The following is a 72,089-nucleotide window of genomic DNA, read 5'->3' on the forward strand; positions in this document are numbered from 1 at the left end:
TCCAACTGTCATATTACCATGGTCTCTAGGTTTTCTCATGCATAAAACTCCATTCTCGCCATGTGAACTTTTCCGATAAGGACTATGGGTCCCCACCAATAGCGAAATTCTCCAGCAACCCATGAATCGTACCAAGGAGTTTCTTAAGTAGTTCATGTGGAATCTTGAATATTTGGCATGTAGAAGGAAATGTGTAAGAATCTCGGAAGCTTGCGCGAGGCTTCTGGCTAATAAGAGATTCAAGAGTGCCTACGCCGCTATGTGAGGAATTCCCTACCCAAAAGTAGGGAAGGCCCATGGGTAGCAATCCCTAAATGTAGATATCACAGAAGCTTAGAAAGGGTAATGTCATGGAACATCTTAGTCTGACTTCAACATGGTAGTTAGGTCTTGAAGTTGATATAGAGGCCGAAGAGATCCTAGACACTAAGCCATAATCGAAATAACCAACTCGAGGAAGTTTGCACAATGGTAGATTGGGTCTCCGTGGAGAGCACAAAGATTGCTTCCAAAGGACCAGTGAGAAAGCACCAGTGAGAAGAAACATGTTATTAAAGAATATCATTTTTATATCAGTGATGATCATATGCATGATACACATTTTGTACAACATTACTTTCGTAAGATTAACAACTCATTGAAAGGTCATGGAATAAAATTAAATGAACATTGGATATGGTCTGATTGATGCATAGGTCAATTCAAATCTTCATGATCATTATATTTGTTGTTCCGTCTTCATATGAAAACCAACATTAAGCAGTGTTGAAATTTCTTTGAGACTGGTCATGGAAAAGGAGAACATGATGGCACAGGGGCACACATAAAATGCAAACTTCGAAGATATCAGATGGACCACTCTACAAACTGACTTGTCTTAGCTGATTAACTTATTCAATGGTGCATTGTTGCACTAAGCCATGAGACTAACCCATCAAGGGAGGTGCACATGTATGTACATATGTATATTAACTTGTATATATTTTTAATATATGATGACTTTTATTAATTTTTAATTTTAAAAAATTATAAACTATACTGTTTAAATAACATATTAATGAATATCCTTAATATATAAGTATAGATAATAATTAAAATATAGATATAAAGCTAATAAAATCAAGAAAATGTTGATAACTAATTTCTGAATTTACACTCTTTTTTTATTGTGGAGATGTTTTTGCTATTGTTGCACCCATTAACAACATAGAAAATTTCAAGTATTATTTGATGCGGTGTGAACTTATTGGAGGACTATGATGATAAAATTTTTATATATGAAAGATGGTATATTATAATGAAAGAATATTTTTTCCAAGAAATTCATCAAAACGAGAGTCATGCTTACTTTCAATACTATAAATTTGATTCCATAAGTTGCCAATAAATCACTTGGTGTGTGCAATGCGCATAAAGTTGAGAGATGTTCAATTAAGAAAAAATCAAATTTTTAAAAATGGAGAATGTCGAAATTTGACCATGAATGAATCATTGAGGATGGCATTCCATTAGAATTTTTTTAATTGAACAAAAAAACAATATCTTGTCCTTGTATTCATCTTTGAAAAATTGTTCAATTAGATTGTGAGCCTTTCCTTTTGTGCACTCTTAAGTTCCCCATTGTAGCTAGTACTAGGTATTACAAAATTTTTTTCATTAATTTCATGGCTTTGTTGTTAAGTTAAAAGGAAATTGAAATATCCCAAATAATAATATAATTTAAGGATGTAGAAGATCACAATCTTTTCATTTATTATTGATTATACACCTATCATCTTTAAAGTGCATATTCTTTTTTTATGTCATCATTTTATCTTTTCAAATATTTTTAGTGCTATCTTAGTAGCATTATTTACTTTATTAAAATCACATTACCATCAATTTCAAATGTTTTGTATCTCTTGTACATATTGATAGCTTAAAAAATTCATTTTATTGTGTTTTCCCTATACATGCAGTCCATACACCATCTATATGTGCATTGCATAAACTTCGTTATATGCACCTAATAAAACTAGCAATGCATGCTCCAAACATAGTATTTAATATTTGAAATTTTCATTTACTTAAAACAAAAGCTAGGCCCATATTGAGATTAATGCAACTTTTGACATTAGTGTAACTTCAATTGATTCAACATTCCAGTTTTTAATTCTCGATCTCTAAGCTTTCTAAAATTTCATGAAAAATACAATAGTAAGAGAATTTAAGACAAATAAGGTACTTTAGAATGTATGTTTTTTAATGGAATTGATAGTATGTTTTCTTTGAACAATTTTATATTAAAGTTTAATGTATCAATAGACATCTGTAGTAGCTCTTATATACATGATGATGATCTATTCATGAATGCAAAATGTACCAATAAATGAAAATTTACTTTCATTGCTTCATATTCATGAACTTAAATTAAAAATTTTAAGCATCAAACCGGTCATCATGCAAAATGTTCCATGTTTTGTAATTTGAAATTTTACTATTCATTAAAAAACTTGACAAAACAACTTCACAGAGCCTAAGAATCAACCCAAATCCATATTATCTTCTACTAACATTATAAGAATAATCATGTAACATGTACCAAATAAATTGAAATTTACTTTCATTGCTTTATATTCATGAACTTAAATGTAAACCACTTAAGCATCAAACAATGCATCATCAAAAATGTACCATGTTTTATAATGCTATTATATAGTATGTTTGCTTTGAACAAATTATACTGAAATATAAGTATCAACACACACCCATAGTAGCTCTTTTATATATATGATGATCTATTAATAAATGCAAAATTCATACCATGTTTTATAATGCAATTTTAAGTTATGCTTGGTTTAGACATCTACACCATGGTAAGATTCATGAAAGAAAATTGTACCATGTTTTGTAATTTGCAATTTTACTTTCATTAAACTACTTCACGAAAAAACTTCACAAAACCTAAGAATCAACCCAAATCCATATTATATTCTACTAACATTATAAGAATCATCATGAAAAATGTACCAAATAAATGAAAATTTACTTTCATTGCTTCATATTCATGAACTTAAAACTGTAAAAGCTTTAAGCATCAAACCATGCATCATGCAAAATGTACCATGTTTTACAATGCAATTTTATAGTATGCTTTCTTTGAACAAATTTATATAGAAATTTAAGTATCAGAACATATCCATAGTAGCTCTTCTATACAAGATCATGATCTATTTATGAATGGAAAATGTATACCATGTTTTATAATAGAATTTTAAGTTATGATTGTTTTAGACATCTATACCATGGTAAGATTCATGAATGAGAAATGTACCGTGTTTTGTAATTTGCAATTTTATTACTCATTAAACAAATTGACAAAAAAACTTCACAAAACCTAAGAGTCAACTCAAATCCATACTATCTTATACTAACATTATAAGAGTCATCATGCAAAATGTACCAAATAAATGTAAATTTATTGTCATTGCTTGATATTCATGAACTTAAATGTAAAATGTTTAAGCATCAAACCATGCATCATGCAAAATGTACCATATTTTATAATTCAATTTTATAGTATATCTTCCTTGAACAACTTTATATTAAAATTTAAGTATTAATGCACATCGATAGTAGCTCTTATATACAAGATGATGAACTATTCGTGAATGAAAATTGTATACCATGTTTTATAATAAAATTTTATCTTATGGTTGTTTTAGACATCCACACAATGCTAATATTCATGAATACAAAATGTGCCATGTTTTGTAATTCACAAATTTACTATTCATTAAAAAACTTGACAAAATAACTTCACTAAACCTAAGAATGAACCCAAATCCCTATTATTTCCTACTAACATTATAAGAATCATCATGTGAAATGTACAAACTGAATTCAAATTTACTTTCATTGCTTCATATTCATGAACTTAAATGTAAATTTAAGCATCAAACCATGCATCATGCAATATGTACCATGTTCTATAATGCAATTTTATGGTATGTTTTCTTTGAACAACTTTATATTTAAAGTGAAGTATCAAGCCACATCCATAGTAGCTTTTATATACAAGATGATGAACTATTCATGAATGCAAAATATATACCATGTCTTATAATGCAATTTCAAGTTATGATTGTTTTATAAATATACACCATGATAAGATTCATGAATGTAAAATGTACCATGTTTTGTAATTTTCAATTTTACTATTCATTAAACTACCTTACAAAACAACTTCACAAGACCTAAGAATCAACCCAAATCCATATTCTCTTGGATTGTCATGAAAAATGTATAAACTCCAAAATTAGAATATTAAAGATCAATTCATAATAAAGAGTTTTATTTAAAATATGTCCAAAATTTATATCATTATAATACAAAATATAATAAAAAGTTTTAAAATAAAAATATGCGTCAAAGAGATCAGTTGATAATAAATAGTTATACTTTAAATATGTCGAAAATTTATATTTTAATAAAAATAAATATAATAAAAAGGTTGTCAAATGAAAATTTTCATCAAAGAGAATCTCATTGAAATATACAATCTATCAACATCCTTGTGCTATCATCATCCTAACGAGTGCCTTGCACAACATTTGTAATATGCATATATACATAAGATTGTGTACTTTTAAATTAAATGTTAATGTATTAAAATTAAATGAGAATTTTATCATCAAAATAAAATTACAAAAGGTTTCAAATTCCATGAAATACCCTTTGGTGTTCTCCCTCCATTTCATCCTTGTGGAAGCCCTGTAAAATAGATGTACATGTATATATTAGAAATTAAAAGTTGCACATGAAAATGCTTGAACTCGTAATATTAAAAAAACATAACAACTTTTTAAATTTATGTAGACAATCCAATCCTCATAGCCGACTCAAGTTACAAACTCCATGAAAGACCTTGTGGTGTTCCCACTACATTACAACCTCATGGATGGCATGTACAATACATATACATGTATATACTAAAAATCTAGAATTTCACAAGAAAATGCATAAACACGAAATGTTAAAGAAAATTGTAACAACTTTTGCAAATTGTCTAGACAATCCAATCCTCGTAGCTTACTCAACTTCCAAATTCCATGCAATACCTCATGATTATCGCTCTGCATTGTGCCCTCATGGATGCCCTGTATAATACATGTACATATATATATTCAAAATTTAAAACCGCACATGAAAATGCATAAACTCGCAATATTAAAAAAATTATAACAAGTTTTTCAAATCGTATAGGTGATCCTATCCCTATAGATGACTCCATCGCTAACTTCCCCAAAGAATGGAAACCATCTTGTTGGCATTATGACACAGGTTTGGCACAATGGCACAGGTGTTGTCCTTGATGGCAACTCACTCAAAGGGCAGATCACAGTTTAGGCTCTCAGAATGAAAGAAAATGAGGTATACGCATGTTACTCTTAACAAAATTGCGTATACACGCGGGTGTACCAATCAAAAGGCACGTATACGTATGCACACACTTTCATGCAATGAAAAGCGCGTACATGTGGGAAAACTTATGGTTGGTCCGTATTTAGTCCGACATATTTGAACCTATGGTTTTGGTCCTTGGTATTGCATCCGAAGTGTTGAACCCAGGTATTGAGTCCCTAGTATTGGATCTCTATGGTTTTGGACCTTGGTTTGAGTAACCCTAAGACTATTAAAAGGGAAGGAGATCATTTGGCAAGGGAATAAACTGAAGCATTGAATATCTTACGAAGAGAAAGATCTAGAATATTGTCATTGGGTTATGATGCATAACTAGATCTGAATCAAGGAGGAGCCTAAGCGCAAGGAGAAGGATAAGTTCTATTGATGGGTCAAGATCTTAAGGCGGCTTGAAGAGAAGTATCTTTGTGTAGTTTTTGATCTGTTATATTTGGTGCATGACGTGATCTATAAATATGATAATCTGGGTATAACTGATGTCCGAATAAGTGAAAAAGGTAAATCATCTTTTATATATCTGTACGTAGGTTCAACACAGTATAGGCGCGTATACATATACGCTGGTTCACTAACTTAAAACAACATATACACTGGTTGGCCTTAATACAGAAGCGTATGCACATAGGTTCGACATATTGAAGTAGCGTACATCTCATGATATATGTTTTAGCTACTTTTGTTTATTGCTGCAGTGTTCTGGGTTCAGAATTGGCTTTTGGTTACTGGTACTATTTTCTGGTGACAACATTCTGAGAAGTTATTGGTTGATTCAGTATGTATTTGTACAAAGGAGTTTGGTTAATGTAGATATACTTGATGTTTGATTGATATTCATCAATCCAGTTTGAAAATTTATGAAACATGGTCCTTGGAAGAAAAGAGAATGTTGTAGCCTTCTGTAGGTCAACACCTACGTACTAGTACCTCAGCTAGTACAAGAGCTAAGGGGGTTGTAGCTCCCTTCTAGGAGAAGCTGGAGAACGATAGAAGGTTCTAGCCTTCTGCAGGTAGCAGTCTGCGTACTGGTATAAGACTGCACCAATACAAAATCATTGTAAAAGGAAGTTTCTGATTTAAAAGAAGATAGAGACAATTGCAGCAGGTGGTTTTCACCTTATATCTTTGTGTCCACGTGTGCGATGATATGTTTGGTTTTACTACTCCTGCTTACTATTCTTATGATTAGTGAAGTACTGATGCACTGATTAAAGATCAAACAATTAATGAATCATAAGTTTTCTCATATACTCTGGTTTCTTTAGACATAGTAGCGTATATACGCAGTTTCACATAGCCAAAGTGGCGTATACAAATCTGATTGTGAAAAGGAAATTAATTGATAATATTGATTCACCCCCCTCTCAGTATTATTTCCAACAATTGGTATCAGAGCGGGTCCTTCAGAAGAAGCTTGGTCGCTTGAAGGAAGATCTATCATCATGAGAAATTACGAGAAAGAAGCATCGATCAGGCCACCAATTTTTGATGGGAGAAACTTCGTCTATTGGAAGGTTTCGGCAAACAACTCAGAAGGAGCAAGCTTCATTCATCCCCAAAACATAGAGGAAGAAAGAACTGCAACCAAAAATATGTGGCATAGCCTTATATGCGGAAGGGTAGGAAAATCAGTGGTACATCAATAGTGGATGCTCGAAACATATGACATGTGATAAAGAAAAACTTAAATCGTATAGTGCCTTAGAAAAGGAAAAGAAGGTCTCATTTGGAAATGACACCCCTGCATTCATAAATGGTAAAGGTTCTGTTCTTTTTAAAGAAAAGGTCAAAGCTGGGAATTTTATGTATGTTGATGGTTTAAAGCATAATCTATTAAGTGTCAGTCAAATGTGTGATCAAGGAAATGAGGTAATATTTCAATCAAATGGATGTATTGTTCGTGAGCTTGATACAGGAGAAACAGTGATCAAAGGCATAAGAACACCAAATAATTTATACATACTCAAGGGAGGACAACAACATTGCTATCTAAGCAAGAATGATGAACATTTTATATGGCACAGAAGAATGGGGCATCTAAGCTTCTCCCAGATAAGGAAAACATGCAAATATTAGGCAGTTCGTGATGTCCCTAACATTAGAATTCCAGACAATACGATATTAAAATCATGCCAGTTTGGGAAGAAAACCAGAACTAATTTCCCTGAGAAGGAAAGATCAAGTAGTAGGCCACTTGAACTTGTCCATACTGATGTATGTGGTCCATCTAGGAAAAGGTCACCTCGAGGAGAAGAATACTTTATATTGTTCATTGATGACTTTTCCAGGATGTGTTGGATAGGACTTATGAAGCATAAAGATGAAGCTTTCGAAAGGTTCAAAGCATTCAAAGCCTTGGTGGAAAATGAATCAGATCGCAGAATCAAATGCCTCAGGTCTGATAGAGGTGGGGAATTTCCCTCGAATGAATTTTTTGATTTCTGTGAAGAACATGGAATAAGAAGGGAATTCTCTACTGCTAGGACTCCTTAGCAAAATGGAGTAGTAGAAAGGATGAACAGAATAGTTCAACAAATGGCTCGAGCAATGCTTGATGAGTCGGGGATTCCTGCAACCTTCTGGGGAGAAGCTACATTTGCTACTGTCACTATTCTCAACAAGACAAATATGCGAGTGAACAACACTCAAACTCCTCATGGAATTTGGTATGGTAGGACTCCCACAGTAGAATACTTCGAAATTTTTCGAAGCAAATTCTACACCAAAAAGACAGATGAAAACCTTGGCAAGTTTGAACCTAGAGCAGACGAAGGTATTGTTCTTGGTTACTCTCCCCACAACAAAGCATATAAGTGTTACAATAAAGGACTTGGAAAAATTGTTGAAAGTATTGATGTAGTGGTTGATGAAGAAGGAAACATTCCAAGGCAAGTAAAATCTGAAGATTTCAAAGATGATGAGAACTTTCCTTCTACAAAAAATCAGACTCATGATGAAGAAGAAACCAATGAGGCACCAAAAGAATAGATAAGGATAGAAGAAAAGACTCCATCAAGGTACGTTCATAAGAATCATCCAGAAACTCAAATTTTTGGGGCAGAAAGTGGCAGGTGTACAACAAGAAGAACTATTTCAGAAGCTTCAAGCTACCTAGCATTGCTCTCCTCCACTGAACCACAAAATGTAAGTGAAGCATGCAAAGATGAATGCTGGGTCAAGGCCATGAATGAAGAACTAGAGCAGATTGAAAAGAATAACACTTGGGAGTTGGTCCCTAGACCAAATGATAAAAATATAATAGGCACAAAATGGATATTCAAAAACTAACTAAATGAAAATGGAGATGTTATTAGAAACAAGGCAAGACTTGTTTGTAAAGGGTATGCTCAATAGGAAGGCATAGACTTTGAAGAAAATTTTGCACCAGTTGCCAGACTTGAGTCCATAAGGATGTTCCTTGCTCTTTCTAGCTTTCAGAAGTTAAAAGTATTTCAAATGGATGTGAAGTCTACTTTTCTAAATGGAGACTTGGATGAAGAAGTGTATATTGAGCAACCAGACAGGTTTATCCTTGGAAATGATCCAGAACTTGTATGCAGACTCAAAAAGGCTCTCTATGGCCTTAAACAGGCTCCAAGGGCTTGGTATTATCGCTTGGATAAGTACCTCCATCAACAAGGTCTTACAAAAGGTTCCACAGATAGAAATATATATATAAAAGTTGACAATGATAAGTTGCTAATACTTGTTGTGTATGTTGATGATATCATCTTTGGTAGCAATGAAGATGACATGACTCAGCATTTTTCCTTGGTGATGCAAAAAGAGTTTAAAATGTCCATGCTTGGTGAGCTCACATATTTTCTTGGTTTACAAGTCCAACAAAACAAAGATGGTATTTTTCTATCACAAACCAAGTATCTCAAGCAAATCTTGAAGTAATATGGGATGGAGGATTCGAAACTAGTGTGCACCCCTATGGTAACAGGATGCAGCCTCAGCACAAATGATGAATCAGTAGTAGTAATAAACCAACCTATAGATCCATGATTGGTAGCCTGCTCTATCTAACATGTACCCGACTAGAAATTATGCATGCAGTGCGAATAGTTGGAAGATTTTAGGCAAATCCAAAGGAAAATCATCTTCAGGCAATTAAGAGAATTTTCAAGTATCTTCAAGGAACTCAAAAATATGGCTTATGGTATCCTAGAGATACAGATCTCACACTTCATGCATATACAGATGCAGATTGGGCAGGAAGCTTGGATGATATAAAAAGCACTAGTGGTGGTGCATTCTTTATGGGTTCCGGATTAGTATCTTGGTTCAGCAAGAAACAAGGTTCAATTGCATTATTGACAGTTGAAGAAAAATATGTGGTTGTTGCATATTGCTGCACACAACTCCTTTGGATGATGCAAACATTGCAAGATCTTCAAATCACTTGTACTCCACTTATATCCATTTTTTGTGATAATACAAGTTCCATCAGTATTTCGAAGAATCCTATCATGAATTCAAAGACTAAGCACATACCTATCAAGTATGATTTTCTTCGGGAATAATTGCTTGAACAAAAGGTTAAATTGGAGTATGTTCCCTCTAAGGAACAAGTTGCTGACATACTCACCAAACCACTGCCTGGGGAGACATTTGAATACCTCAGACAGAAGCTAGGGGTAGTTGATGCATCATCTTGCTGCTAAATCTTGTCTGCTTCAGAGAAAAGTGGTTGTACGTGAGTTTCATGAGGAGGATCCGCGTACATATGCCGGTTTATGAAGATACAGTCGCATATATGATTGGTTTAAAGACAAACAGTGGGACAACTTCAGGATGAAAAGAGTTTGATATAGGTCTGGCAAAGACCATCTGGCACAAGTTTAAGGGGAGCATATATTCTTCTAACAATGCATTGTTGAAATTATCTTAGAAGATCTTGGTTTACATTCACAGTTGTTTTAATTTCAAGTGGAACGGGTGCATGAGGAAGAGAATGGTTGCTGGTCTGAATGGTGATTGAGGGTTATGATGATTGATGATTAACCGATGGTAGTATTGCTGTATATATTTCGTCTCTATGTCATGTATTTATTTTCTTATCAAGGCCATGTAACGACCTATCTTGGTTTCCCCACTATGCCTTGGATGGATGAAGTAATGCTCTTGTTGTTATCATGTGTAAATTCTTGGTGTATCCCCACTTGGTCGGGTAGATGAGTCAGTCCCCACTTGGTTGGTAGATGGATGTATGTATGAGTCTTTGGTGATAGGAAGGTCATTTATAATATATAAAGTCATGTTTATTTTGTAGAACATCTTCTTACAGACGTTGCCTACAGTCAGAGGGAGCTTGGACAGCACAGTAGAGCAGAGATTTCAGCATGTATTTAGAGGGAGCATAACCCTTTGCCCTTGATGTCAAAAGGGGAGAAAGATTGCGAGTGACTTGGGGTTGCCATCAAGTCCAAAGAGGGATATTGTTAGCATTATGACACAGGTTTGGCACTATGGTACAAGTGTTGTCCTTGATGGCAACTCACTCAAAGGGTAGATAACAGTTCAGGCTCTCAGAATGAAAGAAAATGAGGTATACGCAGGTTACTCTTAACAAAATCGCGTATACATTTGGGTGTACCGATCAAAAGGCGCGTGTACGTATGAACGCACTTTCATGCAAAGAAAAGCGCGTACATGTGGTAAAAATAATGGAGGGTTGGTCCATGGTATTTAGTCTGACATATTTGAACCTATGGTTTTGGTCCTTGGTATTGCATCCAAAGTGTTGAACCCAGGTATTGAGCCCCTAGTATTGGATCTCTATGGTTTTGGACCTTGGTTTGAGTAAGGCCTAAGACTATAAAAAGGGAAGGAGATCATTTGGCAAGGGAATGAACTGAAGCATTGAATATCTTATGAAGAGCAAGATCTAGAATACTGTCATTAGGTTATGGTGCATAACTAGATCTGAATCAAGGAGGAGCCTGAGCGCAAGGAGAAGTATAAGTTCTATTGATGGGTCAAGATCTTAAGGCGGATTGAAGAGAAGTATCTTTGTGTAATTTTTGATCTGTTATATTTGGCCCATGACGTGATCTATAAATATGATATTCTGGGTATAACTGATGTCTAAAAAAGGGAAAGGGGAAAATTATCTTTTGTAGATCTGTACGCAGGTTCAGCGCAGCAGAGGCACGTATACACATTGGTTCACTAACTTAAAACAATGTATACACTGGTTGGCCTTAATACAGAAGCATATGCACGCAGATTCCACATATTGAAGTAGCGTACATCTCATGATATATGTTTTAGATGCTTTTGTTTATTGTTGTAGTGTTCTCGGTTTAGAATTGGTGTTTGGTTACTCGTACTATTTTCTGGTTACATCATTCTGAGAAGTTATTGGTTGATTCAGTATTTGTTTGTACAAAGGAGTTTGGTTAATGCATATATACTTGAAGTTTGATTGATATTCATGGATCCAATCTGAAAATTTATGAAACGTGGTCCTTGGAGAAAAGAGAAGGTTGTAGCCTTGTATAGGTCAACACCTACGTACTACTACCTCAGCTAGTACAAGAGCTAAGGGGGTTGTAGCTCCCTTCTAGGAGAAGCTGGAGAACGTGAGAAGGTTGCAGCCTTCTGCAGGTAGCAGCTTGCGTACTGTTATGAGACTACACCAGTACAGAATCATTGTAAAAGGAAGTTTCTAATTTAAAATAAGATAGAGGCAAATTGTAGTAGGTGGTTTTCACCCACATTGGGTTTCAACCTTATATCTTTGTGTCCATGTGTGTGATGATCTGTTTTGTTTTACTTCTCCTGCTTACTGTTCTTATGGTTAATGAAGTACTGATGCACTGATTAAAGCTCAAACAATTAATGAATCTTAAGTTTTCTCATATATGCTGGTTTCTTTACACATAGTAGCGTAGATACGCAGTTTCACATAGCCAAAGTAGCGTATACAAATCTGATTCTGAAAAGGAAATTAATTGATAATACTGATTCACCCCCCCCCCTCTCAGTATTATTTCCAACAATTGGTATCAGAGCGGGTGCTTCAGAAGAAGCTTGATCGCTTGAAGGAAGATCAATCATCATGAGCAATTACGAGAAAGAAGCATCGATCAGGCCACCAATTTTTTATGGGAGCAACTTCGTCTATTGGAAGGTAAGAATGACAACATATCTTCAATCTCTTGGTACAAAAGTCTGGGATATTGTTGAAATAGGATACACATTTCCATCAACAACTCCTACAGATACGGCTGGTAAGAAGCAGTATGAAACAAATGCAAAGGTTGTCAATGCTCTATAAGGGAGTATATCTCAATCAGAATTCGTCAAGGTTATGCAGCTCAAAACCGCAAAAGAAATATGGGACAAGATCGTTCTGAGCTATGAAGGAGATGATCAGGTAAAACGAGAAAAACTACAAACTCTCAGAATTCAATATGAAAATCTCAAAATGTACAATAATGAAAGTGTGGCTAACTATTTCCTACGTATAGATGAGATTGTTAATTGTATGAAAATTTTGGGTGAATATATAAAATAAGTTGTTTTGGTTGAGGTTCTAAGATCTCTGTCTTCTAAGTTTGAATCAAAAGTTTCTGCCATGAAGAAAAACAGAATCTATAGAGCCTTACCATGTCATAACTACACGGAATCCTAAGCGCTTACAAAATGAGAAAAGGGGGACCATTAGACAAGAAAGAAGCCGTATTCAATGCCTCAAGAAAAGGAGATTACAATGACTCGGGACATATGTCAGAAGAAGAGGAAGAATCAAGTTTTGTCAAGAACCTTCAACGGGGTTCTGGAAGATTCAAAGGTAAGCTACCTTTCAAATGTTTTGCTATGATGCCAAGTGTCCTCATAAAGATAAGCTTGACAAAGGTAAGGAACCAGTTAGATGGAACAGAAAACATAATGTAAGTAAGAAGAGCTATTACACACATGAAGATAGTGATGGACTTTCAAATAGTGATGAAGTTGAACAAGTTAATGATTATAGACTTTTGATGGCTTTTGAAGATGATGATTTCTTGGATGCTATAGATGAAGAAGGTCTTTATGAAGAAATTTCTAAACTCAAAATTTGCTTAGAAGAAAAGAATATGATTATAGATACTCGTACATTCCAACTTGTTGAAATGGAGAATCACAATGAAAAGTTAGAATGTGAAATTGTGGGACTTAGAAAGGACATTGAGAAAACAAAACTCTTAATCTTATATTTGCTAAAGGATCTAAAACTTTAGATGAGATTATCAAAGTGCAGCGTTCCCCTCTAATCAAGACAGGTCTTGGGTATACTAAAGAAACATCTCAAGCACAAAAGCCATCTACCTCCAAAAGTTATCTTGAAGCTACAAGGAGAAGTGAACAGGTTGACAATCAACAACAAAAACAAAATGAAGATCACCAGCTAAATCAGGGACAATTTACTTCAAGAATGAACAAAAATCACCAAGTAAATCAAGGGAAATCTACTTCAAGGATGAACAGAAGCTACAACCAACCACAGGTAAATCATTCTCAATTTTCCTCAATAATGAATGGCTATTACAATCATCTAGATGGAAGGTTTGATGATCGCAGGAATTTCTTCAATGGCCAATGTTTCTCTTGTCATAACTTTGGACATAAAGCATCTCAATGTGTTGCCTACAAGACCATCATGTCCAAAGAAGCACAAAATCAAAGGAATGTGACTGGAATCATGAAAAGAACCTACAATAACTTTTCTGCTCTTGAAAATGAAATAGAATTTTCTATCTGTAACAACTTTGGTCATGAAGATTTTGAATGCAGGAGTAGGTTTTGGCAAACAACTCAGAAGGAGCAAACTTTATTGATCCCCAAAACATGGAGGAATAAAGAACCACAACCAGAAATATGTGGCATAGCCTTATATGCGGTAGGGCAGGAAAATCAATGGTACATCGACAGTGGATGCTCAAAACATATGACAGGTGATAAAGAAAAACTTCAATCATATAGTGCCTTAGAAAAGGAAAAGAAGGTCTCATTTGGAAATGACACCCCTGCATTCATAAAAGGTAAAGGTTCTATTCTTTTGAAAGAAAAGGTCAAAGCTGGGAATGTTATGTATGTTGATGGTTTAAAGCATAATCTATTAAGTGTCAGTCAAATGTGTGATCAAGGAAATGAGGTAATATTTCGATCAAATGGATGTATTGTTCGTGAGCTTGATACAGGAGAAACAATGATCAAAGGCATAAGAACACCAAATAATTTATACATACTCAAGGGAGGACAACAACAATGCTATCTAAGCAAGAATGATGAACATTGGCTATGGCACAGAAGATTGGGGCATCTAAGCTTCTCTCAGATAAGGAAAGCATGCAAATATCAGGTGGTTCGTGATCACCCTAACATCATAATTCCAGACAATACGATATGCAAATAATGTCAGTTTGGGAAGCAAACCAGAACTAATTTCCCTGAGAAGGAAGGATCAGCTAGTAGGCCACTTGATCTTGTCCATACTAATGTATGTGGTCCATCTAGGAAAGGGTCACCTCAAGGAGAATAATACTTTATATTTTTCATTGATGACTTTTCCAGGATGTGTTGGATAGGACTTATGAAGTATAAAGACGAAGCTTTCGAAAAGTTCAAAGCATTCAAAGCCTTGGTGGAAAATGAATCAGATCACAGAATCAAATGCCTCAGGTCTGATAGAGGTGGGGAATTTACCTCAAATGAATTTTTTGATTTCTGTGAAGAACATGGAATAAGAAGGGAATTCTCTACTGCTAGGACTCCTTAGAAAAATGGAGTAGTAGAAAGGATGAACAGAACAGTTCAACAAACGGTTGGAGCAATGCTTGATAAGTCTGGGACTCCTGCAACCTTCTGGGGAGAAGCTGCATTTGCTGTCGTCACTATTCTCAACAAGACAAACGTTCGAGTGAACGGAAATCAAACTCCTCATGAAATTTGGTATGGTAGGACTCCCATAGTAAAATACTTCAACATTTTTGGAAGCAAATGCTACATCAAAAAGATAGATGAATACCTTGGCAAGTTTGAACCTAGAGCAGATGAAGGTATTCTTCTTGGTTACTCTCCCCATAGCAAAGCATATAAGTGTTACAATAAAAGAATTGGAAAAATTGTTGAAAGTATTGATGTAGTGGTTGATGAAGAAGAAAACATTTCAAGGCAAGTAAAATCTGAAGATTTCGAAGATGATGAGGACTATCCTTCTACAACAAATCAGACTCATGATGAAGAAGAAACCCATGAGGCACCAGAAGAATAGATAAAGATAGAAGAAAAGACTCCATCCAGGTACGTTCAGAAGAATCATCCAGAAACTCAAATTTTGGCGCAGAAAGAGGAAGGTGTACAAACAAGAAGAACTATTTCAGAAGCTTCAAGCTACGTAGAATTTCTATCCTCCATTGAACCACAAAATGTAAGTGAAGCATGCAAAGATGGATGCTAGGTCAGGCCATGAATGAAGAACTGGAGCAGATTGAAAAGAATAACACTTGGGAGTTGGTCCCTAGACCAAATGATAAAAATGTAATAGGAACAAAATGGATATTCAAAAAAAACCAAATGAAAATGGAGATGTTATTAGAAACAAGGCAAGACTTGTTTGTAAAGGGTATGCTCAACAGGAAGGCATAGAATTTGAAGAAAATTTTTCACCAGTTGCCAGACTTGAGGCCATAAAGATGTTCCTTTCTCTTTCTAGCTTTTAGAAGTTAAAAGTATTTCAAATGGATGTGAAGTCTGATTTTCTAAATGGAGACTTGGATGAAGAAGTGTATATTGAGCAAACAAATGGGTTTATCCTTGGAAATGATCCAAAACTTGTATGCAGGCTCAAAAGGCTCTCTATGGCCTTAAAAAGGCTCCAAGGGCTTGGTATTATCGCTTGGATAAGTACCACCATCAACAAGGCTTTACAAAAGGTTCCACTGATAGCAATCTATATATAAGCGTTGACCATGATAAGTTGCTAATACTTGTTGTGTATGTTGATGATATCATCTTTGGCAGAAATGGAGAAGACATGACTCAAAATTTTTCCTTGGTGATGCAAAAAGAGTTTGAAATGTCCATGCTTGGTGAGCTCACATATTTTCTTGGTTTACAAGTCCAACAAAACAAAGATGATATTTTTCTATCACAAACCAAGTATCTCAAGAAGATCTTGAAGAAATATGGAATGGAGGATTCGAAACCAGTGTGCACCACTATGGTAACAAGATGCAGCCTCAGTGCAAATGATGATTCAGCCATAGTACATCAACCAACCTATAGATCCATGATTGGTAGTCTGATCTATCTAACAGGTACCCAACCAGACATTATTCATGGAATGGGAATAGTTGGAAGATTTCAGGCGAATCCAAAGGAAACTCATCTTCAAGCAGTTAAGAGAATTTTCAAGTATCTTCAAGGAACTCAAAACTATGGCTTATGGTATCCCAGAGATACATATCTCACACTTCATGGATATATAGATGCAGATTGGGTAGGAAGCGTGGATGAGAGAAAAAGCACTAGTGGTGGTGCATTCTTTATGGGTTCCATATTAGTATCTTGGTTAAGCAAGAAACAAGGTTCAATTGCATTATCGACAGCTGAAGCAGAATATGTGGCTGCTACATATTGCTGCATACAACTCCTTTAGATGATGCAAACATTGCAAGATCCTCAAATCACTTGTACTCCACCTATCTCCATTTTTTGTGATAATATAAGTGCAATTAGTATTTCAAGGAATCCTGTCATGCATTCAAAGACTAAGCACATACCTATCAAGTATGATTTTCTTCGGGAACAAGTGCTTGAACAAAAGGTTAAATTGGAGTACGTTCCCTCTAAGGAACAAGTTGCTGACATACTCACCAAACCACTGCCCAAGGAGAAATTTGAATGCCTCAGACAAAAGCTAGGGGTAGTTGATGCATCATCTTACTGCTGAATCCTGTCTGTTTCAGAGAAAAGTGGTTGTACGTGAGTTTCATGAGGAGGATCCATGTACATATGTCAGTTTATGAAGATATAGTCGCGTATATGATCGGTTTAAAGACAAACAGTGGGCCAACTTCAGGATGAAAAGAGTTTGATATATTTCTGGTAGAGACCATCTGGCACAGGTTCAGGGAGAGCATATATTCTTCTAACAATGCATTGTTGGCATTATCTTAGAAGATCTTGGTTTACATTCACAGTTGTTTTAATTTCAGGTGGAACAGGTGCATGAGGAAGAGCATGGTCGCTGGTATGAATGATGAATGAGGGTTATGATGATTGATGATTGACAGATGCTAGTCTTGTTGTAGATATTCCGTCTCTGTGTCATGTATTTCTTTTCTTATCAAGGCCATGTAATGGCCTATCATGGTTTCCCCACTATGCCTGGGATGGATGAAGTAATGCTCTTGTTGTTATCATGTGTAAATTCTTGGTGTATCCCCACTTGGTTGGGTAGATGAGTCAGTCCGCACTTGGTTGGGAGATGGATGTCAGTATGAGTCTTTGTTGATAGAAAGGTAATTTATAATATATAAAGTCATGTTTCTATTGTAGAACATCTTCTTGCAGACCTTGCCTACAATAAAAGAGAGCTTGAACAACACAACAGAGCAGAGATTTCAGCATGTATTCAGGGGGAGCATAACCCTTTTCCCTTGATGTCAAAGGGGGAGAATGATTTTGAGTGACTTGGGGTTGCCATCAAGTCCAAAGGGGGAGATTGTTGGCATTATGACACAGGTTTGGCACTATGGCACGAGTGTTGTCCTTGATGGCAACTCACTCAAAGGGCAGATCACAGTTCAGGCTCTCAGAACGAAAGAAAATGAGGTATATGCAGGTTACTCCTAACAAAATTGCATATACATGTGGGTGTACCAATCAAAAGGCGCGTATACGTATGTACACACTTTCATGCAAAGAAAAGCGCATACATGTGCGAAAACGTATTGTTGGTCCATGATATTTAGTCTGACATATTTGAACCTATGGTTTTGGTCCTTGGTATTGCATCCAAAGTGTTGACCCCGGGTATTGAGTCCCTAGTATTGGATCTCTATGGTTTTGGACCTTGGTTTGAGTAATGCCTAGGACTATGAAAAGGGAAGGAGATCATTTGGCAAGGGAATGAACTGAAGCATTGAATATCTTATGAAGAGCAAGATCTAGAATATTGTCATTGGGTTATGGTGCATAACTAGATCTGGATCAAGGAGGAGACTGAGCGCAAGGAGAAGGATAAGTTATATTGATGGGTTAAGATCTTAAGGCAGCTTGATGAGAAGTATCTCTGTGTATTTTTTTATCTGTTATATATGTGCATGACGTGATCTATAAATATGATAATCTGGGTATAACTGATGTCTGAATAAGTGAAAAGGGTAAATTATCTTTTATAGATCTGTAGGCAGGTTTAGTGCAGCAGAGGCGCGTATACATGTTGGTTCACTAACTTAAAACAACGTATACAGTAGTTGGACTTAATACAAAAGTGTATGCATGCAGGTTCCACATATTGAAGTAGCGTACATCTCATGATATATGTTTTAGCTGCTTCTGTTTATTGCTGTAGTGTTCTGGGTTCAGAATTGGTGTTTGGTTACTAGTATTGTTTTCTGGTTATAGCATTCTGAGAAGTTATTGGTTGATTCAGTATTTTTTTGTACAAATGAGTTTGGTTAATGCATATATACTTGATGTTTAATTGATATTCCTAGATCCAATCTGAAAATTTATGAAACGTGGTCCCTGGAAGAAAAGGGAAGGTTGTAGCCTTTTGTAGGTCAACACCTACGTACTAGTACCTCAGATAGTACAAGAGCTAAGGGGGTTGTAGCTCCCTTCCAGGAGAAGCTGGAGAACGAGAGAAGGTTGTAGCCTTCTGCAGGTAGCAGCGTGCACACTTGTATAAGACTACACCAGTATAGAATCATTGTAAAAGGAAGTTCCTAATTTAAAAGAAGATAGAGACAAATTGCAGTAGGTGTTTTTCACCCACATTAGGTTTCCACCTTATATCTTTGTGTCCATGTGTGTGATGATCTGTTCTATTTTACTGCTCCTACTTACTGTTCTTATGATTAATGAAGTACTGATGCACTGATTAAAGATCAAACAATTAATGAATCTTAAGTTTTCTCATAAATGCTGGTTTCTTTAGACATAGTAGCATATATATGCAGTTTCACATAGATGAAGTAGCATATACAAATTTGATTGTGAAAAGGAAATTAACTGATAATATGATTCAACCCCCCCCCCCCCCCCCCCCCTCTCTTAGTATTATTTCCAACATATCTCTACAAACCTAAAATTCGAAAATTTTAAAAATATAAGATAGAGATCTTATTTTCTAATTAAACTTGATTCAATTTATAACAAAACAAAATTGAAATATTCAATACTTCTGAAAAGCCAATATTTGACACATCTCCTAATAGGGAGGAAGAGAGTCGCTTTCTATAGAAAATGCTAGATGGAATGGAAATATGTTAAAATTTAATTATACGTAATTATTTATTTTACAAATATGTCTTCACAATACCGATATATAAAATTAAATTAATACTTCAACACATTCTTAATAAAAAACTAAAATCTATCAAAATATCTTCATTTGAACCTGAACCTAGCACTATCATATTACCAAAAAATTCATTCAAAAAATGAGTTAACTGCAAATGGTGAACATATGATATATTCGTGTTAGATTATATTTGAAAATTTTTACAAAATGTATCTGAATCAATATTCTTTTTATATGACTAGCAGAATTGGTTACGCGTTGGCTCTCATATTCACATGACACGGAGCTGATAACTGACGACTTCCCCTATAACCTCCAAGTGCAACCACACTGCCCCCAAGAGCGACACATGGGTAAGTCGAGGATTGAACCTGTGACCTACACAACACCACGAATTCCTTAGAAATGTGTTCACTACCCAACAATTCGTGCCCCTGGGGGCATATATCAACCAAACTTAACACATACAGTTCATTACAATAAAATATCCAACCCAAAAATTGACAGATAGTGGTCCCATTGCCTCTTCCACATGACCAATTATGTCTTGCCAACCATCATGAGAAAACATTATATATGATTTAACCTACTAGATATTCATATTATCTTTCTCGACATTTGATTTAAATATGAAATTAGCATGGGCATCAGCTCGTTCTCTTTGTTGATTTAGACTGAAATCAATTCTAGTTAATGCAGTTTGTGTGTTGTCTATAATGGCATCCCTAGTTTCTTAAGCAATTTGAGAAGTGGCATCCACCTATGACCACAAAGTTACTATACATGGAGGTTTAGCTACCAAAGGAGGTGGTGGTCATGGAAAATTAGTATCCCTTAATGCACCTTTACATTCATATGTCCGACCTCTCCGAGTACCATGAAATTCAAAGGGATGGTTAGTATATTCAGGTTTCATACCAAAAGAAAATTATGCATAAAATAATTTTGCAGAATAATGTGGAACCTTGTCATTCAATGGCATCTTGCCATACGCTTCAAGGAATCTATCATACAAATGGCAGGCTATTTTAGGGTGCTTGAAATATTGCACCTTGAGCATCTTTCTTTTCTTCTCTTCTTTAAAATTAAACATAGTTTTGGCATGTTCTTTTGTAACCCTCCTACTTATCTTGACCCATTTATTGGGACTTGTCATTGTTTCCTTCCTACACCTCATCATATCTATAAATACATTAGTTGTTGGCCCAAGGTTCTTGTAAATATCAAGAAATTTACTTAGAGAGTGCAAAACTATTTCTAAGCTTTGACGACTGTCTGCAGGGAATTCCAAACTCCCAAGATATTTCTTCAATGATGAATAATTAGCGCGCACCTTCGTAACATACACTATTGGATGTTTTTTCCCAAGGAATCCCATCAGGAATATGAGATGGGCAAGTGGTAGCTGGAGTATGGTCTTCTTATTTAATTTCCATGCTTCGCCTATGTTGACTTTGGTCATTGCTTTCACCCCCTACTTCAATATAATTACATAAATATTAAAAACATGTCAATGTATTTTTACACATGCAAAATAGACATGTACATACAATTTGTTTACATGCATAATTTTATTTTAACATAATTTTATTATTATATAATTTACCAAAATGAGCAGGATCATGATGATCTGTTTGAGATTCATGACTACCAAGAGGTAGTTGAGCACCATCACACCCAAGTACATGAGTTGATTGATCTTTTTGACCACAATGAGAATGTTGAACAACCCCACATGACGACCTAGTAAGAGATGCTTCTAAAAAAAATAGAAATTATAAATTACTTAAGTTAAATTAACAAAAATCTATTCAATATGAATGTACATATGATTCTACGTATTTATCATTTAAGTAAATACACATAAACATCTCTCTCTCTCTCTCTCTCTCTCTCTCTCTCTCTCTCTCTCTCTCGATATATATATATATATATATATATATATATATATATATATATATATATATATATATACACCATACCATGATGATGTGAATGATGGTCCTCCATTGGTTGATCTGATACTCTCATCAACCTAGTGAGAGATGCTACTACAAAAGATGAAATTTATTATAAATTAATAAAGCTAAATTGACCAAATTTCTTTCAATATGTATGTACACATGATTCTATGAATATCATTTATGTTTTCACATAACCATATATATACTCTCCTTGATCTACGACCAATCTCGTTGGCATGCATAGAAAGTCGCCCTCTAGTTGATGTTGGAGCGAGACCTCATTCTCTATCTCATTTATGCCTCAAACAATCAAGTGGTGACTGCTCATGTGATGATCTAGACCCTCAATCCATACACACACACACACACATATATATATATACATATATATATATATCTATATATATATATATATATATATATATATATATATATATATATATATATCTTATCCTAAATATATATATCTTATCCTAAAATATTTCAAGTTACATCATGCATTTAAAAATATTTAAAATTACTATTTAAAAAGATCAAGAATTCAAAAAATTAATAAGACAAATAAATGTAACTATCTAATGGTTTCTTCAAAATTATTGGGTGTAAATTTTTCATTTCAAATATACTCAAGACTAAAAACACAAATGTTGAAGTGCACATCTTGAGAATTAAATACAATTTTTTTTTTTAAATATGCTAGGTCCTAATAGTTCACCTATTAATTCACCAAGTTGTGAATATGCAGTGGGGGCACACTTAGTATAGTATTGAAAGAAACACATGGCCATTAAAGACACCAAATTTATAACTAAACACACACACACATATCAAAGATATCTTACAATGTCCATCAACAAATTTTGATGGAGTGCTTCTTGCCACCAATTCACCTTTCACACACAAATATTGAATTGACATTTCCCCATATAATAGATCACTAAACATCATATTAACATTTTAACAATGACTTATGCTAAACGGTTTAAATTGACTAGCAATAATTTTTTTTTCTCTACGCAAATGTTTTCACTTCTCTTTTTTTACTTGGTACATGTCTATCATCTGGTTGCAGACAAGTTCAGAATTGGTGAAGACTGAAATTCCATTGGATCGACACTGCCTAGCTATTCCTAAGCCTTCTATATAATATTCTTCATTGTTTGTTTTCCTTCTAGGTACATTCCTTTTCCTTTGTAGGAATTTCTTCATTTCAATATTGTATAGCATATAAGTAATCACTACTTGTCTTGGATTGGGATAACAAGAAAATTCTAACCATAATGTCCATTTTTCAACCATGTTTAATGGGTTTCCTGATCCATGTAAAAAACAAATTCAATAATATTCCTTTTTGCAAATGCCTTAGATTATGGGGGAAAGGTGAAAAATAAATATCTATCATTATGGAATGATGGAATATTACAATATTTGTTGTGATGAACTACCCCAATGGAATAATAATGGCAGTTTACAAATCAATGCCCTTGGGAAATCGTCATAACAAATGGTCTCATGTTGGAATACTTAGGAATATAATCCAAAACTTTTGATTAGGTTGGTTAATTTCATCAAGAATAAATCTCAACCTGTAATAGTGCACAAATTCCAAACATCATTTTATATTTTAAGTTTCATATTAAACATAGTTTTATATTCTATGTTTCATATTGCAACACATATCGAGCATCTTTCAAATTCAATATCAAGTATGAGTAACTAAATCCCAAACACGAATAATAATTTAGTGAGACACCATTAAAATCCTAGTTTAGAATGCGCCATTCATTGATTATTCCTCATTGAACATAAATTTTAAAATATGTATCCTCTTTATTTTTGATATTTTCTCTCTTCAATGGAATATTTATTTATGTCCACATGGAAGTTAAATATCCTTCACAAGAATCCTAGTATTTTATATTTGACGCTTGGATATGATGACTAACACAAACACACCCTCATCCTAACATTTTGTGTGATCCTATTTCATGAAGTGAAATAGGATTAATTACATCTCAACTTGGGTGACCACTAATGGATCCAACACCACAAAAAAATGCCTTTTAATATTATAGATACCATCAAATAAGTTTCTAGGATAACAAATCCCATGATTTCATTTTTTTCCTTATCACTTTATGCAACAATTACTAATGTAAGCCACTAGAAAACTAGTAAATAAATACCATATACGTATTGTTAACATAGTGTAATATACCTTTCCTTAAATGGTTGTCCATATTACTGTCCCATCACTTATGATTTTCCATCTTCTTTTCCCATCACCAGGTTCACCATATGGATATGAAAAGTTCTTTTCTATGTGAAGATCTTGATGATGGGATCTATATGGAGCAACCATAGGGGTATGCCAAATATCCTTTATTATTATGTGAATTAAAGAAATTATTATATGGACTTAAGTGGGTGCATTTATTTTGGTATGAAAAATGGATTCTTACTGTCTTTCCGAAGGTTTCCTTAGATGCATATCAGGTCCTAAAATGTATATATTGAACCATATTTGATTTTCTCCTATTGATAGTTCTATATATAGAAGATTACTCATTATAGGGAATGATATCAAGTGAGATATATTACCTCCTAAGGGGTAACTAGTTGAAGAGCCACCCCAAAGGGAGTATGCTATTGAAATAATTGGAATTTATTTACATACATATGATCTTCACTCATCCAAAACACTCAATCATTTTATTTATATATATAGAAGCTTATTCATTATAGGGAAGGATATCAAGTGAGATATATTACCGCCTAAGTGGTAATTACTTGAGGAGCCACCCAAAAAGGGTGTATGATATTGAAGTAATTGGAATTTCTTTACTTACATATGATCTTCACTCATCCAAAACACTTAATCATTGTTCTTCTCAAACACTCATCCTGGATCAACTATGATGTATCACATTTCTTCTTAGTTCTCAGATAGAAAATTCAACTATTGGATGATGTACCATGACTTCATTAATGTAAGTGGATGGTGTTATGGCTTTAGTGAGTGGTGACAATGGTCCTTATCGAAGTGGGTCTTAATGACACTTCATAATCCTTTATTTTATTCCTTTTCCTTGTCGTAATTCGTAGAACATAATCTTATGATATAAATGCCATATAAAATTCCTAGGTTGAATAAATAGGTGGATTTTAGGGGTAGTGCTCTGTATTCCATTCATACATAACACTCTCCACCTTACCCTTTCACCTCCATTCCATTATGGAAAAATGATATGTCCCCTTTCATGCTTGGCTTCTTAAAGGTCATAATTAAAAGGTGTACATAATACTGAAAGCATGGAAAAACCTAATTGAAATGAAAAGGCCATGATCATCTATAGAATATCTAAAGGGGAAAAAAGGTGAATATATAATATCAAATTAAATCAGATTGATGATAGATTTGAAATTGGTAAGAGTTGAAATCAGTAAGAAACAAATCTTATGATTTATAATAATTTGGAGTATCATGATGCAACCAACGTATAATAGGTATGATAAAATAAATATAATAAAATGATAAAGAGTCAAAATCGTATTGATTATAGATGGTGGAGAAATAAAAGTCCAATTTTAATTAATATGAAACACTTTATTCCCAAATAAAAAATTTAATGCAAAGCAAACAATAGCAAATTAGTTTTCACAAGAATAACATTCAAACACATGCTACACTGCGTTGATTTTTTATGATGAGAAAAATATTTTTCATCATCAAATAAATGAATTTTTATTGGTCCACCTATACGATAAAAATATTAATGTGATCTTTAACCCATTCTAAAGCCTCTAATACTCTAATAGTTACACCCATAACTCTCCATATCCCTAAGACTAAAATCGTTATTAGTACTTCCATGCTTAATGAGATTCCTTCACTATTCAATCAAGCTTATACTTATCATGAGAATACCAATCCTTGAAACTATATATATTGTCATGTTTAACAAGTTTGGATTATACCGAAGGTTAGCCTATCAATGGACATTTTTCATCATGCTATGTATGATTTTGTTACAAAAATTGCCACATTTAAAAATATTATACCCACATTCAAATCCATTAAAAACTAATTTGTAAGGGATTTCATCTTCTATATAAGTCATTCAATAATTTTCTTTGAGGAAATAAGGGTTGATTGTCGATCATGCCACTAAGTACACTGACATGCATAAATCCTATATTTATATTCAATATTAAGTCAAAAAAACATTTCACTTTTCATATGCACAAGATCATTGGCTTTCTTTCCTAAATCCATGGATTAGATCATCAACCAAGTTTTCTACATATTGGATGTTATTAATGTATATGACAAGTGAATAAGGAAACAATCTGAATTGGAGATTTATTATGGCTTATTACTTAAATAACCAATTGTGTCAATTCATGCTAGTGTTCCTACCACGTTCTATATCTACTCTTATCTAGTCCTACAATGAAGTCCCATCACCTTCTAGTACCATAAATTATGTGCTACATGGGATAACCATCACTTAAATATGGTTTAAAATGAAATACCCAGATTCAAGCGTAACAACAAGTCAAGGTCCCATTTTTTTATTTTATTTATTCTTGAAAGGGCTCAAGATCCCATTTTTTTATTTCACTTAATCTTGAAAACTATCTTTAAGGACTTTCAGTGTTTTTTTTTAAGATCTTAGTTTTTATTATATTCAAGATCCAGTTTTTTTATTTCACTTAATCTTGAAAAATATCTTGAAGGACTTTGGGTGTTTGGTTCAAGATCCTAGTTTTTCTTATATCTAGATATATTTTCGTTTTTGGTTAATCTCACTAAACTTCCCTCTATGAAGGCATGGTAGTACAAAATAAAATTGTATGGAAATAAACAAATATAATGTTAAATAATCAACAAAAACCCAAAAGTCTTGATTGCATAGTTGTGATGTGGTCAATACTCTAAGTATACCAATCTTCAAGCCAAATAAACAAATTTAACATTAAGCGGTCGACAAAAACCCAAAAATATTCATTGCATGGTAGTTGTCCTATGGTCAATGCTTTAATACTCACAACATTTAGCCAATGTAAAACTAGAATTCTTACCATTAATTTTACTTATATAATTGAAATATATGAGCAATTAGGTTTCACTATCGTCCTCTTAATGTTGTAATAACCAACATATAAGGTATATTGGAGGATGTGGAATCAAGATCGGGCACAAAGAGATAGACCAAAATTACATTATTTAGTTTTTATATCACCTTTATATATGTATCATCTTGTCTACTTTTTGTTTTTAGATACTCTCTCTAATTATCAATAAACCTGTAATATATTTACTATATATTTAAACCATTAACTAATAAGTCACTAAAAACATGTCCATACATAGGAACCAATGTACCAACTAATATGAAAATCTTTGTCTTAAACTTAGTTTTAACATCTCGGTATGTAGCCCAATCTCCTCCTATAAATTATCTTCATATAGGAGGAAGGAAAATATTAAAGGAAAGGTACTCCTTATACTAAAGAAAAGTATCATTTTCTCATGAATGTAGTTTCTCTCCCTCGTGTTCATTTGTCCTTTGGGAATCTTAACTACACTTGTTGTTAACGAAACCATATGTACTCTCTAATGACTATCAAATGCAAAACTAAGAAAATGTGCCACTTACACAATTCTTATTGATTAGATAATGGTTCAACAATATTTGTTTATATCTATGGAGAATTGTTGCAATGGTCTAGAATGCAAGTACTTTGTAATGAACCTTACTTCTTGATACTTTGTAAGGTGTTTCTGTGGATTTTGACTTGTTATGATTTTATTTTTTTGAAATGTGCCTTACGATTTTTAACATATAGAAGATGGATTTCCTTCATTTTGCTTACACTTCTCATTGATATCAAAAATCATGTTGGAGAAAAGGCCACATTGATTGAAGGAAAAATTAAGAAGACTTCACAACCATAGGATCATGAGCAGGTTGATGTAGATGATGAGTATGATGATGGTATTGAAGATGTTGACATTTGTGCAGGAGATAAGAGTTCTAATAATAACCACAAACACTGTTGTGATTTTTCATGGATGAAAATTAATCATTTTCAAAGTAATGATAAAATGAATTTACTTGAGACCCAAAGTAACTCACATAAAGGGAGTTTAAGTGAGGAAATAATGAAGAAACTTTTAGACAGTAGCTCCAGAAGTGATTTTCATTAGAACTTTTCTTTTCAGAAAGGCCACACACTAGGTTATCATGAAGAACATTTAGAAAATAATCAAAATACTTTTGGTACCGATATAAAACCAAAAGAATGGCTGGAAAGTGACTTGAAAAAGAATTTTCTTTATTCATTCATGGTTTACAACTATATATTGAAGATGTTAATCTCAGAGTATTGTCAGAGGGCTCAACAAACATACATAGTGAGAATTCTTCTTGGAAAGTGGATGCTCATAAGAGGAACATATATTTTTCACAAAATGTAATAAATGTCCAATAATTTCAGGTGTATGTTGTAAGGTTGTGTGCATGGGCAAGACTTCAATTTCCAACTTGTACCAAAATATCAGTCACAAATAACCTAAAGACGAGGGTTGTTAGAAGCAATGGAAATTGACAATCCTTGCTCCATCTCGTGAGGCATACTTGATTTGGAACCTCCCAACAGAATTTTAACATTTTGTGCAATAGGAGGAGAATATGTTACAATGAAGACTGATCATGACCCCTCTTTTGTTGGTAAAGCCAAGTCATCAAGGAAATTCTTTAGCAGTTATGTTAGAGTAAAATATGCAACCCAAAGGGACATTGTTATAATATGAAGGATAGGTAAATATTTAATGTATAACTATCCAAATTTATTTTTTATCCCTTATGTCATGACTCATCCATGATTTTAACCTTATCTTGGAGAATTTGATGAATTTTACTTGGCTTCACAGAGAGATATGGTACAAGGCAAATTGCAATTTCATAATGGGAATTTGGTAAGAAACAACTCTTTCTCATTGACTAAAATAACAGGCTATATTTAGAGCATGATATTCTTGATGTTCCAATACAAGGTCCACTAAATTAACTACAAAACAATGATTACTCCTTTTTTTGGGTTATTCCTAAGTGAATATGTCAAGGAATCCAAGATTGTTCAAGGAAAATATGTTCATGCAAATGTTGAAGGTTGAGGAATTTTGTTTAAAGGAACCCATGTGAATAAGTATGGAACATTAAAAATGTTGGGTAAGAAAAATGGGGAGAAATTTAAACCATGTGTGGCAATAAGATGAAAACAATATAGGAGCAACTTGTAAGATAAAGTAAACGAAAGGCCATAAACCAACATATTCTGTTATATTTTAAAAATTGAGTACACAATATAAAAAATTCTTTGAAACACCAATGAACTTCATTCTAAGCCCAAATAATGCATCCAAACACTACAACTTGATCGCAATGTTGATCTTTCAATCACACAATTTCTCCTTTTCCTCACAATGAACAATGCTTTTGTGAACTATTGATTATTCCAACAGAAATTAACGTGTGTATTGATTTACTATTATGAAGGTGTCTATGTTTCTTTAATTTGGTGGGTTCACAAATAGATAGTGAGAAGAGAAAAAAACTAGTCAATATCACCATGATGATTATGCTACTTGTAAGTCTCCTATCAATTATGTAGTTTTTTGTTGTTGTGTGGTTAGCTTGACAAGAGTATGAAAGATAGATAGAATTCGTCTAGCACAGATGAGGTGCATGAACTCCTCCAGTGCCCAAAAATCCTGCAAAAACGAAAAAAAAGATCAATAGAAAAAATAAACTGAAAACAAGAACTCAAAAAAACAACAATAAAAAAAAACAATTGACCCTTCACAAATTCCTCCAATGCAACAACACACCTACCACAACATTTCCAAAAAAACTGCAAATGAATGAAAATACAAGTGTTGAATGAACAACTATAGAAAGGTATGCAACGGTCTCATGACCCACATATACACATATAAGTCTTTTTGACGAGAAAAATTTTTGGGCTAAAAAAATTGTTCCGCCGAAAAACTTTGTTTGGTTGAAAAATATAGTCGTCAAATTTTTACCCTAGTGACAAAAAAATTGTTGCACGGTTGATGTTAATTTAAATAGCCAATTTTTTGGCCAAATGTTAAATTTAACTTTTCAGCTGTAAAATGAAAGTTTAAATGAAATTTTTTTAAATAGTTCGACCTAAAAAGTACAATTTTGAATTTTCGTGAGCAATTCCAACAAAAGCATAACCCAACTTCACATTTTCACCTAGGTGGGTTTTTCGATTTAAAGTGGTAGTTAATGTGGTATGAGGTATGTGTGCAAGGACATGACGACATTTCCTTTTCCTGCTTGAATTGTTTTCAACTGATAATATTTTGTTCCAGATTCTACATTTTGGAGTGGCATAGAAATTTGTTCTACTTGTTGGTGAGTGACTGGTTATGCCACATTGTTCAAATAATTTTGCCAAAATTTATCAAGGAATTCATTCCACATTTGTTGGTTTTGTGTTTTGTTTTTGTCAAGTATGTTCTATCATTTTACTTTCCTAGGTTCTTGAGGGTATATTCTCGTTTACTATGTTTTTTAGGTCCCAATGACTTAGAGAGTCTACAATTATTTGGGTTATTTTTATTTTTCTTCTTTGTGCTCTATTTCAAAAGGGTTTAGTGTTTGAGTTTAGTTTTATGGGATCTAGTTTACCTGTTCCATTCTAATTTAGTCAAAATTTCACATTCTTGTATCAGTTGGCAGCATTAAGGGTTCTCAATATTGTTCGAGCTCCCTGGAATTAAGTCCATGGATTAAGCATTTTCATTATTTGTGGTTGGGTTCTGTCATGTTTCTGAGTTGTGCGATGATCGATAATCTTCTCGAATTCACTCTTATGGTGTGGCATTGGGTGATGATTTAGTAGTTCTGACGTCAGGTGTTTAGGCTGTTGTATCTCTTCCATTTCTCTGGTTTTATAGGTAGACGTTCTTTTAGTCCTTGTTCTCATTTTTCTCAGTGTTCATTGGTTACTTTTTTCATGCCTCCTAAAAGGTAATGTGCAGTAGGAGGGGTGGTGAAGGAAATGTAGCAAATAAAAAGAGTCATCATTTTTCCCATGACTCCATCACTACCTTCTTTAATGTTATTCCTCTAGAGGTTAGTCAAAAAGAAAATAGACAAGGGATTGTCCATGTCTCTCAAATTTTGAGTTGGTGGGGGAAGATATGAAATGGTTTAATTCACTGGTCTTACACTAGTAAATGGCTACCCTACTACACCTTATTTATAAGGACAACCAAGTGGATCACTATAATATATTCTCCTCATTGGAGGATATCAACCTTACTCCTCATTAGAGGATATCAAGTGTATGATGTGCAATGAAAGATTCTATTTGGATAATTTAGACTCTCTCTTGACTCATGTGGAGGGCTTCATAGTGAGTGATTCTACCTCTGGAGACCTCACAGATCAATGTGTTGATAGTGGACAAGCTCCTACAATAAATTCTTGTGATGAAGATTAACGATGGTTAGTTTCCTGAAGTTTTGTCATAAATTTTTAATATGCATCCTTCAGTCCCTTGCTACTCTACTTATAGGTAGTTCAGTGGTGACATTAGTATTGAATTTTGGTATGGGCAATTTGTTTCTGGTTTGGAGTAGGATGGTTATAGTTCTCATTGTTTTGTTGGTGATATCGTCTCAATGCTTCTCTCTAAAGTGTGATGCTTTTCCTTATTTTTGTGGAAAACTCTATGTCTTTTTTGCATATGGTTCTTTTCTTGGTTGTTATTGTCTCATGTGCTCTTTGAAAAATAGTTCATCTTTACTCTATTGTGCTATGAATTATGGATTGGTCTTCCTCTAGTTCGTGAGAGGTGTATTGGTCACAAGGAATGCTATGAGTCTTTTGATGTTGGAGGCATTCCATAGTTTCAATGTTTGCACTTTTGTTGTGCTCGAGGTATTGCACATTGTTTCAATATTTGAAATTTTGGCCATTTATTACTTCCTTTGGTTATGGTACCTCTAGCCCTCTATGGTCTTAGGTGTCTTATGTATACATCTTGGTGGCCATATGGAGACAAGGTTTCACATGATTTCTTTTGAAGTAGTTGTTATGAAAGACTGAGGCAAGGCTTGGAGTGTGTGTCATATCGGTCTCTAGTTGTCTCTCCTTTACTTTCATTATAAAGGTTGATTGTTTCTCCTTTTTGTAGTCGTTATCCTACAATTGTCTTATGTATTAATGTTGAAATTTTCATGTATACACTCATAGTAAGGTTAGTTTTGGAATATATTACAATGATAAGCATTATAGGGGTAAGGTTTTTTTTCTTCTTTTATATTGTTGAGAGAATCTGGATACACATGATGCACTTTATGTAAACTCTATTTTAATTATAAATACTAATTATTTCAATTAAAAAAAATTACAAATAAATATTAAAAAAAATTACTAAATAAATTATACACCAATTTAATCATCTTTATTAGGAGTGTATGTATATAACAAATATATATAGCAAGTGGTTAAGGCAAGAATAAGGAAGAGAAGATGAATAATGATATTATGAGTGTATGTATATAACAAATATATATAGCAAGTAGTTACCGGAAGAAAAAGGAAGAGAACAAAGAAAACGCGGAATCGAGCTTCAAGAGACGACTTTACTATTTGGTCGTTGGGATTCGTTCAATAGAATGAGTTGGGCTCCTAAAATTGAATCCGGATAACTCTTCGGACAAGTCTTCTGCACATTGCTGCCTGTATAACTCCATGTAAAGTCAGATATTGACTTTGAAATTTTGTATCTAACTTTCGTATTAAAACCACTCAATTTTGTGGCTCGAATTTATAGACTCTTCCGTCCCGTCAACAATCCCCAGCGTCGACTGAGATTAAAAAAAGGTTTCTATTCTTCATTGTAGAAACGCTGGTTGTGAAACTAAATTGAATTACGAATAGAGTTGTGGCCTTTCTTCTTCTGTGTTGCCTGTCAAGGAAAAATGTATGAGCTGAACCAGCATTTGAACGACTTGCTGACTTTGACGTGTTCAAACCTTATCACTTCATATTAACGGTAACTCTCTAGACTGTACCTAAAACTCCTTCCTCTCCTGCGGGCGGCAAATAATGGAGCTATTAGTTCATTAATAGGTGGGGCCGCATAGGCCGGCCCATTAGCCTTCTCCTGCGACTGAGAGATTGACTTTGAAATTATGTATTTAACTTTCGTATTAAACCTTTTGACTCACTTTGGTAGCTCCACTTTATAGCCTCCTCCGCCCTGTGACCAATTCCCAACGTTGAATGGCAATAAAAAAGAGGTTGTATCCTTCCATTACATTTATAAAAATAGAAACGCCGTTTCTGAAACTAAATTAAATCGGGAGTCCTTTCTTTTTCAGTGTTGCCTGTTAAGGAAAAATGTCTATCTGATTACGATCAGCTAAAGCAGCAGCATTTGAACGACTTGCTGATGTTGACTTATAGCCTTTGACGCCTTCAAACTAAATTGAATCACGAATAAAGTTGTGGCATTTCGTGTTCTGCGTTGCCTCTAAAGCCAAAATAAAGATCAGCTACACGGACATTTGAAAAATGTGTACCTAATAAAGAAGAGCTAAACCAGAATTTGAACGAATGACCGATGTTAACGTATATCTTTTGACGGCTTCAAACCTTATCACCTCTCAATAACAATAACCTAAACCTAAACCTGCCTCGACACAGACTGCATGAACTAGAGGCCGTTAACCACCTTCGTATCTTCATCATTTTTCTACTACTACTTTTATGACTAAATTTTCTTTCTTTCATAAAATACAATTTTGATATTACACTACTCTTATCAGTCAAAAAGTTAAATAGGTTGGTATCTTTCTTTTTGAGTAATGAGGTTAATTTGCAATTCAATAATATTAAGTTTTACAGTTAAGATGTAAATTAAATGTTAAAAAATCATCATCTTAATGAGATAGTTTTAACTTAGTTTAGTTCTAGATTTCTTCTCTTACAGATATATTTGATTTTTAAATAAAATTTAAAATTGTTTTTAATTTTAATTTTTTTAATTTTTTAAAATAGAAGTTAATTAACTAAAAAAATTAAAAGTTCCAAAAAAATAAAGTGAACATTATTTCTCATTGTAATTTTTTAAATAATAAAGATAGATAAAGGAGGAGATCATCGAGGAGAATATTGATAATACGAAAAATAATATTGCTTCCAAATTTAGGGATAGGTTGTGGGATAAGTAACTAGAGAGGAAAGGAAGGTAATGTATTATAAAGATGGATTTAATGATATGATGTGGGATAAAGTGCTACAGGGGAAAAGGAAGCTAATGTGTTATAAAGAGGGGATCAACTGCATTAGGGCAATGAAGAAAATGAACATTGCAAAGATTAGAAGTAATTCTCATGAGCTCCAAAGTGGAACAATTGGTTTATTCTAAAACATCCTGGGATGAAAGAATATGTGACATTTACCATACTAAGAGGGTTGAAGATGAAAAATATTTTCTTTTGGATTGTCTGGCTCTTACATACATCTGTTTTCATTTCAAACACATTTGCCACACTGCCAATCTTCTTTACTTGGTAAGGGAGTAAGAAAAACTCTAGTAAAGTTGGAACACTTCTTTATTTTCTTTTTTGATCATAGAAATAAAATATTAAAGAGTCTGAGATCATCTCTATTGAGGTCAGATAAACCACATTGATCTTAATGAACATTAATCATTATCATAACTTTATATGAAAATTATTTAATTAATTTTTTGATTTTTAAATAAAATTTAAAATTAATTTTAATTAAATAATTTTTTATTTTTCAAAATAAATAAAATTAAAGCAACATTATCTCTCTCACACATATATATATTCCAAAATTCTTGTTACATTGTTAATCTTCTTAATTTGCTAAATTAGTGAGAAAAATTATAATAACTTAAGAATGTTTCTTATTTTTTTATTATAAAAATAAAATATTAAAACTCTCGATTCATTATTTTTTGGATCAGATAAACAACATTAATTTTAATTTTAATAGACATTATTCATTACAAAATTATTTATTATATATATATATATATATATATATATATATATATATATATATATATATAATTTTTTATCTATTTTATTTCCAAAATTCTTGTCACATTGTTAATCTTCTTAATTTGCTAAATTAGTGAGTAAAACTATAATAACCTAAAAATGTTTTTTTTTTTTTATTATAAAAATAAAATATTAAAAACTGTCGATTCATTATTTTATATCAAATAAACAACATTAATTTTAATAGACATTAATCATTACAAAATTATTTATAATATATATGAAATGTTGTACATTTACCAATAATATCTTAGTAATGAAATTATTTATTTTTAATTTAAATTTAATACTCACATATGGCCAAACTTTTAAATGGAATGGGAAAAGGACATGTTGGCCAAAGTGATTTCAGAACATTGACTAATTAGCCACGTTGACCGACATGGTTTCTATGGATTCGGTTCGGTTAAATCCACACAGTTTTTTGTTCCGGTAAATAAATACTTTAAGAATGCGTAAGTGTATTTATTTTTAAAATGTTTAATGTTTTCGATCCGTGCTTGGTTGTTTAATTATTATTATTATTTGGTATTGTTTAATTATTATAATTTTTTTATTTTCGTTATTTTAAGATTTTTGGTTAATTTTTTATTTTTGTTATTTAAAAATTTGTTTTAAATATATATGGACTTAACATTTTAAAAAGTACAGTTTACAATTTAAATGTGTGATTCCATTAAATTTTTATTTAATTAGAGACAAATTAAAAAAAAAGGTTATTAGGAAAATCTCCTAAAGCTTATAACAAATAAAATATAACTTTTAATTTTTATCAATTGAATAATTTTTTTATTTTATAATAGATTATCATATGAAAACTCATATTTGAAATATCATATATATATATATATATATATATATATCATTTAACTTAAGGAGGAGAAGATTTTCAAACACTTTCCTACAACTCAATTGCAACTATTTTGTCTATACTTAATTTTTTTTTTATTCATTTTGTATCAATGTTGAATAAATACTAGTAAATTCCCTTTCATATTGTCAATCAATTTGATATCATGGAGGTTTGGTATGTCAATATCCATCACTACTTAGGGTTAATACTCGCTAATACACATTGTAAAGTAATATATTATACAACCTTCAACCATTGGTCCATTTGGAGTTTGGGCATGATATTTGTTGATAAAATGACTTTAATACTCTCAAGTCCATCTCCACTAACCACATTGAACTTGCACAAATGGGTCCATAAATTTCAATCTCTTCAACTGCATGTGTGAAGCGATTCTCTTGTGGATTGAAAAATCCTCAAAGTACACAATTTTATATTTCACACATTAAAGAAGGAATTTCTTGCCTCTAATACTTGATATATTTGTTATATATTTGACCCTATGTTAGTCATCCACACATGCCAAAAAATCACATCTTTAGAAATAATAATATGGAGTGCAAGTAAACAAAATGTCGATGAACTACCCAATAACATTTTAATTATAACCTTTACTTGCCTTATGCATATTTTATTAAATGTTACTACCAATTTTATTTCAGAGAGCTATAGATAGAACATACCAAAACAAGGGTGATAGATACATAGAAGCATAGCCTTTGCCTCTTTGTGTGGGGTCTACAGTTTTCATTTTTTCAGAACCCTTCGTTTCCCTAATTGTTTCCACAAGTCGCACCTCTACACAGTGAAAGCTACCTTGAGATATATACACTTTGCAATCGTTAGAAAAATTCCTCTGAACTGCTAAAGATATGTTTGGAAGAGGTGTATATGGAGGAAAATAGGTGTGTGAGGTAAGGAACACATTTTATTCTGCACTTACTGCTTTCTAGTTGGATTCTAATGTTCGCTCCTCGGATTTTAGTTGTGCTTTCGAGTTCCTGTAGGTCTTATTGGTTGACATCCTGCACTTAGCCTTGTTTCAAGTCTGCTCTCATATGCCAACAAGTCTTATAGAAAATTGATTTTTTTTTTTGTAACTAATATAGCTTCTCTTGTCTTTCTATCCTGCCTTGTGTTGCTAGGAAGTAGTGAAGCCTCTTTCGAGGGTGTTAGACTAGAATTGATAGATGTTGAAAGGAGTTTATAATATAGTCATGTGTTAATGCAACTTACGTTTTATCGTACAGTTCCTCCATTCAATCTTAATCTTGCTGCATGAATGCATTGTCAGAGTAGGAATGCTACCAAAGTGAAGTGAGCACAATATGTCAGATAATAGCTAGAAAGAATCACATAGCCCTACGGGGGAGGGGAAGGTGGAATCATAAATAATGGCGTGTTTCATTATATACCTCATCATCGAATCATAACTTATGATTATGAACATGTTGTCACAGTGACAACGACCTTCCAAAATTTTTACCCAAGTAAATTTTGGAGCCTACATAAACCATCGTTTCAATCCCCTTAGTGTTGGCACGTCACTTGATTTTTTATTTGTTTGTTTTCTCCTAGTGTCACATCTTCCTAAATTAATCTATCTTAAGTGTCGTCACCTAACCCTTAGAAGTGTTTAAGTTATATAGTTCATGGTTAGGTGAACTCATGACTTATCCTCACTTAGAAACTTGCCTTTTCGCTATGGAAACACCAGAAAGACACTCAAAAGCATAGAAAAATCAAACAAAAGCAAGAAAATCACCTTTAAAGGAAAAATTATTAGGTGATTTCTTCCTCTTCTGCAAAATCAAATAAAACAAAACTTAGGACTATGTCGACACTTTGCAAGAATAAAAATTGGGGTTTAAACAACAAGTTTATCCAATTTCTCTTCAAACATAAATTAGTCCTCATATGTAACTGAACATAATGAACATGACACACATCATCCATAAAGACATAATGAATAAGAAGATAAAGTTTTTTTTATAGAGTTCACCCCTGTTTGGCTACATCTCCAGGCCTGGCCTGTTAACATGACTAGACCACTATATATTCAATATCAATGAAGTACATAAAAATTTGTTGTAGGTAATGAGTGGATATTGCCCCTACTAGGTAATTTTCTCCTACAAATAAATCACACAATGGAAACAACTCAAAGCATCTCCTTCAAAGATGACATGCTTCAACTGAAATGAGCTAAAACAATCATCTGCATGATTCAATTCCACATTGAAACATATAATCAAAACTTCATGATAAAATAAGTTGAACCTAATTTGAACCCTACTGGTTACAGCTACTACAGTAGCCTTCTGTAAGTGAGAATACCCCTACAAGGTCTTCTCCATGCCCAAAAAATCTCAGAACTTCTATCAAACCCTCACTAATCCATACACCTTTAGTCTCAAACCTGCACAAATTCCATGTAGATGTACTCGATTTAGAAAATAGAGGTTACCAATGGATTCATAACATCCAAAAACGCCTAAGATGCCTCTTTTTGAGTTCAATTTCGATAAAAAATCCAAAACGTATGAGCTCTCAAGCTCTCTCATGAATTTTTGTGCTAACTATTGTACAATTCTACCTAAACCCGGCTTGAGAGCCCCAAACCCGAAATTGGCATGATAAATTGGCCTACAATCATGTCCGATAGGGGAAATTATTGGACACTTAAAATGTCCACTAAGCCTTGAAATTCTGAAATTTGTGGTCGTATGGGGGCATGTGCCTAGGGGATGGGGCTAACCGCCCGCCCCCGCCCCAACGATCTTGACGCCTGGTCATGTTAAGGTGAGTTTAGAGATTGCAAACCTAGGGCTAGGGCTAAAATGTCTGCGTGCGCAAACTTCTGAAGGGCTTGTTCATGTGAGGATCAACTTGACCTCGAACTAGCCCCTCGCTGTGTGCGCCTAGGGGTCGGTCTCCTCCACTCCTTTGCCAAGGTTATATTGTGCACCATATGTTTAAGGCATAGGCTCTATACTCTCCCGCCTGCAGTCATGTGTGGCCCATGTGTCCCGAAGCTGGCTTCTGCTCCGCACCCTAGGGGTTGGCCCCACTCCAAGCTTCGGGTTCGTTTCCATTGCACTATGTTGAATGTGTTGTGACCATGGTTTGGGACTAGGGCTAATCCCTAAGCCCTTGCCTCCCTTCGTCGGTCATGTGGTGTGGGGTGTGACCATGGGCTAGGGTTTAGCCCTAGCCCTTTCGCCCAATACCATTTGCACATTAGTTTAAATGTATGCCCATAAAATATATGGTACGAAGCATGTGTGGTGGTCCATTGGTAATGTGGCTTGATGCTTGGGCAAAGATCTCATGTTCGAATCCTGTTAGGCCTAGTTCAACCAATAACAAATTTTACTCCAATGTGAGGAGGTGACGTGACATCCAGCCATTGGTGCACGTCGCCCTCTACCATTGGTCCAACTTATAAAACCATAAACCAATCCGATCACTAGAAAATTTTGACAAACTAGGAGAGGCCAAATGATAGCCTTCCACTGGTCCATAAAAACCCAAAAACAAATAGAGTCAATCATCAAATTTGCCATTTTTTTTACCTATTTGGGAAACCGATTAGAAGATGATAACTTGAGCTCCTGGAGTTGGATAGAGGTGAAATGAATGTCATTGGATTCAGAATGATAGACACTTCAATTTGGCACCAGTTTCATAAGTTTTAGGAACTTTAATTTTTGAGCATAAATTTGATCACATGATCACACCTCCCCGATAGGAAGTTTCGGACCCCAAAAGTTTACTTCCCTAGTCAATATAAAGAGTTTGGAACACAAAAATACCCAAAAACTCAATCCAAACTACAAAATTTTCAATTGGTGCCGTTCAAGCCCCAATCAAATGATAGCCTTCCACTGGTCACTTAGGATTATGGAGAGTCCTCTTTGCCACCATTTTCTTTCCTTGCATTATGCAACATAATATCTTTACCTTTCTTTGAACAAAGTTATGGATGCAACTTCCAACATCGTTCAGTGTCATGTTTGTACACTTTGCTGAGCACAAAAGAAACTTTTCTTATTTGATGATATAAAAATTCTATCATGCAAAAGAAAGTCATTATGCTTGATGCCAAAAATTTGGTTCATTTTTTTAACCATTATCATACATTCCTCACATACAACCATGCAATGGTGAATATCTCACAAAATTTATAAGGATACCGATTCTACATGTATTCAAAATTTCCATGCATTGAAAAACACTCTTGAGAGTTATACCTATCCTTAGAGTTGTAGCTTTGACGGTTATCACAAGGTGGTGACTTCTTATGCTCAGATGTTTGATGTACCTCAAGCTATTTGGAGCATTCTCCAAACTCTTTTTAGATATACCCCAATCCCTCGTACTTCGGTCTTTCCTCAACCATAATCGGATTGGTAATACCTTAACCATTTTTGCCAAGACCTCCACCTTCATATCCTATCTTGGAAAGAAACTTCATACCTATTCCCTTGGTATGTTTCTTGAATGTTGCAAAAGAGTTATTATGCATGAAAACAAAATTAGTGGAATTTCAAATACTAATTACCTATTTAAATTTGTCATTCATTTGTCAACTTTTGATATTGATGATGGCCAACTTGTAGATGACTCTAGCCACCCACGCTTGTCCATTGGCATATGGTGTGATTCTTGAATATGTTTTCAAAAGCACATGCAACATCTTCCACATATGGTCCAAAACCACTATTTTAACCATGACCACACATTGGCCTCACTCTGAGGTTTCCCTTGTTGGTGCAGGAGTAAAGATTTCTGTAACGTTCTCATCAATAAATTACTACAATACAAAATGCATGTGTCTCTTCTCCTCTTCAACTATCTCCAACACCCATATCAATTGTATGTTCTCCATCCAAAGATCCAAATTATGTTCCTCCAGCTCTTGGATATTCTTTTTGTTGCCCATCTTCTAACTTGGTCAACTGGTGCTCTGATACCAAACTGATATGAAATTGGATTAGGTGATTTCTTTCTCCTCTCCAAAAACAAATTAAAAAAAACAAAACTTAGGACCGTGTTGACGTTTTGCAAGCATAAAATGGGTCTTGAAACAACAAGTTTATGCAATGTCTCTTCAAACATCAATTAGTCTTCATATGTAACTAAAAATAATGAGCATAACACACATAATCCATGAAGAAATAATGAAGAACAAGAAAAAGGTTTGTTGATGGAGTTCACCCCTCTTAGGCTACATCTCTGGGCCCGTTAACATGAGTATACCAATCATATATTCGACATCAATGAAGTACATAAACATTTGTTGCAGGTAAATAAGTGGCTATCACTGCTACAAGGTAATGTTCTCCTACAAAGAACTCACACAATGGAAGAAACTCAAAACGTATCCATCAAAAATGATATACTTCGACTGAAATAAGCTAAAAACATCACGTGCATGTTTCAATTCCACATTGAAACATATAATCAAAACTTCATGATAAGAGAAGTTGAACTTGGGCTGAACCTCACAAGTTACAGTAGCTGTCATAGCCTTCTAGAAGTGAGAATACCAGTACAAGGTCTTCTCCATGCCCAAAAACTTCCCAGAACTACTTCGAAACCATATACCTTTAGTCTCAAAGCTGCAAAATACCCTATAGATATGCTCAAATAAGAAAATATAGGTTATCGGTGGATTCAGAACATCCAAAAACCCCTAAGCAACCTCTTTCTAATCTTATTTTGGAAAAAAAAATCCAAAAGTTATGAGCTCTCAAGCTCTCTCATGAACTTTTATGTTAACCATCCTACAATTCAACCTAAACTTGGCTTGAGTGCCCCACACCTAAAACTAGCACACAAAACTGGCCTCCAATAATGCCCAACGAGTGAGATTATTGGACACTTAAAATGTCCACTAACCTTTGAAATTATGAAATTTATCGTCGTATGGGGGCATGTGCCTAAGGGTTGGGGCTAACGGCGCACCCCCGTCGGTCAGCTCCCAAAAGTATTGAAACCTGGGCATGTTATGGCGCATTTAGTGCTTGGAAACTCAGGACTAGAATCAAAATATCTGTGCCCCCAAACTGCTGGAGGGATCGATCATGTGAGGGTCTTTATGACCTGTGGATGACCGCCCACTGCATCTGCCTAGGGGCTAGCACCCTCCGCTCCTCCGTCAAGGTTATATGGTGTGTCATATGTCTAAGGGATAGGCCCTATAATCCAACCATCCAATATGCTCCCTCCTGTGGTCATGTGTGGCCCCTGTGGCCCAGGGTTACCTTCTGCTCCGCACCCTATGTGTTGGGCCCCACTCCAAACTCTGACTACGGTTCCTTTACACTATGTTGTGTGGGTTGCAACCATGGCTTGGGGTTGGGGCTAAGCCCTGTTCCGTAGGCTCCCTCCGCTCTTCATGTGGTGTGGGGTGTGGTCATGGGCTGGGGTTTAACCCTGGCCCTTCCCCAACAACATTTGCGTATTAGTTTAAATATATGCCGAGAATGTATATGGTAAGAAACATGTGCAGTGGTACATTGCTAATGTGGCTTGATGCTTGGGAAATGGTCTCATGTTTGAATCTGGTGAGGCCTAGTCCAAATCATAACAAATTTTACTGGATTGTGAGGAGGCCATGCGGTAACCAGCAATTGGCCCATGTGGCCCTCCACCATTGGTCCAACTAAAAACAACAACAACCAATATGATCACTGCAAAATTTTGACCAACATGGAGAGGCAAAGTGGAACCCTACCACTCTTCCATAAAAACCCAAAAAAGAAGATAGGAAAACACCTAATTTTCCATTCTTTTACCTCTTTGGGAAATCAATTAATAGATGATAACTTGAGCTCCCGGTGTCAGATTGAGGTGAAACAAATGTCGTTGGATTCAGAATGATGGACCAACCTCAACACAGGTGACATTATGAAATCATGGTGTCGAGCGCCTACGAAGTTTCACCATCACCTATCCGTATTCTATCAAACTAAGATTCTTAGAGACATATATTAGTAGCTGATAGCCATGTTTTATCTATTACATCGACACGCGAATTCTGAGCTGTTTGAAAATAATTGGATATATATATTGAATGTGGTGGTCACCCAGGGTAAATCTTTCAATTGGGTAGATAAACTATCATTTGAATTGCAATGTGATTTCAAGCAGGAAAAAACATCTTTGAATTTGAACTAGGCAATTGAATTCTACATGTCTGCATTTCTCCTAGATGGAATATGTGCATCATATTATTTACTAACATTTTACTACAACTAGAATCTCAAGAACAAGTTCTCAGTGTACTTCCACTACAAAGTGTTATCAAAATAAAACTTGAAAGGCACATATGAGAAATTGGTTGAGCCCTTATTTGTAATTATTTTTCAAATGATATTCAAGATCAATCCTCCTTGTATGACCGATCAAGTGAAGGAGTCACTACGAGATATCACTGATTGATTTACAGCTCCCGAGGGTACATGCATCAAATATTTTGGTTGTCATATATCTCCTCATCTCATGCCGCGATATGTGACTTATAAGGTGGTCATGCAGGAAGTAGAAAATGAGTTGGGCATGATTGTTAGGAATTCTTCACAAGAGGAAGAAACCCCCTTGCCCCAGCTTCCCATTAAGGATCAAATTATATGAGTTGAAGAGCCACAAGGTGAGAGGAGTAGATGCGCAATAGATGGAATGCTTGCACTTCACCACTAAAGAATTTCATGGTTATGATCCCAAGAGAGTGCGCAGGAAACATTTTAAAAGGATCAGTTTCAATACGAGGTATTCATCAATGTCCACAATAGAAGATCAGAAGTTAAAGAACTTGTATAATGTAGTTAGAAAGACACATCCAATAACTTATACCAATTCACCCGAGGACCTATCAGCTCAAGATATGCAAGTAAAGGAGGAAGAATAGATAACCCCTCAAGCAAGGAATGTAGGTCCTAAGAAGAAGATGAGATATGATTCATCAGGAGAGAGCAGTAGGAAGTTGAAAGTTGATTCTTTGAACATAGGATCTATTCAAGAACAATAGGAGAAGATAGAATCAAAAGAAGAAGAGGATAAGAGGAAGAAGGATGAGTTGCTAGCAAAGCAAGAAGTAGAAGAAAAATAGAAGAGATGGATAGAAGAAGAAGAACAAAGGAAGTCCCAGGAGGAAGAAGTAGCATAGAGGCTAGAAGAACAATAGTTAACTCAACACACAGAAGAGGAATGGTTGAAGGAAGAAGATACCATGCAGCCAGTGGAGGATGAACTAAATACTCTAGAAGAACATCCCCTCACAGGTGGTAATCTCACATTTAGGGAGAAAATGGTTACCGATCAAACGAGAAAATGACCTAGTACCCCTTTTTTGAGGTAGAAAAAAATCACCCGATTTTGAAAAGTGGTGATGCACAATACACCTTTCTTTTTTAGCATATTTTTGGCACTTTAAATTTTCTTATGTATCAAGTATGAACATTTTTTTAAAAATGTTAGTGATTTTCATCTTGATTTTGAAAAGTGTTGATGTAGCATCAACACATTTTTTAAAAGAGTTTATTTTTGACAATTTTTTTTATTTTATTTTATTTTTTTTATTTTTATGTATCAAGTATGAACACTTTTTTTTAAATGTTAGTGATTTTCATCTTGATTTTGAGAAGTGTTGATGTAGCATCAACCCTTTTTGTTTAGATGGCTTATTTTTTACATTTTAAATTTTACAATGTATTAAGTGTGGATATTTTTTTAAATGTTTGTGATTTTCATGTTTGTAATAAACCATGAAAAAAATTAAAAAACATGACAAAAAAATTCAAATAATAAAAAAATATATATAAAAAACCAAAAACACACCTATAAAAATGTAAAATTAAAACAAATTAAATTGTAAAATTAAACAAAAAAATAAATAATAAATAAAAATATCAAAAACTAAAAAAAAAAAAAAAATATTTCAAAAAAGCATATAATTTAAAGAAAAAAACTGAAAATTAAACCAAAAAAAAAAGAAAAAAACACATCTATAAGGAATTTTTTAAGCTAAAAAACATAAAATATACCCACATAAAAATAATAATAATAAATAACAGCTTAAACAAAATGATATATATATATATATATATATATATATATATATATATATATATATAGATATATATAGATATATACAAATTAAAAAACAAAAAGAATCAAATAAAACAGAACAATTAAAAAAAGTTTTTTAAAAAAATTAAAAGGAAAAAATAAATATTTAAAACAAAAAGGATTATTAAAAAATAAAATAAAAAAGAGTTAAAAATAAGAAATAAAAAATTAGTAAAAAAACAAATTAATAAAAAAATATTTCGGGCTAGACATGGGGGAGGTTGGCCGCGAGTGCAGGCGGGGAGGTGGGGTGCATGTAGCCACCTCCTCGCTGGCACCCATGGCCAACCCCGTGCATGGGTGGCCTGAATTTTATTTTTTTTTATTTTTTTATCTTTTCCTTTTTTAAATTTTTTTTTAATTGTTTTATTTTGATTTTTTTATTCAATTTTTTAATTTTTTTAATTTTCTTCTTTTTCAATTTTTCTTTAATTTTAATTTTTATTTGTTTTGTTTTGATTATTTTTTTAATTGTTCTTTATTTATTTATTTTTTTAATTTAATTTATTTATAGTTATGTATTTTCTTTATTTTGTTAATTTAATTTAGTTTTTTTTGGGTTAAATTATGTCTCTTTTTTTAATGATATTTTGTATTTAATTTTTATTTTTATTTTTTAATATTTTGTCCAATTTTTTATATTTATAACTTAATTTTATTAATTTTTACATTTTTTAGTTCTTTTTCGTCATTTTTTTATAGTTGATTTTTTTGTCATGTTTTTATGTTTTTTTAATGCTTTATTTCTCTTTAGTATTTTATAAGAAATTATTATTTTTTAATTATTACGTTGTTTTTTCTATATTTGAAATTTTGGTGTCTTTTGCATTTTTTTGTGTTTTTTTAATTGTTTTTAATTTTTTATAATATTTGATTTATTTTTTTTCCTTTTGTTTTTTTTTCTTGTTTTTTTTTTCAATATTTGATTTTTTTTGTATTATTTTTTCTGTTTTTATTTTTATTTTTTTTAGTCTTTTTTCAATATATATATATATATATATATATATATATATATATATTTTATTATTATTTCTGTTTTTTTCCTTGTTTTTTCTTTTTATCAATATTAAAAATTTTGTTTTGTTTTTTATTATTTTTTGTGTTATTTATTTATTTATTTATTTTTCAATATTTGAATTTTTGTTTTCTTTTGTATTTTTCATTTTTATTTTTTTATATGTTTATTTTTTTTATTTTGGTTTTAATTTTTATTTTTTTTCATTACAATGGGTCGAGTTCACATACACTGCATGTCAATCTGATGGTTGATTTTTAAATTTTTGTTGCAATGTATCGAGTTATGTTAGGCTAAGATTTTAAAATCTCTATATATTTATCATTTAAAGAATAAATTACTCTCACGTGTTCATTTTTAAAGTTTTTTGTCATAAAATTTTTCCATAATGTCATGCTTGAAATATTTTGAAAGCTTGAGATTTTTTTGTAATTATAACCTTTGGTTTTAATTGCATGGTTGAAAAATGTCAGGATTTTAATGGTTTTCTAAGTCATGATATTTTATCTTTAATGCTATGGTTGAAAGCAATTACAATTTCAAGGTTTTTTAGAGTCAATATATTTAATCTTTAACAACATGGATGGAAATTGTTGGGATCATCACGATTTGAGATATGATATTTTATCTTTAACATCATGTCCAAGAATTGTTGGAATTTTACAGTTTTTCAAAGTTTAGATATTTTATCTTTAATTCCATTGCTAAAAAAAGTCAAAATTGTAACCCGATTTTTTTCTTATTATTCCAGAATCAACACTTATTTTTTAAGGGTGTCTTTTCATCATTTTTGCTAAAAAAAAAGTGGTTTTTACTTCCATTTAAAAAAAAATGTGGAAAATTTACCCTAAAAAGAAACATCGTTCTAGAATACACAATTTTCATTTTTTGGGTTTTTTCTCATGTCTTTTGGAGGTTTTTGGGCTAGAGTACCCGTTTTGAGGTAATAGTTCATGTTTGATCGATAACTATGTTGGGGATGTGGATCACACCTCGACCAACAAATAGTCATGGATGTATGCAATGTATTGTTTGATCAACTTAAGAAGAGGATCATGTAACAGAGGCATAGATAATTCCAGAAGGATCTTAGGAATCCTATGAAAATCATGGTGGAAAATGTTGCTTTTTCCACAATAGCATAGGACAGCTCTGAATATCTATTGAGTTGGAATGCTATATTAAAGAAAAAACTTGTTCTAGTAAAGGAATATGCAGAACATATTATGGTGAAGAATCAACCGTTATTGTCAGAGTTTCAACACAGCAAATTGACGGTCATCCATGTATGAATAACAGGGGCCAATGGAGGACACCATGGCACATGTATATGATGAGATGATACATATGCAACAAGTGGTTGCTCCTCTCATTTTCATCTAGAAGAAAACACAACAAGTGGTAAAACTCCTTAAAGTAGCAAACAAAGCGGCTGGCCAAATTTAAGAGTAGGCTAGCAAGTATTTGGATTCTCCAGAATATTTTGAAAAGAAATACAGAATTGCCGCAAAACTGGAACAAGTTCAATTGAGACACCACCTATAGAACTACTCACATCTTGGAGCACAACCGGTTAGTACTACTGCTACCTATAATCAACTACATAATGGTTTTGAGCCTCTAACATAGAAGCATGGGATGCCCTCAATAGGAACATTTAAAGCGATCAGAGGTAGAGAAGTCTTCTTCTAGGAGATTAGGAAATATGTTGAATAAATCAAATAGGTAATAAAACAGGAAGGCTTGGAGGTTACCAAACAAATGATTCTAAAATATGCCTCTGCACTAGTCAAAGCTCATATGAAATTTTCATGGCTCTGGAATATGTACAGTCAAGCTCCAAGACCATAGTGATGGAGGTAGTGGAGGTGAAGATGTGGTATATAGGGGACTTTCCAGTTCATGTTAAAGCCATCTCAACATATTTTAGGGCATGGAAAACTTACGTTACAAGTGAAATCTATGAGGAAGTGAATGATTTATCCTTTTGATGAGCATTTGTCTCATTATTAATTTCATTTTATTAGGACACTGTATTATTTGTAATTTGTTTCATCTAATAAATTATACGTAATGAAGTCTAAGGGACACATGTGGAATGTGAATAGTCACATATGGAATGTAATAAGTCATAAATAAAATAAAGATAGTTATAGAAGTGAAAGAATCATGAGGAAGCTCACAGGTCATTGTTATTTGTTATAAATAGCTCCTCATCACTCAAAGAAAGGGCTTGGAATCTTGGATTCTTCCCTTGGATTCCCTTGTAGTGCATAGGGGATAGATCATACTTTGGAGAAGCAAGTTGCGGCTTTGTGTTCCACTACTGGATATGGTGTTTCATACATTAACAATGTACATGGGATCTTTCACCCTTAATCAAAATCTCTATGAGTCAACACTTATTCATACATGTATCATAGATATTGTAGGATTCTTCTTGTTATGTTCATGATGTATGTTGCTTTAATTGTATAATAAGTTAATGAACTAATTCTCTGCTTAGATATGCTTATTATTAAATGAGTGTTGTTATGCTTTAATGATTTTTGTTTATTATGTGGACTAATCTACAGGTATTCAACAAGTCTTCCGCTTCCTTCCTAATCCCCCTTTAGAATAGTACTGTTACTTTTCCATCTAGAAGCTCATTTTCCATTACCAGTCATGGACGTTTCCATGCACCTTACATTGGGTGTCTCAAAAAGCTCACATACTTGCAGCCCCAAAGAGTTATTGTGTTCCATTTTTCATAGTCGTAACCAAGGCATATCTTTGAAAGCTTTCCAACAGTGGCAGAACATATGACCAGATGGGACTCCTACACCAAATGGTGTGAGGTTTAATTGGGACTTCACATCGGAGAGATCCCCTTACAATGTTGGCATCATCTCGCATTGTTGACATTTTTTGGTTCTAGAAGTAGGGACCACTAAACATATGATCCTCTAAATTCTATTTTTGTCTCCTACCTGTAATGACTTCATCGCAAATCATAATCCAAAAGTGTTTTTCTGAAACTTTAGATATTTCAATCCCCACGGACTTTCTACATAACTTGTCACATTTTAAATTCGATGAAAATGGTACAACAACCATACTTAATTATGTAAATGGTTTCTTTCATTTTTTTTTCAAGTGGTGTTTATTGTGAATAAATATTCACATGATTGTTTACCCTTACATTTTATGGTCGTGTGAACTACCCATTGCTTCTATATTATCTTTTAAACAATTGTTTAACAAGCTTCATCAAATGAGACTCTTGAACATTTTGCTAACCGATTCCTACATCTTTGTTATGAATTCTCAGATGAGGATATGGACTGGAAGTTCTTGGATGAGAAAGTTTTTTTTTGGTAGGTAAGCACCCATGGGGGATTTGAACCAGTGACCTATCGCAAGGAGTTCCTTAATAGTGCACCCATTCTCCATCAATCCAAAGCCCCATGGGCTTAAAAACCTTTTGTAAGATCCACCCTGGTCAAGGGATGGAGAACCTTAACCGCATGTGATAAGAAAGTATGAAGACTGTTCCCGTCCTTTTCAAGGGAGATGCCAACCATCTCTCCTTTCTACGAACACTCTTGGATGAGAAGTTTCATTTCTTAGTGAGGATCTCAAAAAAATATTTTGAATCAGACTCATATCCTTATGATCAACAAGGATTTCAACATCCTAAGGAAGAAGTAGATACGCATTTTGTCCCATGTCCTCCTCCTTTTGATGTTTCATATGTTGGATCTCAACCAATCATTAAAATGGAAGATCAATTTGTTGATGAAGAATTAATTTTCCTTTCACACATTTCCCTTCATGGTGATTTTTCTGATCTTACCAATCAACCATACTCAAATATTGATATCTCACTAGTCAATATTTTACCCATTAATTAAGTTTGGAAAACCATGACCCTGATGATTTCCTTTTTTGTAAAATATATGAGAATGATTATTCAAGCAGCATGGATGAATCTTTGTTTCTAGAGGAAGATTTATATTTGCAGGAATTCCAATGGTAGTTTGATGTGATCATTGGATATTTTCTTTCAAGTATAACTCCTTTTGATCAAGAAGATGGCATGTCTATCATTCAGGATTTTTGTGGTAACCTCGAAAAGCAAACTCATCAACCTCAATTTTTTTAATCTCATAATATGCATAATGACTCTTTTTTGATAAGAAATTGATATTGTTTTCATGAAATTCAAGGTCATGACAAGCGAGTGGGATGCTTCAGCCTATGATGATGGTTATGTCAGGTTCGTGTGACCTTGACGATATTTGCAATTTTAGTCAATTTATGATCCTTTCTGCAAAATTTTGTCACTAATTTCATCACATAGGTTGTCATCGCTCCCCTGAGGGATGCCCATTTTCTTCACGTAAATTTTTTAAACTCTATGGGGATAAAGTTTAATTTGGCTATTAACTTCCACTGTTACATCTTTCCTCGGGAAAATCTTTAATCCTTGATGTGGAAAAGAAGAAACATTTTAATGAATCTTCTTCATCATCTATAAAAAAATCTCATTCACATGACAACATGGATTGTTTTCAACCTGCTAATGTTGCATATGATGTGGATTTTCCTTTGATTATATTTTCTTGTCATAGTTTCCCCAAAAGGTTGTTTTCGCGATTTGATTGTAGATTCTTTAAAAGAATATTTTGAGTCTGGATCCATGTCTTGTGTCCTCTACTTGTATGTTCTTCATCGATTCTTGTATGAGCATAGGTCGGGTAATTATTGTTATTGTGGAATCTTCTGTTTGATAGAGTAGTTGATTTTATTGCACCATTGTGATTGCACTTCTTGTTTCCTTGTGTCAATGTGTATGTTTGAATTGTTTATCCTTTTCATTGAATTGCACACTATCTTGGTTTCACACGATCACATCTTTCCACCCAAAGGTTGGGAGAAACTTCTATGCTTGCATTGGAAGTTCCTTTTGACATGACCTGACCGTGTACAATTTAGTTTAGGATATGATAGGTTGCATTTAGTTAGATGCATTACATTCATGTTTGGTGTTTTATTTTCCCCTTTTCTTTGTTGGTTCCTGAATAAATATGGTTTTAGCTTCAAGATGATGTGGATAAAATTTTGTGCAAGGAAATTTATAGTACCTTACAACCCTTGCCTTATCTGTTACCCTCTTCATTTTTTTGGTTTACATTTTTCAAGTCATTGAATTTCGGATGGAAAATATGATGATTTAGCTAGGAAGTTGTACAACAACCTTGATACCAGTATTCATTTCGGATTCTCATTCCTACACTCAGTCCTACTATGAATAGTGTGTTCTTTCTTATCTATCCGAGTACTGTAAAAGATAAGGGGGGAAAATTTAGAAATCAAAGCATTAGAGGTCTTAATTCTGTCTCTAAAGGAGTAACCTATTCTACTCTCAATAATATGGGATCCCTCTTCCACCCATTGAAAAATAATAAGTTCCTAAGAACAATCCTATTGAAAAATAATAAAAATAAAAGGGTGAAAGAAGAGACAGTCTTCCTACATAGGTTGGTGAAGCAAGCAACTTTGTCAGGCTACTATCTAGGCTTGCTGGCAATGAAGCAACATTTGTGTTCCTAAATTGACTCTGTCAGGGTACTATTGTGACAACCCCACCCAAGGTTTTGGTATGAGCCACATTCTAAAAACGATGTAAATACTTCGAAAATTTTGAACTAATAGGAGAAAAAGGGGACTGAGTCATGGGACATGGATTCTAGAGTTGGGGATGGAGAATTGCTTCTTAGGATGCTATGGTTTCTTGTGAAAAGATGAAACCTAAAATTTAGGACAACCATTAAAGCGTGGTTGGTGCATGAAGTAAAGGGATTGGTTCCTGAAATTAAATGGAGTGAGGAAAAGAACTCATGCCCATGCTTTCTTGAGAAAATATAATAATCAAAAGAGGATATAATTTATTAAGGGTTGCAACAGCAAGGACATAACAATAAAGGAAGGGGTAGGAGCATTGACCAAAAAAAATTAGGAAGCATTCAAAAAAGGGGACATGATCTTTGGAGGGAGGTCATTATTCAGAGGAGGAGAACATCCAGGAGGAAAGACAAAGAGGGAAGAGAACTCTCAAACTCCTGAAGGAGAGAATTTTTTGTAGAGGGAGAGAAAAAGAGACTCAAAATTGAGGAGGGAATTATAGAGTGCTATGTGAAAATGGGAGCCCTAAGAGAAAATATAACTTGAATAGAATAAGAGAGGAAAAAATCGAGTTAAGGAAGCAGACGAAGGCAAGGACGAGAAGTGAACCTTCAGCAATAGCTTCCAACAAGTAGCGATGAAGAGAAGAGAAGAGAAGGTGATTGGTTCTCTGTCCATGGATATTATGGGTTGAGTGCTAGTCTCTGGAGCCTTGTAGTAGATTGGGTTCCATGGAGTATGTGGGTTGAGATAGGATTCCTAGAACCCTATAATAGCTTGGGTTCGTGGATGCTGTGGGTGGAGACAAGAGGTCTCTGAAGCCTTGTAATAGTTTGTGTCCCTAGAGGCTGTGGGTGGAATGAAATCTCTAGAGCCCTGTAATAGCTTGGTATTCCATGGAGGCTGTGGGTTGAGCCAGCTATTTTTGATCCCTATAACAGTTTGGGAATAAACCATCCTAAAGTTAAGACAAGGGCAAGTGTGAGTCATAACTCCTGGTTATTGCCCTGACTAATACAATGGTTTCTAGACACCCTAGGAGGGGGTGAGGTTGGTCACCTATGGACACCCCATGCAGGAAAGAAAGAGATAAACAACTACGGGGATTGAGGAAGGAGGTCCTCTGGAGTCGTTGAGATTTCTGGCAGCTTTACTGGGGTCCCAACAACAAGAACCCCCCCACTGGACTCTAGAATCTAGCTCGGCGGTGACAATTACATGTAGGAGTGGCTAGAACTATCTATGGTGGAGTGGAGATTTGTATTCCTAGACTTAGTTTCCCTACAAACGAAAAAAAATAAAATTATGTGCTAATATTATTTACAAATTAATGGATTATGATGCATTTTCATTTGTAATAGATATATATGAACAAGGACTATAATTTTGCTGTGTGTATATACCTATGATGTAATTGTTAAGGAATATTTCCCTAATTTTTATGTTGATTATGGCTATGAATATGTATGTGTACATGTGTGTTGTGCTTACATGTAAAAGTGGATAACTTAATAGCCTAAATAATGGTAATCACAGACTATCTAAAGTTACAGAGTGGAAAAAGAGCCTGCTAATTTGGTTGCCTGAGCTATAGAGTAGAGGCAGAATCTTACTCTGAATGAAATGCTTATCTATGTAACAAATAGTATAGTAGTTAAAACCAATGAACTCAATGATTTGTATCAGGGCAAACCATGAACAGTTAAAAAAAGTGAGTTTTTATATCCTTTGTATTACTGTACAATTTATACGAAAGACCCTCTGTTGGCCAAAGATGGTTATTGTATACATTAGGATATCTATTTACAAGCTCATGTGTTAATTGTAAAGATGTATGTGAAGGATTAAGGGAGTGTTCCTGCGGCTGAACGTGACTGACTGTCATATTACCGTGGCCTTTAGCCTTTCTCATGCATAAGCTTCCATTCGTGCCACATGAACTTTGGTGATAAGGACTACGAGTCCCTGCCAATAGGCAAATGCTCCAGCAGCCCATGGGTCATAACGAGGAGTTTCTTGTTGGGTATACGACCAAAGTCCCACATTGACTAGAGGTGGGGAGGATCATGGGTATATAAGGATGGACAAATATCTCCATTGGTATGAGGCCTTTTGGGGTAAGTCCAAAAGCAAATCCATGAGGGTTTAGGCCCAAAGTGGACAATATCATACCATTGTGGAGATATGTGGTGTTTACAGAGTCCTAACAAGTGGTATCAGAGCCATGCCCCGAAGTTAGCCAAGTGTATGAATTCTCGGAATGCCAAACGAAGGTGGTGGGCCCCGGTAATATCATGATGGGATCCGTGGATGAGCTCGGTCAGACAGGCGGTGTGCTCCAGATTCTTCATGGATGTGTCCTGGTCCCAACACGGTGAAGAGGAGTTGATCTGGGAAGAGCAAGCTCTCGAGGCAGGTGGTGCTTCCATGTAAGGCGTGTGCTTCCAACGCATTGGAGCAGAGAATCCTGGATGGTAGAGAGTGGACGGATGGATAATCGTTTGAGGGGAGGCTCGATGGTCCTTTGTTCGAGGGGAGGATTGTTGGGTATACGACCAAAGTCCCACATTGACTAGAGGTGGGGAGGATCATGGGTATATAAGGATGGACAAATATCTCCATTGGTATGAGGCCTTTTGGGGCAAGTCCAAAAGCAAATCCATGAGGGCTTAGGCCCAAAGTGGACAATATCATACCATTGTGGAGATATGTGGTGTCCACAGAGTCCTAACATTTCTTAAAGAGTTCATGTGGACTCTAGAAAATTTTGCGTGCCATAGTATAGGTGGAAGACTCCCTAAAGCTTGTGTCAGGCTTCTGGCTGATAAGAGATGCAAGAGTGCTTACGCCGCTATGCAAGGAATTCCCTACCCAAAGGTAGGGAAGGCATGTGGTGTCAGAAACCCTCAATGTAGCTATCACGCAAGATCATAAGGGGTAATGTCGTGGAACATATTAGTATGAATTTGACAAGGTGTTGAGGTCTTGAAGTGGATCCAGAGGCTAAATAGATCCTAGAGACCAAGCCGCAATCGAAATGATCAGTTTGAGGAAGTCTGTGTGATGGTACATCAGGTATTTGGGGAGACCACAAAGATCTCTACCAAAGGAATTTTGAGAAAGAACTAGTGAGAATCAACATGTTATTAAAGAATATCATTTTTATATCAGCGATGATAGTACGTATCATACACATTTTATACAACATTGCTTTGATAAGATTTATGAATCATTGTACCATCATGGAATAAAATTAAATGAACATGGTATATGGTCATATAGGTGCGCAAGTCAATTGAAATCTGTAGGAATTTACAGGGTAAGTTCCTCAGAAAGAATACCAAAAGGACACCGCTCACAACCAGATCACAGATCAATACACCAACATTTTTGACGTGGTTAAAACCCTCAAAGAGGGAAACAGTCCATGGCCTGTCCCAATGTGGGTACTACAGGCAATTTATTAATCAAAGAATGAAAATTTACATAAGCTTCTCTCATGCACGGATTACCCGAACAATGACCCTCCATGCGCTTTAAATAGAACTCATGGACCAATCGGGTGTCAAGCCATGGATCAAGTGTCGGTAATACCGAGGTGAGAGTGAACCGTCGGATCACTACATATCGTGACCGTCGGATTGTAAGTTACAAAATGTACAACGGTAAAGAAACACACTTTACCTAACTCTATACCTAACTCTATACTAGACCAAGTTGAACTTAACTATTTGCTATGTGTCGGAATATCCTAACATCCCCCCTTAAGAACAACTTGGGATAGGATTGAAGGATTTACAAATATGACACAATAGGAGAAGGAAGGAGGCACTAGAGCCTATCCCCCCTTAGTGACAACTTCCTGAACTCCAAGCATATATCGAAGTTTAGTGAACTTCGCCTCTGTGAGAGCCTTTGTGAAGATGTCTGCAACCTGATCATCTGTTGAACAATATTGCACTTCAAGAACATGGTCATGAATGAGCTTTCTGATGAAGTGCATGTGTAGTTCAATGTGTTTACTGCGCTGATGCTGGACTGGATCTTTGCATAGCTGAATGGCACTTTGATTATCACACCAAAGTGTGGTTGGATGCTGCTGCTCAAAGCCAAACTCTGATAGGATCTGACGAAGCCACAAGGCTTCCTTACTAGCTTCCACGGCACCACGATACTCTGCTTCTGCTGACGAAAGAGAAATGGCAGCCTGTTTCTTACAAGCCCATGTAATAGGTCCTGAACCAAGAGTGAAGACATAACCGGCAGTAGACTTCCGATCATCAGGGTCACCAGCCCAATCAGAATCAGTGAAACCAACTAGTAGAGGAGCTGCTTTGGCACTGTAATGAATCCCAAACTGTACTGTACCTCGAACATAACGAAGTATTCTTTTAGCTGCTTTCCAATGACTTTCACGGGGGTTTTGCATAAAACGAGCAACAAGGCCAACAGCAAAGGAAAGATCAGGACGAGTATGGGTTAAATACAAGAGTTTTCCTACAAGTTGACGGTATAAGGTAGCATCAACTTCAGGAGAAGTACAAGAGACTGAAAGTTTGACTCCAGACTGAAAGGGAGAAGGGGCTGGCTTACAGTCTTCCATGTGAAAATGACGAAGAATATCACAAGCATACTTGGACTGGGAAAGGGAAATACCCTCCTTGGATTGCAAGACTTGAAGACCGAGAAAATAGTGTAAGTGTCCTAAGTTTGTCATTTCAAATTTCTTTTTAAGGCTAGACTTCACATGGTTTATAAGGTTGGGATCACTACCAGTAAGGATAAGATCATCAACATAAAGAACAAGGATGATAAGAGAGTTGCCCACTTTCTTGGTGTAGACAGTATTGTCAGAATGACACCTAGAAAAGCCAGATTCTAAAAGAAAGCTATCCATTTTGGCATACCAAGCCCGAGGAGCTTGCTTGAGACCATAAAGGGATTTCTTAAGTCGACAAACAAGGCTGGAGTCTGTTTGTATGAAGCCAATGGGTTGTTCCATATAGATTTCTTCCTGCAAGTCCCCATGCAAGAAGGCAGATTTAACATCCATCTGATGGACTTCCCATTTTAAAGAGGCAGCAAGGGAAAGAACAAGGCGGATAGAGTTCATTTTGGCAACAGGGGAGAAGGTTTCAGTGTAGTCAATGCCTTCAACCTGTGAAAAACCCTTAGCAACAAGACGAGCTTTATGTTTATCAACTTTCCCATCTGGTCCATACTTGGTTCTGTAAACCCATTTACATCTAACAAGTTTGCGTCCCTTTGGTAGAGGAACAAGATCCCATGTATCATTTGTCAACAATGAATGATATTCTTCATTCATAGCTGCTTCCCAATGTGGATGGCCTGAAGCTTCTGCAAAAGTGTCAGGATCATGATTTACTGGAGCTTGAGCCAGTAAAGAAGAGGCTCTTTCAAACTGAGAACGTGTACGTCGCTGATCTGTAGGATCACCGGCAAGATCACCTGCTGCATCCCGAGTAGCACGGACCCATCTTGGAAGTTGAGGATCCTGAGAAGGTGGGGGAGGATTATCATCCTCACTTTCATCATCTGAAGAAGAAATGTTTTCAAAAGTAGAAGAGATAGGAAGAGGTGGCACATCCGCCGGACTAGGCTCGCAGGCCGATTTATTTTCATCAAATTTTACATCTCTTCTAATGATAACATTTTTGGACTTAAATGGAATAAGTCTATAACCTTTTACATCTTCAGAATATCCAACAAAAGTACATTTCTCACTCTTAGGTTCTAAAGCTTTATGCTTTTCATCTGGAATATGGGCCCATGCTTCACTTCCAAACACACGAAAGTGACTTACATCTGGTTTAATGGAACTCCAAGCTTCTTCTGGAGTGATATTCTTTAGAACCTTAGTAGGAGTGCGATTGATTATATAATTTGCACAATTAATTGCTTCGGCCCAAAAACTAAGACTGAGTCCTTTAGATTGCAGCATACAATTAGCCATTTCCTTTAAGGTGCGATTTTTCCTTTCAGCTACACCATTTTGTTGTGGAGTGTATGGAACAGTATGTTGCATTTGAATTCCATTTTCGGTGCAAAAGTTGATGAATGTGTTTTTAACATATTCTCCACCATTATCAGTTCTTAGCTTAAGAATTTGATGTCCAGATTGTTTTTCAACAAAGGCTTTGAAGGCCAAAAATGTGTTAAATACTTCGCTCTTGAGTTTTAAGAAGTATACCCAAGTGCGTCTGGAGAAATCATCAATGAAAGTTAAGAAATACTTGCAGCCAGAGAATGAAGCAACAGGAAGTGGACCACATAAATCACTGTGCACAAGCTGTAAAGGGGCTGAGGCGTGCCAAGAGGCACGTTTGTCAAAACTGTCCCGATGATGTTTTCCGAGTACACATCCGAAACAAACACCATCTCTGCAAGATACCATAGGAAGACCTGTCACCATATTTTCTTTACATAGATGCTGAAGGGAGCGATAGTTTAAGTGACCAAATCGCTCATGCCAAAGTTTGCTCACTTCATCATTATGAGCAACAAATACTGAGGGAAGATTTGATGACCCAAAGTTGTGAAACTTATACAACCTTGTGGAATCATCAGCAATACCAGTAGCTAGAATCTGTTTAGGATCTCTTAGATCCTTGATTACAACATCATGAGGTGAAAATTCAACAATTTTACCTTCACCTGAATGAGTTATCTGATATACAGATAGAAGGTTGCAGGATAAGGTTGGAACACATAATACATCATTAAACTGACCATTGTCTAGATGAACAGTTCCAGTCCCTACAACATTAAGAGATCTATCATCACCAACATATATATTTTTGGTGTTACAATCATTTAAAGAAGAAAACATGGCTTGGTTTTTGGCCATGTGATAAGAGGCTCCAGAATCAATGAGCCACTCATGAGAAGGAGAAGAAGAAGATACATTTAATGCATAACCAGACTGAGATGATTGACAACGACATGCAGAAAGTGCCATTCCGGAAGTTGAAGTTGAAGTAGGCTCCACATGGATGTTATGTTTCTTCATTGCGGCTTCCAAGGCTTCCATCTTCTTAAAGCATTTAGATTCTAAGTGGCCATCTCGATTACAAAAGTTACAATGTCTATCAGTCTTCTTCCATTTGTTTTTATTGGTCTTATCATTTTGCTGAAATGATCTTTCATTTTGAGGCAGAGTTTGCTTAGGACCCTTGTTTGGTTTAGGACCATTCTTTTTAGGATATGACTTCTTAGGATTCTTTGAATTTGGTTGCTGCTGGGCGGCTAACGCTTTCTTGGAAGAGTTTCCAAGATTAAGAAGACCAAGGTGTAAGAGTTTTTCTTGTTCTCTTATTAAGGAATCACAAAAGGAGTCAAAGGAAGGGGCCTTGTAGTCTTTTCCTTGACAAATGAAAGCTTCCCTTGTAGAATGGAAAGTGGAAACAAATACAGAGTAGGCTGGTCCCAACTTAGTAAGGATGGAATAAATAAGGTTACCATCTTCTTTCTTAACTTTAACACCTTCCAAGAGATATCTAAGGGTCTTGAATTTGGACAAGAAATCTTCAATGCAAGAAAAATTATTAGGATCCAAAGTAAGCAACTCATTTTCAAGTTGATGGGCTCTAATTTCATTTTTAATCCCAAAAACTTTAGCGAGTTTTTCCAATGCTTCATGAGGAGTCTCAAGTTCTGCAATATGGAATCTAAGATCAGGAGAAATAGACATCCCTATCAAACCACGTGCTTGATCTTGTCTATTTTCCCATTTTTCAGCCTTGTCTTCATCTTTTGGTTTCTTCTCTTGGTCTGTGGCTATTCTGAAGAGACCTTTACTTCTAAGTAAATCTTCCATGTAGGCTACCCATTGGAAGTAGTTAGTGCTGTCAAGAATGACTTGGCATGGACTTTCCATTTTTTTAAAAAAAACTGAAGCTGAAGATGCTGAAAGTAAGTGTTCCAATGGATAGATCTCGAAAAAATTAGGCTGTTTTAAAAAAAACGGCTCTGAAAAAGGCTTCCGGATGAAGAAGTTATGGCTTTTTGAAAAAAAATTGTTGAAGTTGCCGGCAAAGTGCGCGAATGTGCGGGAATGAAAAAAATCTGCCCCCACAAAATGGAGACTTGAACCCAAGACCTCTACTCTCTTAAAATAGCTTTGAACCAATTGATCTATACAAAAAATTTGAGAGAGAGAGAGAGAGAGAGAGAGGGGGGGGGGGGCTTGGTTTGCGTGCTTGCCTTGAGAAAGCTCTTTTTTCCTACAAAACACAAAACACAAAACCCAACACGAATATGCAAAGAAAAATGAACCTTGCGGCTCGAAGTTAGCTTTAGCCAAAAAACTAGAAATTTTAAAAAATCTCAAAGTTAGCTTTAGCCGAAAAACTAAATATTTTTCTCAATGTTTCTGATTTTCCGAGATCACACTAAGGTGCAGGGAAAAGAGCATACGCATGAGAAAAATCCTTCCTTTCTGTTTCTGATTTGCCCAGATCGCACAGAGTCGCAGGGCAAAGAGCATACGCAGAAATGAAAGGTATAGATCCGGTTAAAAAAGGGCTAAATAAACCGAAACCGAAATAAGCAGAGAGAAAAATAACAGTAAACTGCAAAAAACACTGTATACCTCCCGATCTGAAAAATGACGCAGCTAGGGCTACCAGAAACCTTTTCGCGTGAAACGAAAGGGGTTCCTCACTAGAACAGATGCTCCGAACGCAACAGAGCAGTCCTCTCGGCCCGAAAGCAGTCAGAAATAGCAGATCTAGGAAACGACAGCCGCATGCAGTTCTACCGGCTTCAGATTTGGATCACCAACGGACGCGGCCCTCAAATAGCTCTGATACCATGTAGGAATTTACAGGGTAAGTTCCTCAGAAAGAATACCAAAAGGACACCGCTCACAACTAGATCACAGATCAATACACTAGTATTTTTGACGTGGTTAAAACCCTCAAAGAGGGAAACAGTCCACGACCTGTCCCAACGTGGGTACTACAGGCAATTTATTAATCAAAGAATGAAAATTTACATAAGCTTCTCTCATGCACGGATTACCCGAACAATGACCCTCCATGCGCTTTAAATAGAACTCATGGACCAATCGGGTGTCAAGCCACGGATCAAGTGTCGATAATACCGAGGTGAGAGTGAACCGTCGGATCACTACATATCGTGACCGTCGGATTGTAAGTTACAAAATGTACAATGGTAAAGAAACACACTTTACCTAACTCTATACCTAACTCTATACTAGACCAAGTTGAACTTAACTATTTCCTATGTGTCAGAATATCCTAACAAAATCTTCACGATCATTTTATTGGTTGTGTCGTCTTCATATGAAAACCAACATTAGACATTGTTGGAATTTCTTTGGCCTGGTCATGAAAAGCAAAACATAATGGCGCAGGGACATGCAAAACGAGAACTTCGAAGATATCAAATGGACCACTCTACAAACTATCTTGTCTCAGTTGATCAAGTTGTTCAATGGTGTATTGTTGCACTAAACCATGAGACTAACCCATCAAGGGAGGTACACAGGAATGTACATATATATTAACTTTTATATATTTTTAATATATGATGATTTTTATTAAATTTTAAAAATTTATAAATTATGCAGTTTAAATAACTTACTGATGATTATCTTTAATATATAAAGTATATTTTAAATAACATATTTAAATTCTTGTTTGAATTTACTACAGGGTTTATTGTCATATTCGAGTCTAAGATGTAGATAGATTGATTCCATATGAACTTGAAACAGTAAAAGGGACTCGAAAATTGCATTCAATTAAAACAATAATGTACTATAATGTATTTTCATTTGATAGAATAAAGGAATCTTGTTTTTGCCTTGTTTGCATAGAGGAAACACAATTCAATGATTTTTGTGAAAACACTATGTTTGTGAAATATTGGCAACATACATAACTTAATACAAAGGAGAAAATGTTGCTTGCAAGCTTCAAAGAGATGGAATCAAAAGAGACTATAGCGGCATTTTATGGAGATAGAGTATCTGATATTGTTAGAGAAGGTAACATTTCTATTGCTTTTAAAGGATATATATATATATATATATATATATATATATCATGTTTTTAAAATCATTGTGTATAAGTATAGATAATAATTAAAATATAGATATAAATTTATTAAATCAAGAAAATGTGGATAGCTAATTTCTTGTTAATTATTATCTAAATCTACGCTTTTTTTAATTGTCCAAGAGATGTTTTTGTTGTAGTGACACCATTAAGAACATATAAAATGTCGAGTATTATTTGATGTGGTGCACTGAACAAAAGATGAATTTATTGGAGGACTATGATGATAACAATTTTATATATGAAAGAGGGTCTACTATATTGAAAGAATATTTTTTTTCCAAGAAAATCATCAAACTGAGAGTCATGTTTACTTTTAATACTATGAACTCAATGCCATAAGTTGTCAATAAGTCTCTTTCTGTGTGTAGTGTGCATAATGTTGATAGATGTTCAATTAAGAAAAAATTGAAATTTATAAAATGAAGAATGCCAAAAGCTAACCATGAATGGATCATTGAGGATGGAATTCCATTAGAATTTTTTAATTAAACTAGCCAACAATATCTTTTCCTTGTATTCATATTTGAGAAAGAGTTCAAGTAGTTTGTTAGCCTTTATTTTTGTGCACGCTTAAGTTGTTCATTCTAGGTAGTACTAGGTATTACAAAATTGTTTTCATTAATCTGGTGGTTTTGTTGTTAAGTTAAAAGGAAATTCAAATATCCCAAATACTAATATAATTTACGGATATAGTAGACCACAATAATTTTGTTTATTATTGATTATACACCTATCATATTTGCACTGCATTCTTCCTTTTTATGTCATCATTTGACCTTTTCAAATATTTTTAGTGCTATCTTAGTAACATTATTTATTTTATCAGAATCCCATTAGCACCAATTTCAAATGTGTTGTATCTCTTGTACATCTTGATAACTCAAAAAAATGCATTTTATTGTGTTTGTCCTATACATGCGGTGCATACACCATTTATATGGGCATTGCATAAACTCCATTATATGAACCTATCAAAATTAGCAATGCATGGTCCACACATAGTATTTAATATTTGAAAATTTCATTTACTTTAAAACAAAAGCTAGGCCCATATTGAGATGAATGCAACTTTTGAGATTAATGTGACTTCAGTTGATTCAACATTGGAATTTTTAATTCTCGATTTTAAGGTTTCAAAAATTTCATGAAAAATACAATAGTAAGAGAATTGAAGGTAAAGAAGGTAATTTAGAATGTATTTTTTAATGCAATTTTATAGTATGTTTGTTTTGAACAATTTTATATTAAAATTAAAGTATCAATAGACATCCATAGTAGCTCTTATATACAATAGTATGATCTATTCATGAATGCAAAATGTACCATGTTTTTTAATTTCCGATTTTTCTATTCATTAAACAACTTCAAAAAACTTAATAATCAACCCAAATCCATTTTATTAGCTACTAACATTATTAGAATCATCATGAAAAATGTACCAATAAATGAAAATTTACTTTCATTGCTTCATTTTCATGAACTTAAATTAAAAAATTTAAGCATCAAACCCATCATCATGCAAAATGTACCATGTTTTATAATGAAATTTTAAAATATGATTGTTTTAGACATCTACACCATGGTAATATTCATGAATGAAAAATGTACCATGTTTTGTAATTTGAAATTTTACTATTCATCGGACAACATGACAAAATAGCTTCACAAAGACTAAAAATCAACCCAAATCCATATTATCTTCTACTAAAATTATAATAATCATTATGAAAAATGTCCCAACCAAATGCAAATTTACTTTCATTGCTTCATACTCATGAACCTAAATGTAAAACACTTAAGCATCAAACAAAGCATCATGAAAAATGTACCTCATTTTATAATGCAATTATATAGTACTATGTTTGCTTTGAACAAATTTATACTAAAATTTAAGTGTCAACCCACACCCATAGTAGCTCTTCTATACAATATGATGATCTATTAATAAATGCAAAATGTATACCATGTTTACAATGCAATTTTAAGTTGTGATTGTTTTAGAAATCTGACGCAGGGTTACCCCTGCTTTACCCATAGTATGTATATAGACCTATGCATAAACCATTTTCTGCCCAAGAATTTGTATGACCTTCCGGATAAAGGTTCATTATAAATAAAAATGGTTTAAGGCCCCCTTAATTAGAATTCATGTCAAATGATTTATTTATTAACCACATAGTCTAGCCCTTCCAATCAATTCTATCGGGACTTAATACATCCTCATAAACCTTTATTAATTCCTATGGCCACACATATATCTAAACCCCACTTTATAACTTTGGGTTATAATTAGAATACCATTAAAACCATTCTATCAGTGCTTTAATCCATTATAATTCTCTTATAAGAGAATACACGTAAAAACATGCATAACATACCTTTTTCCGCCTTTGCGCATTTCCCAAGAATTGCCTTTATCGAAATCGCTCATTGCACATTACCATGCTCATATGACTCCTATCACCCCTTCTGCATTTGATATGTGACTATCGGAATCGTTTAGTACCACTTCTACATTAAAATACAGGGACACCACTTTAACTGTAATAGATAGAATTACATTGAAATTCCACTCCGAAACACATAAGCAGATCTCAAATATTATACATCTACATTCATATATCATCGGTTTTGGCCTTCCATGTCAAACCTTCCACTGCGCTGCTCCTCCTCCTCCTCCGATCATTGATGCCTCCGATCTATCGCTATCGGCTATCGCTTAATCCTTGCACTTGACTCTTCCACTTTAAAACTCTGATCTGACATGTATTTCAGACTCGATGGGGTTCTAGGTTACATTCTATAAGGTTTCGGGTCTGGCTATGCATCACATGTCGCAATTGCACTTTGCTTCCTCCCTTTGAAAGATTGTGATGCGATCTTGATTTTTCCACTCTTGTGATTTAATCCTGGTCGTTGATCTATGAGATCTAATGGTTACAGTGCATTGACACTCTACTCCTCCGCTACTCTATTTACTTATGTTTTTAAGCTATTCCTTCAGTGTTCCACTATGGTTTTGGGTTTCTTCAAGATTTTGGTCCCTCGACTATTCCACTGCGCACTTCATCCTGAGCTTTGACTTTGATCCCTCTATGGATTCAATGATCCATTATGATCCTCATCTTCATGTATTTCTCTGTGTAATTGCTAAACTTCTTCTACAACCCTCTGTTACACAGAATATGCTAATTCATTCATTCGTCATTCAATATTCGATAACACACTTATACAAATTGGAATTTGAATCTCTGTGAATTTATATATCAAAAAGCAATTACATAATGAGACTTTCTATCTCTCCTTGGCCCAATCTTCTAATTTAATGGCCTCTGTTCATTATCTTCCCATAAGCTTACAAACACTAGCTAAACGTCTAACTCTCTCTCTCTCTCTTTCTCTATCTACCCCTGTCTATGCCTTTTAGGCTTACATTTATACAAAAAGGGATTCTAAAACAAATTCCTAGTTTAGATCCATAAGCTTCTCAACAAAATCCTAAAATCTCTTTCTCATCCCTAAGGATTCTCTCAAATCCACAAAATCATGAACTGACTCCTAATCTAAGATTTACAATCAATTCTCAATCCTCTCATCACTCAACTATCCTAAATCTCTCATGTTCTCCTACATTCGAGAACATTTACAATTATGCCTCACAATATTCAATTAATTCCTATTCTCATTAAAATCACTCAAAACATTAAATAATTACATTAATTCAACACTTAGGAAACCAACTTCCCCCCTATGTCTACTAGAATACAATGATAATGTTGAGCTGAACGCTCCTACATCAACATCTACACCATGGTAAGATTCTTGATTGCAAAATGTACTATGTTTTGTAATTTGCATTTTTACTTTAATTAAACTACTTGATAAAAAAACTTCACAAAACCTAAGAATCAACCCAAATACATATTATCTTCTACTAAAATTATAAAAATCATCATGCAAAATGTACCAACTAAATGAAAATTTACTCTCATTGCTTCATAGCCATGAACTTAAATATAAAACCATTAAGCATCAAACCATGCATCATGCAAAATGTATCATGTTTTATAATGCAATCTTATAGTAGGTTTTCTTTGAAAAAATTTATATAAAAAGTTAATTATCAACCCACATCCATATTAGCTCTTCTATAGAAGACGATGATCTATTCATGAATGTAAAATGTAGACCATGTTTTATAATGAAATTTTAAGTTACGATTTTTTTAGATATTTATACCATGGTAAGATTCATGAATGAAAAATGTACCATGTTTTTCAACTTGTAATTTTACTATTCATTAAACAAATTGACAAAAAAAATTCACAAAACCTAAGAGTCAACCAAAATCTATATTATCTTCTACTAACATTATAAGAATCATCATGCAAAATGTACCAAATAAATGCAAATTTACATTCATTGCTTCATATTCATGAAGTTAAATGTAAAACCTTTAAGCATCAAACCATGCATCATGCAAAATGTACCATCATTGTCTTATAATGCAATTTTATAGTATGTTTGCCTTGAAAAGATTTATATTAAAATTTAAGTATCAACACACATCAATAGTAGCTCTTATATACAAGATGATGAAATATTTATGAATGCAAAATGTATACCATGTTTTATAATGCAATTTATCTTATTATTTTTTTAGACATCCACACCATTGTTAGATTCATGAATACAAAATGTATCGTGTTCTGTAATTTGCAATTTTACTACTCATTAAGCAACTTGAAAAAACCCTAAGAATAAACCCAAATCCCTGTTTTTTCCTACTAACATTATAAGCATCATGAGAAATTTACAAACTAAATTCAAATTTACTTTCATTGCTTCGTATTCATGAAATTAAATGTAAAACCTTTAAGCATCAAACCATGAATCATGCAATATGTACCATGTTTTATAATACAATTTTATAGTATATTTTCTTTGAACAAATTTATATTAAAAGTTAAGTATCAAGCCGCATCCAAAGTAGCACTTATATACAAGATCATGACATATTCATGAATGAAAAATATATACCATGTTTTATAATGCAATTTTGAGTTATGATTGTTTTATAAATCTACACCATGATAAGATTCATGAATGCAAAATGTACCATGTTTTGTAATTTTCAATTTTACTATTCTTTAAACTACCTTACAAAAGAACTTCACAAGACATAATAATCAACCCAAATCCATATTCTCTTCTACTAACATTATAAGAATCATCATGAAAAATGTATAAACTCCAAAATTAGCATATTAAAGATCAATTCATAATAAAGAGTTTTATTTAAAATGTGTCCAAAATTTATATGATTATAAAATAAAATATAATAAAAAGTTGTCAAATAAATTTATGCATCAAAGAGAATCTCATTGAAGTATACTATCTATCAACATCCTCGTGATATCATCATCCTCATGGGTGCCATTCACAACATGTGTAATATTCATATATACATAAGATTGTGTACTTTTAAATTAAATGTTAATGTATTATAAATGAGAATTTTATCATCAAAATAAAATTACAAAAGGTTTCAAATTCCATGCAATACCCTGTGGTGTTCTCCCTCCATTTATCCCTCATGGAAGTGATATAAATAAATGTACATGTATATATTAAAAATTTAAAATCGCACATGAAAATGCATGAACTCGTAATATTAAAATAATTGTAACAAATTCTTAAACTTTGGTAGATAATCCAATCCCTGTAGCTAACTCAAGTTCTAAATCCCATGAAATACCTTGTGGTGTTCCCACTGCATTACACCCTCATGGATGCATTGCATAATACATGTACATGTATATATTAAAAATTTAAAACTGCATATGAAAATGAAAATACTTGCAATATTAAAAAAAATTGTAACAACTTTTGCAAATTGTCTAGATGATCCAATCCTCGTAGCTGATCAAGTTCCAAATTCAATGCAATACCTCATGGTTATCTATCTAGATTGTGCCCTCATGGATTCCATGTACAACACATGTACATATATATATATATTAAAAATTTAAAACTCCACATGAAAATGCATAAACTCACAATATTAAAAAATTTGTAAAATTTTTTTCAAATCATATAGATGCTCCTATCCCAATAGATGACTCCATCACCAACTTCCTTGGAGAAGGTAAACTGTCTCCACAAACCTAAAATTCAAAAATTTTAAAACTATAACATATAGATCTCTCATTTTTTAATGAAACGTGGTTCAATTTATAACAAACCAAAATTGAAACATTGAATACTTGTGACAAGCCAATTTTTGACACATCTCCTAATAGGGAGGAAGAGAGTCATGTTGTGATCAAAATTCTAGATGGAGTGGAAATATGTTAACATTTAATTATACGTAATTATTTCTTTTAAAAGTATGTCTTCACAATACAGATATATAAAATGAAATTAATAGTATCAACACACTCTTAAAAAAAAAAAAAAAATCTATCAAAATATCTTCATTTGAACCTGAACTTGGCACCGTCATATTACCAAAATTTTCATTCAACAAATGAGTTAACTACAAACTGTGAACATATGATATATTCGTGTTAGATTATATTTGAAATTTTTTACAAAATGTATGTAAATCAATTATAATTTTTTTCTTTTTTCTTTTTTAATGACTAGTGGAATCAGTTACACATCGACTCTCGTATTCACATGACATAGGGATGATCTTTGACGACTACCCCTACAACCTCCATATGTAACTACACCGCCCCCAAGAAAGACACAAAGGTAAGTAGAGGTTTGAACCTGTGACCTACACAACACCACGAATGCCTTAGCAATGCATTCACTAGCCAGCAAGTCAGACCCTTGGGTGTGTATATCAAACAAAAATAACACATACATTACATTACATTAAAATATCCACCCTAAAAATTAACACATATTGATCCCATTACCTCTTCCTCATGACCAATTACGTCTTGTCAACCATCATGATGAGCCTTTGTATAGGATTTAACCTATTCAATATTCATATTATCTATCTCCGCCTTTGATTTAAATACAAAATTAGCACATGAATTAGCTTGTGCTCTTTGTCTATTTAGACCGACATCAATCCGAGTCAATGTAGTTTGTATGTTTTCTATAATGGCATCCCTTGCTTCTCGACCAATTTGAGAAGTGGCATCCATCTCCGACTGCAAAGTTACCAGACATGGAGGTTGAGGTACCAAAGGAGGCGGAGGATGAGGAAAATTATCATCCCTTAATGCACCTTTATGTTCATATGTCCAGCCTCTCCGAGTACCATGAAATTCAAATGGATGGTCAGTATAATCAGGTTTCATACCAAAAATGAATTATGCATAAAATAATTTTTAAAAACAATTTTGAACCTTGCCATTCCATGGAAACTTTCCATATGCTACAAGGAACCTATCATACAAATGGTGGGGTATTTTAGGGTTCTTGAAATATTGCACTCTGAGCATCTTTCTTTTCCTCCTTTGAAATTAAACATAGATTTGGTATGTTATTTTGTAACCCTCCTACTTATCTCGACCCATTTATTAGGACTCATCATTCTTTCCTTTCTACACCTCATCATATCTATAAATCCATTAGTTGTTGGCCCAAGGTTCTTGTAAATATCAAGAAATTTACTTAGAGAGTGAAAAACTATTTCTAAGCTTTGACGAATCTTTGCAGGGAATTCCAAACTCCTAAGATATTTCTTTAATTTTTAATAATTAGTTGTGCTAGATGGACAAGTGGTAGCTAGCATATGGTCTTCTTCTCGAATTTCCCTGCTTCTCCTATGTTGACTTTGGTCAACGTTTTCACCCCCTTCTTCAAAATAATTACATAAATATTAAAACATTTCAATGTATTTATACAAATTAAAAATAGACATACACATACGATTTATTTACATTCAAAATTTTCTTTTAATAGAAAGAAAGAAATAAAATTATATAATTTACAAAACTAAGGAGGATCATGATGATCTAATTGAGATTCACGACCACCCAGAGATGGTTGAGCACCATCATGCCCAAGTAAATGAGTTTATTGATATTTTTTACCACAGTGAGAATGTTGAGCACCCTCACGTGATGACCTAGTGAGAGATGCTTCTAAAAATAATAGAAATTATAAATTAATTAAGTTAAATTGACAAAAATATATTCAATATGAATATACATATGATTCTACATATTTATAATCTATGTAAATACACATAAACATATATATACCATACCATGATGATGTGAACAATGGTCCTCCATTGATTGATCTAATACTCTCATTGACCTAGTGAGAGATGCTCCTAAAAAAGATGAGATTGATTATAAATTAATAAAGCTAAATTAAAAAAAATCATTAAATATGTATGTACACATGATTCTATGAATATCATTTAAGTTTTCACATAACCATATATATCCTATGATGATTATGTAACGGATGATGGCCCTCCCCTGATTCATATGATACTATCCTTCATCCACGACCAATCTCATCGATATGCATAGAAAGTCACCCTCTAGTCGATTTTCGAGACTGAGTTGATTCTCTCTCTTGTTTATGCCTCAAAGTATCAAGTGGTGACTACTCATGTGATGATCGAAACCCTCATCCATCTATATATATATATATATATATATATATATATATATATATATATATATATATATATATATCTGTGTGTGTGTGTGTGTGTGTGTGTGTGTGTGTGTATACATATACATATACATATACATATACAGATATATATACATACATATATATATATATATATATATATATATATATATATATATATATATATATATATATATATATATATACATACATATATATATATATATATATACATATATATATATATATATATATATATATATATATATATATATATATATATATATATATATATATATATATATATATATATATATAATCCTAAAAAATAATCAAGTTACATTATGCATTTAAAAATATTTAAAATTACTATTTAAAAAGATCAAGATTTAAAAATATTAGTAACACAAATAAATGTAACTCTCTAATGGTTTCTTCAAAATTATTTGGTGTAAATTATTCATTTCAAATATACTCAAGACTAAAAACACAAATGTTGAAGTGCACATCTTGAGAATTAAATACAATTTTTTTTTTAAACATGTGAGTTCCTGGTAGTTCACCTAATAATTCACCAAGTTGTGAATACGCAGTGCGGGCACACTTAGTCACTAAAGAAATCACATTTAAAACTAAAAGACACACACATATCAGAGATAGATGACAATGCCCAACAATAACTTTTGAGGGAGTGCTTCTTGACACCAATTCATCTTTCACAAAAAAATATTCAATTGACATTGCCCCATACAATACATCACTAGACATCCTATTAACATTTTAACAATGAAATGCTAAATGATTTAAATTGACTAGCAATATTTTTTTCTTGTCTAGCAGTTGTTTTCACTTCCCTTTTTTGACATGTCCTTCATATGGTTGCACATAAGTTTAGAATTGGTGAAGACTTCAAATCCGTTGGATCCATACTCCCTAGTTGTTCCTAAACCTTCTATCAGTGCAATATAATATACTTCATTGTTGTTTTTCCTTCCAGGTCCATTCCTTTTTCTTTGGAGGAATTTATTCATTTCAATATTGTATAGAACATAAGTAATCACTTCTTGTCTTGGATTGGGAGAAGAAGAAAATTCTAAGCATAATGTCCATTTTTCAACCATGTTTAATATGTTTTCTGATCCCTATAAAAAGCAAATTCAATAAAATGAATAATATATTCATTTTTACAAATGCCTTAGATTATGGGAAAATGGTGAAAAATAAATATCTATCATGATGGAATATTACAAGATTTGTTGTGATGAATTGCCTCGGTGGAACAATAACGGTAGTTTACAAATCAATGCCCTTGGGAAATTGTCTTAACAAATGATATCATGTTGTAATACTTAGGAATATAATCCAAAACATTTAATTAGGTTGGTTAATTTCATCAAGAATAAATCTCAACCTCTAATATTGCACAAATTCCAAACATCATTTTATATTTTAAGTTTCATATTGAACATCATTTCATAGTCTGAGTTTCATATTGCAACACATATCAAGCATCCTTCAAATTCAATAACAAGTTTGAGTAACTATATCCCATACACGAATAATAATTTAATGAGATGTCATTAAAATCATAGT

The 72,089-nt window shown here is 33.8% G+C and overlaps 1 non-coding gene across 1 annotated transcript; it reads right to left on the reverse strand.

The window, feature by feature from the left end:
• Positions 1–49,558: 49,558 nt before the first annotated feature.
• On the reverse strand, positions 49,559–49,686 carry LOC149151579 (U6atac minor spliceosomal RNA). The gene has a single exon (XR_016263959.1). It is a non-coding gene; the product is annotated as a U6atac minor spliceosomal RNA (small nuclear RNA).
• Between the last annotated feature and the right edge of the window lie 22,403 nt (positions 49,687–72,089).

Source organism: Pinus tabuliformis, chromosome 9, assembly GCF_031772625.1.
Source record: "Pinus tabuliformis cultivar Carrire ecotype Pingquan chromosome 9, CPIR1, whole genome shotgun sequence".
Classification (NCBI taxonomy): domain Eukaryota; kingdom Viridiplantae; phylum Streptophyta; class Pinopsida; order Pinales; family Pinaceae; genus Pinus; species Pinus tabuliformis.